The 72,089-nt window shown below is 36.9% G+C and overlaps 2 protein-coding genes across 2 annotated transcripts; both read left to right on the top strand.

The window, feature by feature from the left end:
• The first annotated feature begins 25,254 nt into the window (after positions 1-25,254).
• On the top strand, positions 25,255-30,797 carry LOC145949527 (uncharacterized). The gene is made up of 2 exons (XM_083059531.1): positions 25,255-28,584; positions 30,659-30,797. The coding sequence occupies exon 1, from the start codon at positions 26,667-26,669 to the stop codon at positions 28,239-28,241; it is 1,575 nt and encodes a 524-aa protein (XP_082915657.1). The 5' UTR covers positions 25,255-26,666; the 3' UTR covers positions 28,242-28,584; positions 30,659-30,797.
• A 16,385-nt stretch (positions 30,798-47,182) lies between these two features.
• On the top strand, positions 47,183-52,845 carry LOC145949955 (uncharacterized). The gene is made up of 7 exons (XM_083060863.1): positions 47,183-47,278; positions 47,517-47,681; positions 48,212-48,298; positions 48,472-48,531; positions 49,176-49,312; positions 49,408-49,469; positions 50,067-52,845. The coding sequence occupies exons 1-7, from the start codon at positions 47,183-47,185 to the stop codon at positions 50,273-50,275; spliced, it is 816 nt and encodes a 271-aa protein (XP_082916989.1). The 3' UTR covers positions 50,276-52,845.
• The last annotated feature ends 19,244 nt before the right edge of the window (positions 52,846-72,089 follow it).

Here is a 72,089-nt window from a genome sequence, read left to right as displayed (position 1 = left end):
TGTATGATATGATCATGCAACCTTTGCCCTCCACTTGGGCCTAAGCCTTTCTATCACCAAAAATAGATCTAAAACTCACCAAAACTGTGTCACCCTTCTAGTGTAATATCCTAGCCCAAATTAAAAACCTAATCATCTAAAGAACCCCATAATATAAGGGTAAAATAGGAAATACAAAGAAAATAAATCCTATGACTAAAATACCCCAAAATACAAGGGTAGAATAGGAAATAAAATAAATGCTAAAAAAACATAGGAGCTAAGGTCCAAAAATGGCCTCACTATCCCATTCCTCTTGCCTCCTTTAGTATATCACCTCTTGGTCTTCTCGGCCTTAGTGTTATTCCATCATTCCCTCCCTCTTGAAAAGGATTTGACCTCAAATCAAGAGGTTCTTCATGGTGGGCCTCATGACCAATAAAAACATAAAAATAAGCATTAAAGGTGACAGTATATGATAGAAATGGAAAGTGTATCCAAAGAGGAGTTCCACTAAAAATGCTAAAAAGATTGTCTAAACTAAAAGGACTAGACTCTCTAATGCGAAAGATAGGATCCTCCTCATAGTGAAGTCTAGGTGTATGACTAAAGCCTAAAAAGTTAAAAAGACTAAAACTATAGCACACTAATGCATTAGTCCTAAAAACTAAAACATCTTGCCTAAAGTACCCTATGTGGTAACCTAGGCATTTCCTAGAAAACAAAGGAAATACAACTAGAAAATTTCCGAAGTAATTTTGGATTATATTATTTGTTGGATAGTTATGAAAAGAATTTGTCACAAGGAACCTTGAAGGTTCATATGGTATATCCAACAAATAATATATTCCATAAATTGGGTGCATTATTGACACAACTAAGGTAGGAAAAGTCCTACACAAAGGAAGGCTATCTACCTTGGGCACCACCAAGGAAGTAGCACAAGAAGTGGAACTAAGTGAAGTCCACTTCTTCTTCACTAAATCTTGAAGTTGAGATTCTTTTTCTTTAAAAAGGATTTATTTTTGAATCTCCACCTCATGACTAGTGGCAACGTGAGAGAAAGAGTTAAGTTCTTGATGAATGAAGAAAGTCTTTTTTTAAATCATTTTCAATGGGAAAGTGACTCTCTTCAAGCATAAGCCCTTTGGAAGAAACATTATCCTCCTTACTCTTCTCTAAGAGTGTTGGTTGTTGTTTTTCTTTTTCTAACCACTCTTGAACTTTTTCTATACTTTTCTTTATTTTTTCTTTCTTTTCTATTTTCTTTTCTTTTTCTTTCCTTCTAAGTTCTTCCTCTCTTTTTGTATTTTCTTCCTCATGCATGCTCCTAGGGACTCTAACTTCTTTTTGAGATCTAGTTGGAACAATCCTAGGTTTGGATCCACTAGTTTCTACCAACTTTGCAAGTAAATTTCTTATTTCCTTATTATTCTTTTCAAACTCTTTTTCTTTTCTTCTCAACTCTTCCTCTCTTTTTATATTTTCCTCTTCTTTTTTTCTTAGGTACTCTTTGAGTTGCCTAATTTCATCCCTAACACTAGACCTAGTTCTATAAGAGTTATGACCATGGACAATAGAATGATCACTCATCTTTGATCCAAAAAAGGTTTTCACAAAGTTGTTTTTTTTCAAAAGGTTTGAAAAAGTTTTCACAAAGAGTGAGTGATAAAAAGGTTTTCACAAAAGGTTTTTAAAGTGCAAGATAGGTAGAAAAGGCCTAAGTGTACAAAGTGAACTTTCAAAGGGAGGTGGACTACAAAGAATCACTTAATAACCAAGCCTTATCAAGTAAGAATCACTAAGCCTTTTCCACTTTTCTCACAAAACAAGTTGGCACAACAAAAAGGTGTGTGTGTGCACGTTACCCCTAGTAGGCAAAAGCAAGCCTTCTAACGAAATTGGAGACAAAGATAAAAATCCTAAACAATTATACTACCAAAAGCTTTAAAACATGCAAAAGGAAAGCACTTAAAGCATAGTCTAGTCGAAGTCCTAGGTGAAGGTTTTCAAATCACCTTCAACTACACGAAGCTAAACCAAAATGAAGAGGTTTAAGAATGGCCAATTACAAACCAAAATAAAGAAAGAAGGCCCAAATACAAGTGGCCCAAAAGAAATCAAGCAAAAATATGAAAAGACAAAATTTTAGGTCTTCAACTCCTCCACTTGGGTTCCTTCACAAAGAGCAAACTTGTTAGTCCTCTCCAAGTGTTTAATCACTCTTTTTGTGTGGTTGAAATCCCTCCAAAGGCTAGGTTTGGATTCGGTTCACTCCTCCACTCAAATCCACCAAAAGTTTGCTAGTTTGCTAGATAGGTTCTTCACCTACATTCAAAATGAAACCAACCCAAAGAGCAAGAGTCCAAGAAATAAAAACTGAAAAAGCACAATTAGGAAAGGCTAAACTTAGAGAGAATTTATTGAGACAAAACAAAAGAGGCCAAAGAAAAGACAAACTAAAATTAAGACACAATTAAAAAAGGAAGCACACAAAAGAGTAATCCTAGAATGGCACTAGAATGGATTAGTGTTTAGTCCACTTGCTTAAGTCTTTTAATTGATTCGTTTCAGCCACCTTTAAGGTCTCAAAATAGGTCAATAATGGTCTTAAGTCCAACTCCAAAAAGCATAGGTATTGGTCCAAGTCCACAAGTCTAGCAACAAGTCCTTTTTGGTCAAAAATTTTTTTTTTGTTCTTTCTTTTCCTTTCTTTTCACGTCACTTTCTTTTATACTTTGGGTCCAAATTTTTTTTTTTTTTAATGTTCAGCCCAATTGTTGCTTAGGTTTTGCACTTGTGGGTGGAGAGAAATTAGGTCAAATTTTAGGAGAAGGAGAGGAGGACAAGTGGCGGTTTCTTAGTGGTGCTTAGGGAATCTTTTGAGTGGAAATTGATTTGTACTATCTAGTACAAGTTGTTTTGCACAAAATTTTCAGCACACCTCTTAGATTCTTTTAGGGTTATTAAGCATCAAATAAAGACCATAACAAGTGGAATGCAAGGGAAAAGTGGGCAGCAATTTTTATGCATGTGCAAGGAAGCATTTCACACATGGAAACTCAAAAATACAAGGAACATGCTAGGACTAAGTAGCATGCATGAATGACCCCTAAAAAGCTTCTATATGTCACGCCCACTATCATATATTTTTGATTCATGCATTCATGCAAAGTGTTTGGCATACATACATGGAATTTTTTTTGACAAAATATAGGAAACAAAACTTTGACAAAACTTAAAAGATTCAAAAATCAAAAAAGCATATTCATATGAGACTCAAACCTAAAAATGAAAAAGCATGGCAACACCTAATAATGGAAACCTATAATATTCAAGGAAGGCTCACAAGGAACAAAGAATGAGCCCTAAACTATTCGGCCACACAAGAAATGAGAAGGAGTAGAGAAAAGACCGAATAGGAAAAACAAGCAAGAAGACAAGGAAGACAAAGTTTTACCCTTGATGAACCTTGGCTCTAGATACCACTTGATGGCATCCTTACTTGCATGAACTTGAGATGATGAGCCAGGAGGAGGACGCCTTCTCCAAGGATCAAGTTCTTCAAAGGTGGACCAAGGTTTTAGGGTGGATGATGATGGAATGGACGAAAATGAAGGTTGGGTAGAAGGTGTTTGAGGAAATGCTTGAGAATGGTACTCTAGGGTTGGCTCACTTCATGATGATGAAGGCCACTTCTAGGGTTGTTTTTCTCAAGGTGGAGATGGTAGGGTTTGGCCGAAAATAGCCAAGGGTGACTAAGGAAAGATATAAAGGCACTAAAGGCTCTCTTTATATTCAATATCCAAAGTATTTACAAGTGGTGGGGTGTTGGGTATTTATAGGAGGGGAGGCATCTAGGGTGGCATTTGGAGTGTGCATGGCCGAAATTCACAAGGCAAATGCACTCCAAATGACATGCCAAATGAACCCTAGATGCTACTTGGTGACCAAGTTTGGAATCTATGGGTCTAGATTGGCTACATCAAGGTGTATGATATGATCATGCAACCTTTGCCCTCCACTTGGGCCTAAGCCTTTCTATCACCAAAAATAGATCCAAAACTCACCAAAAATGTGTCACCCTTCTAGTGTAATACCCTAGCCCAAATTAAAAACCTAATCATCTAAAGCACCCCATAATATAAGGGTAAAATAGGAAATACAAAGAAAATAAATCCTATGACTAAAATACCCCAAAATACAAGGGTAGAATAGGAAATAAAATAAATGCTAAAAAAACATAGGAGCTAAGGTCCAAAAATGGCCTCACTATCCCATTCCTCTTGCCTCCTTTAGTATATCACCTCTTGGTCTTCTCGGCCTTAGTGTTATTCCATCAGAAAGTATTTTTGTTTTTAAGATTCTTCCTTCTTTAGTGGAATAAAGCACCAAATTTGTAGTTTATATTGTTTGGTGGATACAAATTGTAATGTTTTATATTCTATGTTTGATTCTATGGGAAGTTATTATTCCTTTGAACTTAATTTGATTCCTTCCCTATAAGACAAATATAGTTTATAAGATTATGAGTATCTAACAAGCAATCAAATCCAAAGTTGTTTAGGAAGTTTTCTAGTGGTTTTTTCTTTATATTCTAGGAAATGCTTGGGTTACAACTTAGGGTACTTTAAGCAAGATGTTTTAGTTTTTAAGAATAACTCTTTCCACTATATTAGTTTTAGTGTTATCACATTTTTAGGATTTCAATCTAGATTATGCTTAGGAAGGGGACCTAGTCATATCTTTAGGGAGTTTAACTCCATTAGTTTAAATTTCTTTGCTAGGCTAGATAGAAAGATTCCTCTTAGGATACACTATCCATTTGCTTCAATTGAACATATAACCTCTTATACATGGTATTTTGTGCATGTAGGTGATGATTCTTATCATATGGATCCTCGTGATTTAAGGACAAATCCTTTTCAAGAGGGAGGGGATGATGGAATCATGCCTAGGAAGGCAAGGGGTGACACATTATCTGAGCCAAGAGGAATGGGTTAGACATGAAGGTTTGGGCCAGTCAAGGCCCAATGGGCCCGATAGGCTTGGAAGGCCCAAGTTGAGCTTCTCATGGGCCATATCTTGTTCTAGCTATTTCCTTATGTCTTGTATATATCATGTTAGTATAGGTTTCCTATATTTTGGGTCTTGTATTTTTGACCATTTAGGATAACATTTTAGGCCATAGGTTTATTGGGCCTAGTTTTGGGCTTCATGGGCCTTTGGGCTTTTGGTACCCAATATTGGGCTCATTTTCATTCTTGTAATTTTTCCTGTTGCGGGTTGCATCAATTGTCCCGTGGCGGAGGCTAGGTGGGCCAAGTCACTGTCGAATCATGGTGCTTGGGCTGCTGCACTCTTAAGTAAAAAGAGTTGCGCCCTGACTATCAGCTATAGCTTTTGGCCTAGTGGTAAGCGCTCGATCCAACAATTGGTATCAGAGCCAAGGTCATGAGTTCGATACCCAGCGGGGCAATTGCTGAGGGGGAGATTGTTGCGGGTTGTATCAATTGTCCCGTGGCGGAGGCTAGGTGGACCAAGTCACTGTCAAATCATGACGCTTGGGCTACTACGCTCTTAAGTAAAAAGAGTTGCGCCCTGACTATCAGCTATAGCTTTTGGCCTAGTGGTAAGCGCTTGATCCAACATTTCCTTTCCAATGTATTTGTTTAGCCATTGTATTTGGGCCAATAGAATAGGAATTTAGAAGGAATAAGTATTGAGCATGAATCATAGAATGTTAATTACATTTAGGAGTAATTAGAGTTTCATTTGAGTCACATGTTTTGTGCCAAAGGTGGCTGCACATGTGTACACTCAAATGAACCCTAAATTACCTCTAAATGCAATTAGGATGCTAGAAGGGAGGGTTGCACATGGCATAGAGCAAGTGGACGTCCAATTTGAATTCAAATTCAAATTTGAATTCAAAATCGGCGCCACCTTGGGTGCACATTGATAGCTAAGTCGTATCACTATCAAACAATTCTAGGTTCCTCAACAAATTTCTGTAATATAGAGGACTTAACCTAGGTCATCTCTCAAGGACACAAGCACATTGTATTTTGAATTTAATCATGTATGTAAATCAATTTAGAACTCGGGGGGAAATTTTCAAACAAACAATTAGAACAGTATCAAGAAAGCAAAGAAATCAAATCAACACAAAATTTCAGTAGTATAAAAGTTCAGTTCAAGGTTTCAATTCCTACAGTATAATCATCATTTTTCACAATGAATACGAATTCTCAATCCATCTAATTCAATCCGAAATTAATCCAAACAGTTTTCTAAATCTAGATTTTGAATTTTATTAAAACAGAAACTACAATCGCACATTCTAAATTTCAACAAAATTCAAGAAAAGTAACCGATTGAATTAGGGATTTAGGTTATTTCTAATCAGAAAATACTTCTTCTCATTTTCAATTAGGAATCAAAACAGAGATTCAATATCATGAAAACCGAATTTAAACTAAACAGAAAAGAGGAGAAGAAGAAGAAAGAATTCGTTCGGTAAAAATTAGAAACTCAAATTTACCGTAGTTCTTGAAACCTTAAACCGATTAAGGAATTAGCCTTGCCTCATTATCATGTTGCAGAAAATTCCAATTGAGAGAAGAAATTCCGTGAGACAGAGAAAAATTCGTGTAAGAGGAAGTGAGAGAGAGGAAGATGCAAAGTTTCTAAAGAGAGAAGAGAGAACTTGGAAGAGAAACTTCTTCAGGAAGTAATCTCCAATCTGAAAATCTAAAAAAATGATTTTTCAAGACACCACTCCTGAGTCATTACATGGTTTTAAAGACAAAATAATGGGCCTAAAGCCAAAGGTCCAGTCCACTAATTACAATTGAAAAGTCTAATTAACTAAACTAATCAGTTTCATGACAAGCTGAACAATTCAGTGCAGAGCCGCGACTTTAAAGCACGATTTTTGGTCTGAAAATGTCCAAACTGGGTTTTTCGTCCAACATGAGAATTGTAGATCTCTGTCTTATCTTTACAGGGACACCAAGTTTGCCAAATTCCGAGTTGAATAGCTCCAGATATGGCTTGTACAAGAAACTGTGTCAAAACAGGAAATTCTTACGGAAAATTAGTAAAATTTATAACTAATTCCTAAATGATTCACTAATGCAAATCTAAACTAAAACATGAATATAGAATACTAAAAATAATCAAATAAGGTAAAAACACATAAAGAAAGATATACTAAAATATTACTATCACACATGGGTTGGCTCCAAAAACTCCTTGATCCATGGCTTTATATGCTTGAACCTTCACTCTTGTAGTCACTTTTGAATATATAGAGAATTTCTGAAAAAATTTTCAGCCTATTCTCTCTCAAAGGTCACCGGATTGCCTTCAACCTAGCCTAGAAACCTTACCATTCCTATACTTGAAGTGAGCAATCCTTTAAGTCTTAAGCTTGGATGCTTCCATCCATATTTTAGGAGGTTCTAACCATTCAATCCCTTGTGTCTACTCCTTGATTTCAATCGGATTTCCAAGCTCAAAGAAGAAGATCTTGTGTTTGATGAGAGCTAAGGAAGATCATCAATTCACTTCTCCACTTTCACCATCACTATGACTTAGAGCTTATGGATAAGCTACAAAGGTAGAAACAAGGGTCATCTAGTGTGGAAGAATATAGGCAATCTATGGAGTTGCTAATGATGAGGGCTGGGATTAGGGAGGAAGAGAGGACCACAATATCAAGGTTTCAAAGTGGTTTTAACCTTGAAATAAGAGACAAAGTTGAACTCTTACCGTATAGAGATTTGAATGAGCTTGTTCAACTTTGTTCTAGAGTGGAACATCAATTTAAGAGAAAAAATTTTAGAAAAGATTCCACTCTCTCTTATTCCAAGAGTTTCAAGAAGGAGGGCCACTCTTCCCAACCTTATCCCAAAGAAGAAAAAGAAAAAGAAAAAAAAAGGAAAAAGACAAATCATCTTTCAAAGCACCTTCCAAAGACTCTAAGTTAAGTGAAATCAAGTGCTTCAAGTGTCTTGGGAGAGGACATATTGCTTCTCAATGTACTACAAAGAAGACTATGGTTTTAACAGCCCAAGATCACTATAGTAGCCTTGATGAAGCTACTTCATCTTCCTCTAGTAGTGAAGAAGAAGCCATAGAGTCCGAGGAAGAAATATTACCTTGTGAGGGAGACTTATTATTGGTTAGAAGGATCCTTAACAATCAATCTAGTGAAATTGACCAATCTCAAAGAGAGAACTTGTTTCAAACAAAATGCAAGGTTCTAGAAAACACTTGTTCTTTCATTGTAGATAGTGGGTCTACTTCTAATTGTTGTAGTACTAGATTGGTTGATAAGCTAGCCATAACTACAAAACCTCATCCTAAACCTTATAAAATGCAATGGATCAATGAGGAAAAAGGTATTGTAGTTAACCAACAAGCAAGCATACCAATCTCCATGGGCAAATATAAAGAAGAAGTTTTGTGTGACATAGTGCCATTGGAGGTTAGTTATGTCTTTCTTGGGAGGCCATGGCAATTTGACAAGAAAACAATTCATGATGGCCTCACAAATAAAATAAGTTTTCAACACTTGGGCAAGAAATTTGTGTGGTGTCCTCTATCACCTTTTCAAGTGAATGAGGACCAACTCAAATTGAAAGCCAAGGAAGATGAAGAGGAGAAAAGCAAAAAAAAAGAAAAGAAAAGAAAAGAAAAGAAAAGAATTCTCCCTTTGGAGAGAAAGAAGGGCTAGATGGCAATGGAGGAAGAGCACCTTGTGCCTTCCTCATTCTTTTGGTGCCAAAGAAAGATGGCAATGGAGGATGAGCACCTTTTATAAAAGTCATCATTGAATAAAATATAGGCACCCAATCCCTAAGCTAGATGATTTGATGAATGAATTGCATGGGGTCAATAACTTTTCAAAATTTGCTTGTGTTGGTGTGCCCTTTTTGGCTCCCTCAATACCCCTAACACTTTCATTCAAAAAATTGTGTACTTAAGGATTGCATAGCTAAGTTTTAGTAGTTTACTTCCCTAATTAAGGTATCACATCTTTTGAAGGACCAATGGAATGGAAGAGCTTCAAGATTTGAGGTCAAATCCTTCTGAAGAAGGAGGGGATGATGGAGGACCATCCTTGGAGCTTTATGCGGGACCCATCAATAAAGTCCATTCCTAGGAGGTTGGAAGAAGATAGGGGAGCTAACACCCCTAGAGACATGCTTCTTGTGGTTAAAGGATGTTGATCAATCTCCTAAGCCTTGTTAGCATAAAATTTTTCTTTTATGCCTATTTTACCCTTGTCTTTATTTTCCCATTTTACCCTTGTATTTTGGGTATCTTAGACATAGGATTTATTTTGCTTGTATTTCCAATTTTACCCTTGTATTTTGGGGTATCTTAGACATAGGATTTATTTTTACTTGAATTTCCCATTTTACCCTTGTATTATGGGGTGCCTTAGATTATAGGATTTTATTTTTTTGGACAAGGGTATTTAGTTAAGGCCTAGACATATTTTTTTGCTGAGCATTGATCTATTTTTGGACTTGGAAAGGCTTAGGTCCAAGTGGAGGGCACCTAGGTTGCATGGTCTTATCATGCACCTAGTTGTAGGATAACCACGCCAAAGATTCCATCCTTGGCCACCAAGTAGGCGTCTCAAATTAGGGTTGCTTGTGGCATGAATTTGTGTTGCATTTCCATCTCATTTAGCATGGAAATGTGCACACATTTTGACCTAGCTACCACCCTAATTGTGTGCCTCCTACCTCTCACCCTAATCTATAAATACCCTAGGTATTGCTTCATGTAATCACTTTGGATATTGAATATAGAGAGAGTCTTGAGCCTTTATATCATCCTTAGTCTCCTTGGCTATTTTCAGCCATCACCGTACCATCTCCACCTTGAGAGTAACAACCCTAGAAGTGGCCTTCATCACCATGAAGTGAGCCAACCCTGGAGTGCACCTCTAAATTATTTCATCAAAAACCTCACCCACAACTTCCATTTCCGCCTCTTCCTCCATCAAAGACGCCCTTGAAGGACTTGATCTAAGGAGTCCAAAGCATTCCTGGATTTTGTTCATCATCTCTTCTTCGATGGAAGCATGGATGCCATGATTAAGGTTGCATACCTTAGTGAGTGTAGAAACCTATATATCCTTTCTGTGAGAGTAACCCACACACTCAAACCCAACTAGTTCAACTATCATATGTAAAGCCTGAAGTGGCTATGGAAAAAATACTTGTAAAGCCTGGAGAGGCTTGTCAAAGAATACTCACTACGAGCCAAAAGTGGTTGAGTAAAGAATACCAGCATTGATGAGTGAAGTCAACGGTCTAGGAGTTGGTCGAGAATACTCACTAAGAGCCAGAAGTAACTGAGTAAAGAATACTAGCGCAAATGGTGAAGTTAGCGGGCCAGGAATTGGTTGATAATACTCACTGGGAGCCAGAAGTGGTCGAGTAAAGAATACTAGCGTCTACGAGTGAAACTGACGAGTCATGAGTGGTTGAGAATATTTAGGACCAGGAGTGGTCGTGACCCGGGTGGTCTGTGATACTCATTGCAAGCCTGAAGATGCTGAATAAATAATACTTGTACTTAATTGATTATCTAGTGGAACCCTTCATTTGAAGAAGACTGGACGTAACTTAGTTTGAGTGAACCAGTATAAAAATACTTGCTCTACGCATTAATGTTTTAGACACACTTTATTTGATTGATTTAATATATTGAAAACTTCGTCTAATACTTATCATCTATTAAAACTCTTCAGACAAAAATCAAACTTGTTCAACTGATTATCCTAATAGAATGGTTTTCATTTAAGTAGTATTTTCTCTTAGCAGACGATGAAACTCCCAGACGCAAAATGAATCCGCCAATGCTAGGATCTTCTTCAAAGGAGATTAGAAACCGTGATGAAGAACACTTGAAGACAAGAGAAACTCGGATCTAGGTTTCCTAAGCTATGGAGGGAAGTATCCAAGCTCAAGAAGCAATGGATTACTCACTTCAAAGAGAAGAAGAAGATTAACTCCTAAGGTTTTGAGGTGAGTAATCTTGGTGACTTTGAAGGGGAGAAACTCGGCCAAAGGCTCTCAAATTTCCATTCAATATTCAAAGTGAGTACAATAGGTGAAGGAGGGAACATATATGCATCCGAAAATATGAATACACTTGGCGCCACATGAGTGGTCACCATGTTGGCGCCAAGATTTGAATTCAAATTTGAATTTGAATTCGAATTCAAATCTTGTCACACATGTGTATGACCGGTCCCATGAGTGCTTGGTGCATTTGGTTTTGATTTAGTGTGCATTTAGGGTTGAATTTGAGTCACACATGTTCAGCCAAGGTGGCATGATCCATGTGACTCAAAATGCAACTTAAATGCATGCTAAATTAAACCTAGTTTACCCTAATTTAACTAAACTAGTAATCCTCCTTTAATCCTAATCTAATGGCCTAATTACAATGGCCAAACAAATACAATGGAAAGGAAAAATTACAAGAATGAAAACGAGCCCAATATTGGGTACCAAAAGCCCAAAGGCCCATGAAGCCCAAAACTAGGCCCAACTAGCCTATAACCAAAATATATTCAAACTAGGTTAACAAAAATATAATAAGGATGTTAATAACAAGATAGGCCCATGTTGAAACTTGGTTTGGGCCTTCCAAGCCCATAGGGCCCATTGGGCCTGGACTGGCCCAATCTTCCATGTCTAGCCCACTCCTCTTAGATCTTTGAGTATGTCACCTCTTGCACTCCAAAGCATGATTCCATCATTATTTTACTGGATGAAAGAGAGTCTGTTTGTGAAAAGGTTTTGAAATTCCTTTATTCACACACACACATATTCAACCCCCCTTTCTATGTTTTTTCATGCAACTTCAAGATTTGGTCCTATAACTAGACTTGAAGTCATACGCATTTTACTTTCATTTGTTACTCATCATGACAAGAGACTTCATTAAATGAATGTAAAAAGTGTTCTCTTGAATGATATAATAAAAGAAATTTATGATAAACAACCTTTTGGGTTTAAGAGTAATTATTTTCCTAAGTATGTTTTTAAATTGAAAAAAGTTGTATATATGATTTAAAACAAGCTCCTACAACATGATATGAAATTAAATTTTTTGTGGAAAATAATTTTTCAATTCTAGAGAAAAATTGATATTACCCTCTTGCATAAAAACATAACTCACAATTTATTATTGTACAAATTTGTGTGGACAATATTATCTTTAGCATTACTAATAGCTCTTTTTGCAAGGATTTTCCAAGTTAATACAAAAGGAATTCAAGTTGAGTATAATAGAAAAGTTAAAGTTCTTATTAGGAGTATAAATCAAGTAAATAACAAATGGTATATATATACACACACATCAAACCAAGTATGCAAAATAACTCTTGAAGAAATTTAAGTTGGATAATTGCAATCCTATCAGTAGGTTGTTCAAAATAACTTTTATGAATTAGACTACTTTTATACTTTCATTGATAAGTAGTCCTTTTATACTTTCATTGTTAAAAAAAGCTACTTTGGGTGAAAATTGAATTAAACTATGTTTTATGTTTAGTTTTGAAAAACCAAACTATTATAATAAATAATTTGGTGCATTTTAATTTTTAATTTTTTTTTGAAATATCATTCATGACAAGGACCAAAAACCTTTGTTTGGCTTTGTCACTTCACAACTTTGGTATTTCCTTCTTCTCTCACATTCATAACTCTAATCTCACATTCTTATACTTGACTTACACTATGTTTGGTACATATGAAATGCAATAGAAATAACAAAGGAGTGAAAATGAGAGGCAAGAATTATTGTTATGTTTAGTAGAGCTGAGTTTTGGCAGGTGAGAATTTTACAAACAGGAACCCCACATACTTTGTATTTACTTCCCAAAAGTGAGAAGAAATACCATAAATTTGAGGATATATGGTGTGCATTATTATCCCATGAGTTTTCTCTATGAAGAATGATGTGAGCTGGGTTTCAAGTATTTGGTCTAATTTGGGTGCGAATTTGTATATTTTGGGACACTATAATCGATTAAAGCATTGGGTTAATCGATTATGGGCATCTATTTAATAAGCACAATATTCGAATATGCACTTGTTGTATTCAAATGTGCAATTGTCATATTCGATTTTGCACGAAGGGTGTCTAATTTGTATTTGATTATTCACAAACAGTATTCTCAATGGTGCAGCCATGGATAGATTTAGAAGTTGTCTAACATGTTGTTAGCTACATGATTTAGATTTTAAAGGTCCGCTTATTACATGGGAAGGAAGAGGTGTTTAGGAGAGGTTGGACCATGGCATAAGTATAATGGATTGGCATTTGGCCTTTCTTGATGCTATTATGTTTCATCTCCATCTCTTAAATTTGACCATAACATGATTCTACTAAAGTTGCATAATTAGACACATCCCTCCCTGGTGCGTAAGCCTTTCCTCTTTATGGCCTCTTGGTTAGCTAATGGCTATTTCCAAATGGTTGTGAAGAGTAATTAAAGTGAGGCTAACAATTGGATTGATGCAGCTGGCACATTCCATAAGAGAGTTAATCATTAGAATCAAAATTCATATAGTAATTTGTTCCATAGGAATAGGAGGTTACTTGCTAAACTTGAAGGTATTAGTGCTCAACAAAATATGGGAATGAACCACTCTCTAAAAAAAAAAAAAAAGATTTGGAAGGAATATGATTCCTTACTAGATCAAAAGGAGTTGTTTTGATAGCAAAAGTCTAGGTGTGAATGGTTTACATTCAGAGACCGCAATAATAGGTTTTACCATTTGACCACTATTAAACATCATAAGCACAATAAAATCAAGTTATTGGAAGCGAAAAATGGTGATGTTATTATGGATGAGGAGTTGTTTTGTGATATGCCATGTACATACTTTGTGAACCTTTATAGGGGGGAAGGAGGCTAGATGCTTGTTGTGCATAGGTGTGCATTACTCATATTCATAATGGGTAGGTAGATGTTGGAGTATAGTAGATTAGGCTCAAGTCTCCTATTGGTTGGGTTACAAACTAACTAGGTTGGGGATGTAGGGCCATGCCCTCATATTTTATATATACTTGATGTAACCATATTTCTGATGAATAATAGTAGAAACATAGCCACTTTCTTGAAGACATAGGCACATTGCCAAACCTCGTTAAATCATTTGTGTATTGAGTGTTGTATTCTTTTATTTTAGAATCTAGTTGCTATTGCTAACAACTGGTATTAGATGGCACTTAATTTGAAGTCAAAAAGTTTAATGGAATAAGGAATTTTGGATTATGGCAAGGGGGGCTAAGAATTTGTTGGCACGACAAGGATTTCTAAAGGCATTGTGTAGGAAGAAATCTAACAACATAGATCAATTGCAATATGAGGAGTTACAAGAAAAGGTTGTAGGAATTATACAACTATTTGGGAAATAAGGTGCTATATTATGTTATGTGATGGAATCATGCCTAGGAAGGCAAGGGGTGACATATTGAAGGAGCCAAGAGGAGTTGGATAGACATGAAGGTTTGGGCTAGTCAAGGCCCAATGGGCCTGGAAGGCCCAATTTGAGCTTCACATGGGCCATCTCTTGATAAATCCATTTTTCTTATATTTTGTACATATTATATTAGTATAGGTTTCACATATTTTGGTCTTGTATTTTGGACCGCATAGAGTAGCATTTTTGGGCCATAGGCTTATTGGGCCTAGTTTTAGGCTTCATGGGCCTTTGGGCTTTTGGTACCCAATATTGGGATCATTTTGTTTCTTTTATTATTTCCTAATGTTTGTATATGATTGGCCATTGTATTTAGGCCATTAGCATAGGAATATTGAAGGAATACTAAAATAGACCAAGAAGCTAAAATCTAGGTTTCATTTAGTAGTCATTTGAGATGCATTTCGATCACATGTTTCTTGCCAAGCATGGCTGAACATGTGCAGCTCCAAATACACTTTAAATGTCCCCTAAATGACATTTAGATGCATGGCAGCCCCATATTCGCGGACTAAGCACATGGAGCCTTGAATTTGAATTCAAATTTCCATTTGAAATTTGAATTTTTGGCTCCAATATTGGCTAGTGAATTTGGTGCCACCTAGCTTGCTTCTAGGACCTATAAGTGCCTGTTCCTTGATGGCAAAAACTAGGAGAAGTGGAAGGTATTTGATGGAGGTGAGTAGTAGGACTGAAGCTCAAACTCTTCCTAAACTCCTCCTAGGCTCGGATCTTCTTCAATGGAGATAGAAACACACTTGAAGAACTCGTGAAGATGATGAACAATCTGCGGAAATGGAAGAAGGAAGCACCCAAGCTCAAGAACTCAAGGGATTGCACACTTCAAAGTGAAGGAAACTAGGTTTTCCTAAAGGTTTTTGAAGGCATTCTCTTAGGTTTTCTCTCTTGGATATTTCGGTGACTCTTGAGGGAATTAGCTGAAGATAATGTTCAGAAATTCTTATAGATTCAAAAGTGATTACAAAGTGTAGGAGAAACACTTAAGTAGGGACGGTTTTGAGTGGCATTGGCGCCTAGACTAAGCTACACAAGTTGGCGCCTAAAATTTGAATTCAAATTGGAAATTTGAATTCAAATTTTGGTGCACATGGGTGTGGCCGTGAGTTTAGGTACCTAATATGCATCTAGGTCTGATTTGAGAGTCATTTAGGGTTAATTTGAGTGTCACATGTTCAGCCACCAATTGGTGCAAAACATGTGACTCAAATGTAACTTAAATGGCTTCCAAATTAAACCTAATTTAACCTAGTTAACCTACTTTAGTATTTCTTGTATTTTCCTAATCTAATGACCTAAATACAATGGTCAAACAAATACAATGGAAAGGAAAAATTACAAGAATGAAAATGAGCCCAATATTGGGTACCAAAAGCCCAAAGGCCCATGAAGCCCAAAACTAGGCCCAACTAGCCTATAACCTAAAATGCTACTCTATATGGTCCAAAATACAAGACCAAAATATATTCAAACTAGGTTAACAAAAATATAATAAGGATGTTAATAACAAGATAGGCCCATATTGAAACTTGGTTTGGGCCTTCCAAGCCCATAGGGCCTATTGGGCCTGGACTGGCCCAATCTTCCATGTCTAGCCCACTCCTCTTGGATCTTTAAGTAAACTAGGTTAACAAAAATATAATAAGGATGTTAATAACAAGATAGGCCCATATTGAAACTTGGTTTGGGCCTTCCAAGCCCATAGGGCCTATTGGGCCTGGACTGGCCCAATCTTCCATGTCTAGCCCACTCCTCTTGGATCTTTAAGTATGTCACCTCTTGCACTCCAAAGAATGATTCCATCATCCCCTCCCTCTTGAAAAGGATTTGTCCTCAAATCTCGAGGATGAATGGAAGAAGAAAAATTAACACCTACATATAAAACATGAAAGGAATAAGAAGTAACATGGTAAGAGAAAAGACCATGGATCCTAAGAGGAGTCCTAGTATCTAACCTAACAAAGAAAGATAAAATATTAGACTCTCTAGAAATAGGCTCCTCTTCTAAGCATAACCTAGAAGTAAAACCTAAAAATGTAAGAACACTATGACTAAGACAATGAAAAGACTAATTTTTAAACACTACAATATCTTGCCTAAAGTACCCTAAATGGTATCCTAGGCTTTTCCTAAAATTAAAAAAAATACTACTAAAAAACGTCCTAAACAATTTTGGATTTGTTTGTTTATTAGATACTCATAGTCATATAATCTATATTTGTCTTGTAAGGAAGGAAACATATTAAGTTCAAAAAAATAAGAACTTCCCATAAGATCAAACATAGAATATAGATTATTACAAGTTATATCTACTAAACAATGTAAACCGAAAATTGGGTGCTTTATGAAATCCAAAGAAATACTTCCTTCCTTGTGCACCTTCAAGGAAGTAGTATAAGGAGTAACACTAGGTATAGTCCACTCCTTCTTCACTATATCTCGAAGTTGAGAAGAATTCTTTACTTGAAATTCATTTTGTTCCTCATTCTCAACTTTAAGATAAGTGGCAGCATTAGGATAAGAGTCAAGACTTTTGTGAATAAAGAGAGTTCTTTTCAAGTCTTGTTTGGTCATAAAATAACTCTCTTTTGTCATAAAGGTCTTAGTGGAGTCCCCTTTATCCATACTCTTTCCTTCTTTCTTTTCTTTGTTTCTTTTCTTTTTCATTTGCTTTTGATCCTCAAACACTTGGGGTGGTGTTAAAGGATTAAAAACAATTTCCTTATTTTTATGAGTGAAGGATATTTTGTTAGTGAGGCCATCATGTATAGTTTGTTTATCAAATTGCCATGGCCTACCAAGCAAAATATGACAAGCTTCCATAGGGATCACATCACATAAAACTTTGTCTTTATAATCCCCTATAGAAAACTTGACCTTCACTTGTTGATTCACCTCCAATTCCTCACCTTCATTGAGCCAATGAAGTTTATAAGGGTGAGGGTGAGGAATGGTGGTAAGTGCTAACTTGTTAACCAACCTTGTACTACAACAATTTGAACATGATCCACTATCAACAATGAGAGAACAAGTTCTTTTAGAAACTAAACATCTTGTGTGAAAGATGTTCTCTCTTTGTGATAGTGAAATGGGACAAGGTTGACTTCCAAGAAGCCTTTTGACCATAAGAAGATCACCATCAACAGGATATAGCTTTTCAATTTGAGGGTCTTCCTTACTAGTCTCACTATCACTTGAAGTGGTAGAACTAGATTCATCAAGGCTACTATAAATGTCTTGTCCTCTCAAAATCATGACCTTTTTAGTTGGACATTGAGAAGCTATATGGCCTCTCCCAAGACATTTAAAGCATTTGATGTCACTAGTTTTACTACTAGAAGTGACAACATTTTTATTTTTATCACTTTCATTTTCTTTTTCTTTTTCTTGACCCTTACTAGAGTTTTTAGAAGAGTCATATTGACCCTCCCTCTTGTAGTCATTCTTGATATAAGAGTTAGCTTGAGTTTTTCCTTTTAAAGAATTTTTCCTTAAATTTTGTTGTTCCACCCTTATACAAAGTTGGACCAAATCATCAAGGTCCCTATAACGGAGTAACTCAACTCTATCTCTTATGTCAAAATTTAGACCACTCAAAAACCTAGCAATGGTCAATCTTTCCTCTTCCCTTATGCCAGCCCTCATGAGATACAACTCCATCTTTTGAAGGAAACTAGGTTTTCCTAAAGGTTTTTGAAGGCATTCTCTTAGGTTTTCTCTCTTGGATATTTCGGTGACTCTTGAGGGAATTAGCTGAAGATAATGTTCAGAAATTCTTATAGATTCAAAAGTGATTACAAAGTGTAGGAGAAACACTTAAGTAGGGACGGTTTTGAGTGGCATTGGCGCCTAGACTAAGCTACACAAGTTGGCGCCTAAAATTTGAATTCAAATTGGAAATTTGAATTCAAATTTTGGTGCACATGGGTGTGGCCGTGAGTTTCGGTACCTAATATGCATCTAGGTCTGATTTGAGAGTCATTTAGGGTTAATTTGAGTGTCACATGTTCAGCCACCAATTGGTGCAAAACATGTGACTCAAATGTAACTTAAATGGCTTCCAAATTAAACCTAATTTAACCTAGTTAACCTACTTTAGTATTTCTTGTATTTTCCTAATCTAATGACCTAAATACAATGGTCAAACAAATACAATGGAAAGGAAAAATTACAAGAATGAAAATGAGCCCAATATTGGGTACCAAAAGCCCAAAGGCCCATGAAGCCCAAAACTAGGCCCAACTAGCCTATAACCTAAAATGCTACTCTATATGATCCAAAATACAAGACCAAAATATATTCAAACTAGGTTAACAAAAATATAATAAGGATGTTAATAACAAGATAGGCCCATATTGAAACTTGGTTTGGGCCTTCCAAGCCCATAGGGCCTATTGGGCCTGGACTGGCCCAATCTTCCATGTCTAGCCCACTCCTCTTGGATCTTTAAGTATGTCACCTCTTGCACTCCAAAGCATGATTCCATCAGTATTCTTCTCCTTGGATTCACCAATGCTTGGACCTCTTCAATGGAGACTTGAATCGAATGTAAGAACACTTGATTGGAGGAAGATTTTTGGAACTAAGGTTTCCTAGGCTATGGATGGGAAGCATCCAAGCTTAAGGAGCAAAGGAAAGCTCACTTCAAAAGGTAGAAAACCTAGCTAGGGTTTTTAAAAAGTGATGGCTCTCTCTTGGTGACTTTTGGACGAAATTTGGCTGAAGTAAGCTCTCAAATTTCATATATGTCAAAAGTGAATACAAAGAGTAGGAGAATCACTTAAGTAGGCTTCCGGTTATGCAAACTTTAGGCGCCTAAATCAAAGGCTACATGTGGCGCCCAAAATTTGAATTCAAATTTTGGCTCCCATGTGCTTGGCCGAAAATTTAGGTACTAAAGGTGCATCTAGGTTGAATTTGGAGTGTCATTTAGTGTTAATTTGAGTGTCACATGTTCAGACATCCATGGTGTGAAACATGTGACTCAAATGTAACTTAAATGACTTCTAAATTAAACCTAGTTTAGTCTAATTTGCCTATTTAAGTAATCCTTGTATAATCCTATTCTAATGGCCTAAATACAATGGCCAATCAATTACAATGGAAATGAAAAATTACAAGAATGAAAATGAGTCCAATATTGGGTACCAAAAGTCCAATATTGGAGGGAGTATTAAGAAGTTGGTCAGGTATATCTAATCTCTTGGTAGCTCACTCACGTGTAGTACTAGTGGAAGTGGCTTGGAAATTTCATATGTTTCAAGCTTCCACTTAGGGAAAAACGACTAGTTGCTTAATCTTGCTTCTTTTGAGTTGTTTGATCTTTAATTGTTTTGTTTTACTATCCTAATTCGACTAGCATTGTGTAGAATTTACTTGTTCACATTTAGATAGCTTCAAAAACAATTGTGAAAAACATACTACATAAAAATCTTTGTGAAAATTTTTGTGGAATTGAAAATACCACAAAGGAGTTTATTGATTTCCACTTGAAAAGGCTTGGTTATTAAGTGGCTCCTAGTAGCTCACCTCCCTTGATAGTGCAATTTGTACGCTTAGACTTCCAAGTGCTACTTTTGTTCCTAGAAAAGACCAAAAATATTTTGTTTCTTTTGCATAGCATATAAAACTCTTTTTGTTTAATCATGAGAAAACATTCCTTAGGTATTAGTGACTCAAGCTCTTTAAAATATTTTTCACAGCCTACTCAAGAGCTTAAGCCACTAACACCTTGAACAAAGCAAGAAGTGCTAAAAAGAGAAAAAGAAAAACTTGAAAGAGAAGCATAACTTGCACTTTTGGAGGAAGAAATTCTCATTCTTAAACAAAAGGAAGAAAAACTTTTAGCAAAAATAAAATTAAGAAAAACAAGAAAAAAAGAAATAAAAAAGGCATGTATTTTAGGGAAGAGTAAGGATGATGGAAAAGCATGGGCTAAAGGCCCAACCACTAGAGCTATGGCCAGGAGATTACTTGAAGACTTGTCTGCTTCAGAGGTTAGTGGGCCCAATGGGCTTGGTGGGCCTAGGGTGCTTCTCACTTGGGCTTTAATAGATTGACACCATGTTTTTATTGTAATTACTTAGCATAGGAAGTTACTTTGATTTTGGTCTTGTATTTTGACCATAGATTAGGGTTTTTGCTTTTTGGGCTTGTATTTGGGCTTCTTGGGCTTTGGGCTTTTGATACCCAATATTGGGCTCATTCTTCTTCTTGTAATTTTTCCTATTCATTGTATTTCTTTGACCACTGTATTTAGGTCATTAGATTAGGTTTATATGAAGTATACATGAATAGGTGCATTAGGATTCATTTTTATGTCATTTAGAAGTCATTTGATTTGAATTTGAGTCACATGGATTGCATGGTGAGGACCGGCAATGTGAATTAGAGGTATGCTTAATTGTCATAATTTAAGTCTTGAGCCTAGTTCTTTACCTCTTGAAGTTTCTCAATTATTAAAAGAGTTTGATGATATATTCCCTAGTGATGGTCCAAAGGGCCTTCCTCCTTTTAGGGGTATAGAACATCAAATTGATTTTGTGCCTGGGGCTAGTCTACCCAATAGACCAGCCTATAGGACAAATCCCCAAGAAACTAAGGAGATAGAGAACCAAGTCCAAGATTTATTGGATAAGGGGTGGGCGCAAAAGAGTTTGAGTCCCTATGTTGTGCCTGTATTGTTAGTGCCCAAGAAAGATGGAAAATGGAGAATGTGTTGTGATTGTAGGGCCATTAACAATATCACAATCAAGTACAGGCACCCAATCCCTAGACTTGATGATATGCTTGATGAATTACATGGTGCAACTATATTTTCTAAAATTGATCTTAAGAGTGGTTATCACCAAATAAGAATCAAAGAGGGTGATAAGTGGAAAACTACTTTTTAGATCAAGTTTGGATTGTATGAGTGGCTAGTTATGCCTTTTGGTTTAACTAATGCACCAAGTACATTCATGAGGCTTATGAATCATGTCTTGAGAAAGTGTATAGGAAAATTTGTTGTTGTTTATTTTGATGATATTCTAATCTATAGTAGGTCTCAAGATGATCACATAGGACATCTTAGAGAAGTTTTGATGATCGTTAGACAAAACCACTTGTTTGCAAATATTGAAAAATGTACTTTTTGTGTGGATCATGTGGTTTTCCTAGGGTTCATTGTAAGTAAAGAAGGGGTTCGTGTGGACCCCGAGAAAATCAAAGTCATTCAAGAGTGGGCCAAACCTAAGAATGCTAGTGAAGTTAGGAGTTTTCATCGACTTGCAAGTTTTTATAGAAGATTTGTTCCTAACTTCTCTAGCATTGCTTCACCCTTGAATGAGCTTGTTAAAAAAATATTTTATTTGAATGGACTTCAAAGCATGACCAAGCATTTCAACTTCTTAAGGATCAACTTACAAATGAACCCATACTAGCTTTGCCAAATTTTGAAAAGACTTTTGAGCTAGAATATGATGCATCTAGAGTTGGCATAGGAGCTGTGTTATTGCAAGGAGGGCACCCCATTACCTATTTTAGTGAAAAACTAAAAGGTGCCTCCCTCAATTACCCTACCTATGATAAGGAGTTGTATGCATTGGTTAGAGCCTTACAAACTTGGGAACACTACCTTGTGTCCAAAGAGTTTGTCATTCATAGTGACCATGAGTCACTTAAATATTTAAGAGGTCAAGGTAAGTTAAATAAGAGGCATGCCAAATGGCTAGAATTCCTTGAACAATTTCCATATATTATTAAATTCAAGAAAGGAAAATCAAATGTTGTAGCTGATGCATTATCTAGAAGACATACCTTGCTTATGTCTCTAGGTACTCAAATTCTTGGATTTGATAATATTAGGGAATTGTATGAGAAAGATCTTGACTTTGGTGTTAATTATGAAAAATGCCAACAAAAAGCTTTTGATGGTTTCTATATGGCTGATGGGTATTTGTACAAAGAAGGAAGGTTATGTATACCCCAAGGTTCCATTAGGAAACTGTTAATTAAAGAGAGTCATGAAGGTGGGCTTATGGGGCACTTTGGTGTTGATAAAACCCTTAGTTTGCTAAAAGAAAAATTTTATTGGCCCCATATGCGAAAGGATGTCCAAAGGCATTGTTTTAGATGTTTGGCTTGTTTACAAGCCAAGTCAAAAGTGATGCCTCATGGTACATACACACCTTTGCCTGTTGCTTCTTCCCCTTGGGTAGATATTAGTATGGACTTTGTGCTAGGTTTACCTAGAACCTAAAGGGGAATGGATTCTATCTTTGTGGTTGTGGACCGTTTCAGTAAAATGGCTCATTTCATTCCATGCCACAAAGTAGATGATGCAAGCAACATTGCAAAACTCTTCTTTAGAAATGTGGTTAAACTCCATGGACTTCCTAGGACAATAGTTTCAAATAGATATACAAAGTTCCTAAGCCATTTTTAGCGTGTCTTATGGTCAAGACTAGGAACTAAACTCCTCTTTTCAACTACTTGTCATCCTCAAACAGATGGCCAAACTGAGGTAGTTAATAGATCTCTGTCTACTATGCTTAGGGCAGTCCTAAAGGGCAATCACAAATCTTGGGATGAGTATTTGCCTCACATTGAATTTGCCTATAATAGGGTAGTCCACAAAACTACCAATATTTCTCCTTTTGAAGCTATGTATGGGTTTAATCCTTTAACTCCTTTAGACTTGATACCTCTTCCTAATGTTGAACATTTCATTCATAAGGAAGGGGTTTCAAGAGCTGAGTTTGTTAAGAAACTTCATGAAAGGATTCAAACTCATATCCAACTCCAAAATGAGAAGTATGCTCAACAAGGAAATAAAGGCAAAAGACCTATGATCTTCGAGGAAGGTGATTGGGTTTGGCTTCATTTAAGAAAAGAACGTTTTCCAAAACAAAGGAAGTCCAAACTCAGTCCTAGAGGAGATGGTCCCTTTCAGGTCTTACAGCGTATCAATGATAACGCTTATAGACTTGATTTACCCTTTGATTATGGAGTAAGCCCTACTTTTAATGTCAGTGATTTAAAACCTTTTGTAGGTGCTAGTGATGAAGAGGAAGAGTCTTCAGATTCGAGGACGAATCCTTCTCAAGAGTGAGGGAATGATGGAAAAGCATGGGCTAAAGGCCTAACCACTAGAGCTATGGCCAGGAGATTACTTGAAGACTTGTCTGCTTCAGAGCTTAGTGGGCCCGATGGGCTTGGTGGGCCTAGGGTTCTTCTCACTTGGGCTTTAATAGATTGACACCATGTTTTTATTGTAATTACTTAGCATAGGAAGTTACTTTGATTTTGGTCTTGTATTTTGACCATAGATTAGGGTTTTTGCTTTCTGGGCTTGTATTTAGGCTTCTTGGGCTTTGGGCTTTTGATACCCAATATTGGGCTCATTCTTCTTCTTGTAATTTTTCATATTCATTGTATTTCTTTGACCACTGTATTTAGGTCATTAGATTAGGTTTATACGAAGTATACATTAATAGGTGCATTAGGATTCATTTTTATGTCATTTAGAAGTCATTTGATTTGAATTTGAGTCACATGGATTGCATGGTGAGGACCAACCATGTGAACCCTAAATTCAAATACAAATAGCTTCCAAATGACATTAAAATGAAAGGGGAATCCAGATTAGTCACATGATTGGCCAAAGTTTGAATTTCAAATTCAAATTTGAAATTCAAACTTGGCGCCAATTACACTTCTCACGAATTGGCGCCACTATAGCTTAGTTTCCCACCTATAAATGTATATCTCATGCCTTGTACTCTCACTTTTGAATATATAGAATTTCCTGAACCATTCTTCAGCAAATTCCTCAAGAGTCACCGAAACATAGAGAGAGAGAGAGAGAGCTTTCACCTTAGGAACCCTACTAGGTTTCCTCTTCTTTGAAGTGAGCTTTCCCTTGATCCTTTGAGCTTGGATGCTTCCATCCAAGGCTTAGGCCTCCATTCATCCGAAAACTTCATCCACTCCAAGTGTTTTGATCTGGTTTCCATCTCTTTTGAAGAAGATCCGAGCTAAGGTGAAGCTTAGGAGAAGCACTACTTCCACTTCTCCTACCTTCTCCATCAAAGGAGGAAAATATCTCCTCTAAAGGACTTGTGAGTGAAGAGAGTTGTTCAATCACTAAAAACCATTGGCAAAATATTCTCTTCTTACATAAAGACCTTAACTCTTACCCTTATGCTACCACTAGTCATGAAGTAGAGATTCTAGAACAAATTATTTTAAAGAAAAATGAATCTCAACTTCAAGATATAGTGAAGAAGGAGTGGACTATTTCTAGTTTTACTCCTTATACTACTTCCTTGGAGGTGCACAAGGAAGAAAGTATTTCTGTGGTCTTAATAAAGCACCCAATTTTTGGTTTACATTGTTTGGTGGATATGAATTGTAATGATCTATATTCTATGTTTGATCTTAAGGGAAGTTCTTACTCTTTTGAACTAAATTTGATTCCTTTCCTACAAGACAAATATAGTTTATATGATTATGAATATCTAACAAACAATCAAATCCAAAATTGTTTAGGAAGTTTTCTAGCCTTAATTTCGTTATATTCTAGGAAATGCCTAGGTTAACATTTAGGGTACTTTAGGCAAGATTTTAAAATTTTTAAGAATCATTCTTTCGATTGTATTAGTCTTAGTGTTACTACATTTTTAGGATTTCATTCTAGGTTATGCTTAGAAGAAGATCCTATTTCTACTTTTAGGAAGTTCAAAATGATGAGGACATGGGCAAGGATTTAGGAGCACTCAAAGGACTTGGAGGACCAATGACTAGGGCGAGGACTAAAAAGGCCAAAGATGCTTTGCAACAAGTTACGGCCCTTATTCTTGAAGAAATGCCTAAAGATGAAAACAAGGCCAAGATGGTGAATTGTATCAAGGATTATGAAGCCTAATTACTCTATGGTGTTCTTAGTAATTGTAATTAGTAAATAAAGGCCTAAAACTCTTGTTAAAGTGGCTGCCAACTCTTTTTGGGCTGCACCACTTATTGGGCTAGTTTTTTAAGCAAGTTATTTTTATCAAATAAGGCCCAAAACCTTTGGGATGAGTCAGCCATGAGGCATACCAGAGGGGTGCACGAATTTAGCATGTGTTTTATTTAATGTTTTAGTGGTCATAATTGTTAGGCTTAGTGGAAGTTCAATAATTGCCCACTAAAGTGTTTTTTTATAATATTTTGTCATTAGTGGTCATAATTCAGGCTTAGTGGAGTCCATTATTTGTCCACTAATGTAAGTGAAGGTTGTTGATTGTAAGCTATATAAGCTGCCCATGGGGATGAACAAAATCAGATCAGAATTTGAGTTTTAATTACTGAGAGTAATTCTCTAATTGTTCTTGAGTGATTCAAGAGTTTGGGCATATCAAAGGATAAACCACAATTCTTTGTGTGAAGCCTTTTCCTTGGAAGAGTGATTCTTCCTTCATTCATTTTTTTTACTGTATCCTTTTACCTTCATTTCTAGCATTCAAATTCCAGAAAATTAAGTTCCAGATTTTTGAACCCAAAAGATCCTTCTTCATTCCTTGTGCAAATTAGGAATCCTATCATTTGGTATCAAGAGCTCCGGTTTTTTTTGGGTCATCCACATCATTTGCTGGAATTTCTTTGGGTAACATCTTTCCTTATTATTTCTCATTACCATTGATATTACCTTAGTGTTCTTTCTTTATTTCTGAACCATTGCAAAAATTAGGCCTGAATAGTATTAAAAAAAAAAAAAAATTTCGTGAATATATAAAAAAAAAAAAAAAAAAAGTTGTGGCTGAATGGTTCATGCGTTTAGAACACTTAAGACTCAAAATTTAAGGTAATATTTCGGTTGGGTTGAAGGGTGTTACTAACTTATCTAAAATTCCAGTTTTTGATTCCTAAGTTTCCTTGTTTTCTTTTTGAATTTTAGGTGACTGTTTTGTATTCCTTTTTTTTTTTTTTTTAAGCCTACCCTGAACCTTGCTTTTAACACAAAATATCAAATTTGTGGTTTGTTCTTTGTGTTGTCTATTTTTGAATTGCTTTTAAAAAAAAAAAAAAAAAAGAGTGATCTTTTTACGAGTGTAAACACGTGAGAAGAGTGGTGAGGTCCTATTTTCTTTGTGTTTGTTAGTACTCTTGTTTTTTTTGAAGATGGCAGATGGAGATCATTTGGATGGAACACAAAGACTCTTGTTCGACGCTATTAATGCTCAAATGCAAAGATTATTGAGAGAAAACAATGAGGAGTTGTATGGAAGAATTGAACGATTAGAGAATTATGAACATCATGAAGAAGAAAGGAGAGGAAGAATTGGTGGTGCTCCTAGGCAAAACAGAATTGAAGGTATTAAACTTAATGTTCCTCCATTTAAGGGGAAGAGTGATTCGGAAGCCTATGTGGAATGGGAACTCAAAATAGAACATATTTTCACTTGTAACAATTATGATGAAGAGCAAAAGGTGAAACTTGCAGCAGCTGAGTTCTCAGACTATGCACTTGTGTGGTGGAATAAGTTGAAAAGAGAAAGGTTGAGAAATGAAGAGCCTTTGGTGGAGACTTGGGCTGAAATGAAAAAGCTCATGAGGAAACGTTATGTGCCAGCTAGCTATGCTAGAGATGTGAAATTTAAACTTCAAAAATTATCACAAGGCACCAAGGGAGTTGAAGAGTATTACAAAGAATTGGACTTGCTCATGATGCAAGCCAATGTTGAAGAAGATCCGGAACTAACCATGGCTCGTTTTATTAATGGTTTGAATAATGATATTCGTGATGTTGTTGAATTGCAGGAATTTGTTGATATAGAAGATTTGCTGCACAAATCCATTCAAGTGGAACAACAACTCAAAAGAAAAAGTGTGACCAAGAAGAGTTCTTCTAATTATAATTCCTTTAGTTGGAAGGACAAAAATAAGAAGGAGGTGACTGCCACTTCAAGCAATCCAGCATCTACTTCTCATGTAAAATCATCCTCTAAGACCTTAGAACAGCCTCAAAAGAAGAGTAAAGACATAAAATGTTTTAAGTGTCAAGGCATGGGTCATTATGCCTATGAGTGTCCTACCAAAAGGACCATGGTTCTCAAGGAGAATGGGGATTACACTAGCCAATCTGATGTTAGTGAAGAAGAGGAAGGTGACATTGAGGAGGAGGAGGAGGCCCTTGAGGGAGATTTATTGATGATAAGGAGAATGATGGGTAGTCAAATGAGTCCTTTAGAAATAAGCCAAAGGGAGAATATTTTCTACACAAGGTGTTCCATCAATGGAAAGGTTTGCATGGTGATTATTGATGGAGGGAGTTGCGCTAATGTGGCTAGTGCTAGATTAGTGTCAAAGCTAAATTTAGACACTAAACCACATCCTAGACCATATAAACTTCAGTGGCTTAGTGAGGATGGAGAGGTGCAAGTGAGGCAGCAAGTAGAAGTGGAGATTTCCATTGGAAAATACAAAGATAAGGTGCTATGTGATGTAGTTCCAATGGAGGCCAGCCACATACTTTTAGGAAGGCCTTGGCAATTTGACACTAAAGCCATCCATGATGGCTATTCCAATAAGATTTCTTTTGTGCACCAAAATAAAAAGATTGTCCTCAAGCCTTTGAGTCCTAAAGAGGTGTGTGAGGATCAATTGAGGATGAGAGAAAAGATTTCTTTGGAGAGAAAAGAAAGTGATCTTGAGAAAAAGAGTGAACAAAAATTTAAAAAAAAAGAAAAGGAGTGAAACACTTGAGAGAAGAGAGAGTCTTTTGGCAACAAAGAGTGAGGTGAAGAGGTTGTTCCTTGCTAAACAGCCCCTTTATCTAATGTATTGCAAAAATCAGATTTTAAACACTAACACTTTTGATGAATTGGAAATACCTTCTAGTGTTAAATCTCTTTTGCAGGAATTTCGTGATGTTTTTCCATCAAGCATACCAAGTGGACTACCACCTTTGAGGGGAATTGAACACCAAATTGATCTCATTCCAGGAGCTTCTTTACCCAATAAGCCAGCTTATAGAAGCAATCCACAAGAAACGCAAGAAATACAAAAGCAAGTGGATGAACTCATGGCCAAAGGATGGGTAAGAAATAGCATGAGTCCTTGTGCTGTTCCAGTAATTTTGGTCCCTAAAAAAGATGGTACATGGAGAATGTGTTCTGACTGTAGGGCTCTAAATAACATCACCATAAAATATAGGCACCCAATTCCTAGACTTGATGATTTGCTTGATGAATTGCATGGTGCAAGTTTTTTCTCTAAAATTGATTTGAAAAGTGGGTATAATCAAATTAGAATTAGAGAGGGTGATGAATGGAAAACTGCTTTTAAAACAAAATATGGTTTGTATGAGTGGTTGGTTATGCCTTTTGGCTTAACTAATGCACCCAGTACTTTCATGAGATTGATGAACCATGTTTTGAGGGAATTTATTGGCAAATTTGTTGTAGTATATTTTGATGATATTCTTGTCTATAGCACTTCTCTTGAATTGCATGTGGAACATTTGAAATCTGTTTTGAATGTGCTGAAGGAAGAACATTTGTTTGCCAATCTTGAAAAATGTGTGTTTTGTACTGATCATGTTGTATTCCTTGGTTTTGTTGTAAGTTCTAAAGGAGTACAAGTAGATGAGGAAAAGGTTAAGGCCATCCAAGAATGGCCCACACCTAAATCCGTGAGTGAAGTGAGAAGTTTCCATGGTTTGGCAAGTTTTTATAGGAGGTTTGTTAAGGACTTTAGCACCTTGGCAGCACCTCTTAATGAAGTAGTAAAGAAACATGTGGGTTTTAAGTGGGGAGAGAAACAAGAGGAAGCCTTTGTTGCTCTTAAGCAAAGGTTAACCAATGCGCCTATTCTTGCTTTACCAAACTTTGCTAAATCTTTTGAAATTGAATGTGATGCTTCCAATGTTGGTATTGGGGCTGTGTTGTTACAAGAAGGCCATCCAATTGCTTATTTTAGTGAAAAATTACGTGGGGCTGCCCTTAACTTTTCCACTTATGATAAGGAATTGTATGCCTTGGTAAGAGCTTTGAAAACATGGCAACACTATCTTTTTCCCAAAGAATTTGTAATACATAGTGATCATGAGTCCCTAAGGTATTTGAAGGGACAAGGCAAGCTTAACAAGAGGCATGCCAAGTGGGTGGAGTTTTTGGAACAATTTCCCTATGTCATAAAACATAAAAGGGGCAAAGGGAACATTGTGGCTGATGCTTTATCAAGGAGACATACATTACTTTCCACTCTTGAAACTAAATTGCTTGGATTTGAATCTTTGAAAGAAATGTATGCTTCTGATGAAACTTTTGGTGAAATATATGCTGCATGTGAGAAATTATCTCAAAATGGGTATTTTAAGCACAATGGGTTTTTATTTAAAGAAAACAAATTGTGTGTGCCTGCATGTTCCATTAGAGAATTGCTTGTTAATGAATCACATGGTGGTGGTTTGATGGGGCACTTTGGGATTAAAAAGACTTTGGAAATTTTACAAGAACATTTCTTTTGGCCTCATATGAAACGTGATGTGCAAAAATTTTGTGAACATTGTGTTGTGTGCAAAATGGCTAAATCTAAATCATTACCGCAAGGATTGTATACTCCTTTGCCAACTCCTGAATATCCTTGGATTGACATATCTATGGACTTTGTGTTAGGACTGCCTAGAACAAAGAATGGCAAAGATTCTATTTTTGTGGTTGTTGACAGGTTCTCAAAAATGGCACATTTCATACCTTGCAAAAAGGTAGATGATGCGTGTCATGTGGCTGATTTGTTTTTCAAAGAAGTTGTGAGACTTCATGGTGTGCCAAGGAGTATTGTAAGTGATAGGGATGCTAAATTACTTAGTCATTTTTGGAGGACTTTGTGGGGAAAGATAGGTACTAAATTATTATTTTCAACAACTTGTCACCCACAAACTGATGGACAAACTGAGGTAGTCAATAGAACTTTGGGAACCTTGCTTAGGACTGTTTTAAAAAAAAATATTAAATATTGGGAAGCAAGTTTGCCTCATGTTGAATTTGCATATAATAGGGCTGTCCATAGCACCACAAATTGTTCACCTTTTGAGGTTGTGTATGGTTTTAACCCATTGACTCCTCTTGATTTATTGCCTATGCCTAACATTTCTGTTTTTAAACATAAAGAAGGGCAGGCCAAAGCAGACTATGTGAAGAAGTTACACGAACGTGTGAAGGCTCAAATTGAGAAGAAAAATGAGAGCTACGCAAAACATGCTAACAAAGGGCGAAAGAAAGTTGTGTTTCAACCTGGTGATTGGGTTTGGGTACACATGAGAAAGGAAAGATTTCCGGAACAAAGGAAATCAAAGCTTTTGCCAAGAGGGTATGGTCCATTTCAAGTACTTGAAAGAATAAATGACAATGCTTACAAGATTGAATTGCCCGGTGAGTACAATGTTAGTTCCACTTTTAATGTTTCTGATTTATCTCTCTTTGATGTAGAAGATGGAGACTTTGATTTGAGGACAAATTCTTCTCAAGAGGGAGGGAATGATGAGGACATGGGCAAGGATTTAGGAGCACTCAAAGGACTTGGAGGACCAATGACTAGGGCGAGGACTAAAAAGGCCAAAGATGCTTTGCAACAAGTTACGGCCCTTATTCTTGAAGAAATGCCTAAAGATGAAAACAAGGCCAAGATGGTGAATTGTATCAAGGATTATGAAGCCTAATTACTCTATGGTGTTCTTAGTAATTGTAATTAGTAAATAAAGGCCTAAAACTCTTGTTAAAGTGGCTGCCAACTCTTTTTGGGCTGCACCACTTATTGGGCTAGTTTTTTAAGCAAGTTATTTTTATCAAATAAGGCCCAAAACCTTTGGGATGAGTCAGCCATGAGGCATACCAGAGGGGTGCACGAATTTAGCATGTGTTTTATTTAATGTTTTAGTGGTCATAATTGTTAGGCTTAGTGGAAGTTCAATAATTGCCCACTAAAGTGTTTTTTTATAATATTTTGTCATTAGTGGTCATAATTCAGGCTTAGTGGAGTCCATTATTTGTCCACTAATGTAAGTGAAGGTTGTTGATTGTAAGCTATATAAGCTGCCCATGGGGATGAACAAAATCAGATCAGAATTTGAGTTTTAATTACTGAGAGTAATTCTCTAATTGTTCTTAAGTGATTCAAGAGTTTGGGCATATCAAAGGATAAACCACAATTCTTTGTGTGAAGCCTTTTCCTTGGAAGAGTGATTCTTCCTTCATTCATTTTTTTTACTGTATCCTTTTACCTTCATTTCTAGCATTCTAATTCCAGAAAATTAAGTTCCAGATTTTTGAACCCAAAAGATCCTTCTTCATTCCTTGTGCAAATTAGGAATCCTATCAAATTTCAATAGTTTAGTTTTCTTTGCTAGGCTAGATAGAAGGATTCCTCTTAGGACATTCCATTTTCTTTCCATGAACATGTCACCTCTTATACATGGTTTGTTGTGCATGTAGGTGATGATTTTTCTCACATGGATCCTCGTGATTTGAGGACAAATCCTTTTCAAGAGGGAGGGGATGATGGAATCATGCCTAGGAAGGCAAGGGGTGACATATTGAAGGAGCCAAGAGGAGTTGGCTAGACATGAAGGTTTAGGCTAGTCAAGGCCCAATGGACCCGATGGGCCTGGAAGGCCCAATTTGAGCTTCACATGGGCCATCTCTTGATAAATCCATTTTTCTTATATTTTATACATATTATATTAGTATAGGTTTCACATATTTTGGTCTTGTATATTGGACCACATAGAGTAGCATTTTTGGGCCATAGGCTTATTGGGCCTAGTTTTAGGCTTCATGGGCCTTTGGGCTTTTGGTACCCAATATTGGGCTCATTTTGTTTCTTTTATTATTTCCTAATGTTTGTATATGATTTTCCATTGTATTTAGGCCATTAGCATAGGAATATTGAGGGAATACTAAAATAGACGAAGAAGCTAAAATATAGGTTTCATTTAGTAGTCATTTGAGATGCATTTGGATCACTTGTTTCTTGCCAAGCATGGCTGAACATGTGCAGCTCCAAATACACTTCAAATGTCCCCTAAATGACATTTAGAAGCATGGCAGCCCCATATTCACGGACTAAGCACATGGAGCCTTGAATTTGAATTCAAATTTCCATTTGAAATTTGAATTTTTGGCTCCAATATTGGCTAGTGAATTTGGTGCCACCTAGCTTGCTTCTAGAACCTATAAGTGCTTGTTCCTTCACTCTTTGTAAACACTTTTGATATATTGAATTTTCTGAACCATTATTCAGCTAAATTCTTCAAGAGTCACCTTGAGAGAGAGTGCCTTCAAAACCCTAGAAACTCACACAGTTTCCTACCTTTTGAAGTGAGCAATCTCTTGTTGCTTAAGCTTGGATGCTTCCATCCTTGACTTAGGTCATTCCATCTGAAGAGAATCCTCCATTTCAAGTGTTCTTGCTTGGGTCTTAATCTCCTTGAAGAGGATCCGTGCCTAGGTGAAGCTAAGGAGAGGAACAACTATCACTTCTCCTTCCTTTGCCATCATTATGGACCTAACTTGAGGAAGAATTCAATCTCACTTGGTACCTTACAGGAAAATGGTTTTAACTATATGATGGAAGACCATCCAAGGAGGCTACATACTTGAAGACCATTGGGCCTTTAACTAGGTCCATGGTTAGGAGGCTAGAGGAGGCTTCTACAGAGAATGTGCTTCTTAGACCTTTGCTCTTCATGAGAATTGAGTATGATTCCTCTTATTGGTCTCTTAGTCTCCATTGTATATACATTGAATGATACTTGTGCATAGTAGTTACTTGTATAGGTGTATTTTGCCTTTGTATTTATGAAGTACTTTCTTTCTTTTCTTATAGGTTATCCTCTAGGATTTTAAGGTATGTTACTTGGAGACTTTTGCTCGATTTGACCTTTTATTAAGGGTCATTGATTTTTATATTTTTAGTAGTAGAAATGGGGTGAAAAATAGTAAGGTGTGTAGATGTAACTAGTAATTGGGTTATAAGTAGGCCTAGGCTTAATTTTACATAATGGGCTTGTTTTCCTCCATTTTTTCCAAGAAATTAACTTAGCTAGGTCTCACCATCATATGGTGAACCTAACTAAACCAATTCTAAGATTTTTGGATTGGGCTAAGTGAGGGAAAGCACCCTTGGCCACCTAGCCTTCTCCCTTGGCTGAAAATTATTTAGCTTCCTCTACACACTTGGATAGCTTGTGCTACAAGCTTTTAACTTAGCTTGCTCTCCAAGCTTCTAAGTTAGAAGCCTGTTCCACAGGCTTCCAAGTAACTAGACTGGTTAGCTTGAGTGGAAGAAGGCTAACCATGGTTCTCCTTGAACCATAGTTAGTCTAGCTTGCACCACAAGCTTCTTTCCCACTATATAAGTCTTTTCCTTCACTTTGTAAACACTTTTGATCATATATTTGAGTGAATTCCGAAATTTGTTCAAAAATTCTCTCTTCCAAAAGTCTCTAACCTCTTTGATATTCATCCAATTATCTTATCCTCTTCAAGCAAGAGTATGGTGAGGATTGAAGTGGCTTATCTCTTCTAAGGAGTGGCGCCTCTTGAAGAGTGTTTCTTCACCAATCCTTGGTGAAATCTGAAGCTATTCCACCATTGGAGGCTTTGGAAAAGCTTGATAAGAATCAAGGATTCAAAGGTGTAGGAAGAAACTTGAAGAGGAATCAATATCAATCTGGTTCCAAAGCAAGTTTCCATCATTTGGTATCAAGAGCTAGGTCTCCTTGGTAAATTTGTTCTTAAGCTTTTTCTTTCAATTTTGTTTGGTCAAAACATGTAATATTGTGTCTAAAACTATTCCTATATGTGTGTTCCTTTATTGTCTTGTGTTTGTGTTCCTTGAATTGTTCTTGTGCCACATTAATAAATCTGTAGAACAATTCACCTTGTCTTGCTTATTTTGATTCATACACTACTTCTTGTGAATCAATCTTTCCGTGTGCCTTTAGGTATTCCTTGTATGTTCCTTTTAATGTTTTAGGATTGCTTTTATCTTCCATTAGACTCCTAATAATTTCGGTCAAAAGAAATTCCTAAAAAGAAATAAGAAAGCAAGCATTTTTCATTTCTTAATCTCATAGTTTTGTCTTAGAGTCATGTGTAGTTGCTTTTATTTCCATTAAATCTCTTGTGTTCCTTTTTATTTTTGAATCTAAAATACATTAACTAAAGTTAGTGGAAATACACACAGAAGTGGGGGTTGAATGTGTGTGTTCGTGTTCGAAGGAAGATTTTTTTAAAGTTGCTTCGCAAGGATAATTTTTAAGTTGGGTGTTTCAGTCTTGGTTGAAAAACTTAAGCAAACTTTTCTGTCTAGTGATTTTTATTTTTTAGCAAAACTGATTTTCTACTTTAAAAAATAGGTTAAGTAAATTAGTTTTGCGTTTGAAGGGTTTTATCGTCTAATAAAAATGGTTTCTAAAGATAAAGTGTGTTTTTGTCTAATGATTTGTTGAAAAACAAAGTAGAAGAAAGACAAAGTAAGTAGTGTTGGAAAATGAAGAGAATGCATAGATGGTTATACTGGTTCACTCAATCTGAGCTACGTCTAGTCTCCTTCCACAGAAGGGTTTCACTAATCACAAAGTGATGGAATCATGCCTAGGAGGGCAAAGGCAAGAGGTGACATCCTAAAAGATTCAAGAGGAGTGGGCTAGGCATGGAGGTTTGGGCCATTCAAGGCCCAATGGGCCCGATGGGCTTGGAAGGCCCAAGTCAAGCTTCTCATGGGCCTATCTTGATATGCTCATGCTTCTTATGTTTTATTAGTATAGTTTCCATATATTTTGGTCTTGTATTTTGGACCACATATAGTAGCATTTTTGGGCTTTAGGCTTATTGAGCCTAGTTTTGGGCTTCATGGGCCTTTGGGCTTTTGGTACCCAATATTGGGCTCATTTTCATTCTTGTAATTTTTCCTTTCCATTGTATTTGATTGGCCATTGTATTTAGGTCATTAGCACCATTGGTGGTTGAACATGTGTGCAGACCCCTAAAATTGTCCGGGTCGGAAATAAGACTCAAAGACTCTCGAAGACCGAAGGAAAGTCAGCCGGAAGGACTCCTGGAAGACCCTAGGATGATTCTTTGTAGGTCTAGAAGTCTTAGAGTAGCTTAGAATAAGGGTGTGCGAGGATTGGAGCTCAATACACCCTCCCAGAGGTTCAGTACGGCCGTACTGAGCCATTTGAACTGCAATACGGCCGTAGTGAACTCAATACGGCCGTACTGAAGTTTTTGAACTTCAGTACGGCCGTACCAAATTCAATACGGCCGTACTGTAGTTCAAAAACCCAGTACGGGCCGTATTGACCCCCTAGGCCGTACTGCGCCTCAATCCTATAAATAGGACGTCATTGGCTCGTCCTTCCACACTTTTTCCACACTTCTGGACCCTCGTGCTGAGTATTCTTGGGTTTTTGAGCTATTCTCTGCCCTAGAAGTCTCTCCGAGAGCAATCCGACGAAGTTCTTGAGTCATGAGCCATTAGCTTGAGACTCGAACAAGTCGAAGGAAATCTCTTTGATTTCTATAGTAAAAATTATCTTTAGGGAAAGGAGCGAGCGGACGTGTAGTGGGAAGGAGCGCCAAAAAGCCTCCTAAACTTCGTTTTGAATATATAAAAGCCCGCTTCGAAGGTTTCTTTCCAAATCCCTTCTTTTACCGCTTTTATTTATTGCTTTTTGATTGTTGCATTGCATGTTTAGAGTTTTCATCATGTAAATATTTTACTCATAATCGTTTCTAATAAATAGGGGTAATTTAGTAACTTTACACTATTATTTATGAAATAATCTGTCATAGGGAACCCGAAAGGGGCGTTGTGGGGTGCTAACACCTTCCTCGCACGTAACCGACTCCCTTACCCGACTCTGGTTGTAATGGCCAAAGTTGATTTGTGAAAATCAATTGCCTTATATCTTTTTCCAATGTTTTGAGTAAAACGTTGGTGGCGACTCCAAGAACCCCTTCTTTTTGCGAAAACCACTAATCCATGGAGGGTCCCGCTTGGGATTAACATGGATTGGTGAGAATCATTTAAAAAAATTGTTAGTTCGATGAGGTCTCAGTTTGAGAATAAGTCTTTCTAACAATCCATCATTTTTCAAAACTAAAAAAAGAGTCCGACCATCGTCGCGAATGCCAAGGTCCGTTTCGGCGGGTGGCGACAGATGGCGACTCCACTGGGGAAATTCGAGAGTCAGTCCCATTTAGTGATGGATCATTTCTAAAATGATAGTTTAAAATTACTTCATTACCCCTCGCTTGTGTGATAATACGTTTTACCTAATTGGCTTTAATAACTGTTGGATGTTTAAATTTTCGCAATTGTTTGAAATATAAACTGCACACGAACCTTTGCACACAACAGTTCCCTCTATACCCGGGGGCATGAGTGGAAAGCCATAGGGAGTGGATGCTAGTACGGCCGGTTGTCGAATGGGTCTATAGGTGCCCGTAGACCGTTGTCGGAAAGTATCACTCAAGGTGAAAACCATGAACTCAAGTCCGACAGTGCGTTGGAGCTTTCCATTGACTTACGACGAGAGGGATTGGGTCCCTATAATGGGGGCACCTTGGGGGCCTTAGACCGGTGAGAACAGTTAGAACCTCCTTGAATATGCACTTGTCTGCAGGATACCCCTACCTCGTGATTCGCTCGTGACTGTTCGTGGATGAGTGAATTGTTTGTGCATTGTTTATGTGATATTGTTTGAGCATACATTGCATTCTTTAAACATACAACATCCCCCTTTTAGAATAAGAATAAATAGGAATAAGAATCTTCCATTACATGGTGTTAACATCTACCCTCATCACATTCATGTAGGTAGTTTCCCTTTTCACCCGAAAAAATACAAAAAACAAAATACCCAAAAAAAGGAAAAAAATTATTATTTATCCAAACCAAGCAATATCATGCATCATCTTAGGAGCATCCTGAAAACATGATAATGCTTAGTTGAATAAACACAATGCATGCATATTCAACGCCATCATCTCATATCATGCATTCTTATCGAAGATCATGGAGGGATCTAGGGGAGTGCATTGCATACATCTCTCCTAGTAATTCATTAATAACATTAATAAAAAGAAAGGATTAATCGATGCGTATGTTCAGAATGGATCGCACGCCGTTTGTTATTAAGTGTAAGCCAACAACTGCGCCAAGCGAACGCACATCAACTCCGTTGTTGGTAATCAAGACGAATAAAGGGGAAGGTCCGACACCGTTGAAGATCACTGCTCCAAGACCTTTTCCCTACGAATCGAATAAGGCTGTGCCATGGATATACGACATCCATTCTTCTGCCGACAGCGATATCTCTAACATCGCTGGACTTGGGGGCATGACTAGGAGTGGCAGGATCTACACTCCCGAAGATCTTCATGATAAAGCTCCCAAGAATAAAGGAAAAGAAAAAGAAAAAGAAAAAAACAAGGAAAATAAGGAATCCGAGGAGGAGACTGATGAGCTGTTAAAATATATCCGACAGAGCGAGTACTCCATCGTGGATCAACTTCATAGGACGCCAGCAAAGATTACTCTGTTGTCGTTGATCCTAAGCTCCGAACCGCATCGACAAGCTCTGTTGAAAGTCTTGAACGAGGCATACGTGTCGCACACTATCTCCCAGGACAAGTTTGAGGGGATTGTTAGTCACATCACGGCTAATGATCACCTCACTTTCACCGATGAAGAAATCCCCGCTGAGGGACCGAATCACAACAAGCCCTTGCACATCTCTGTAAAGTGCAAGGAATATCACATCACTAAAGTCTTGGTGGATAATGGATCTTCCTTGAATGTGATGCCAAAAAGAACGTTTGATCAAGTGGCAATCAAGGGAATCCAAATGCGCCCGAGCAACATGATCGTCCGAGCTTTTGACGGTTCTAAAAGAGAAGTGGTGGGAGAAATCAATCTTCCAATCCAAATTGGACCCACCATCTTTAATGTCGAATTTCAAGTGATGGACATTACTCCCGCGTACAGCTGTCTCCTCGGTCGACCTTGGATTCATGATGCGAAAGCTGTTCCCTCTACGCTCCACCAGAAAGTCAAATTCATAGTGGGTGACAAGCTGGTGACTGTACAAGCCGAAGATAACATACTCATCAGCAAGCCATCTGCCATACCTTACGTGGATGCAGCAGAGGAAGCTCTAGAGACCGCCTTCCAAGCATTGGAGATTGCCAATGTCGAAACGTTTCCCCGAGAAATGAAGAAGGTAGCCTACATGCTCACCAAGAACGGATACTTGCCTGGACAAGGACTTGGCAAGCATTCCCAAGGAATTCCCGAGCTACCCATTATTAAGGATAATCCGGGGAAACAAGGGTTAGGATACAACCCTAATAAAGATCAAAGGATGAAGAGGAACCAAGATCCTTCTCGACGTTCTTTAAGCCAGATCTTTAGGAAGGCCGGTTCACAAGCGTCAAGGCCGGTCGTCGTCATCAAGTGCTCTTCTCCTTCCGATAGGGATGTATAGACCTGATGACTGTTAGAGATTACTCCTCGGGGACAGCCTGACCCCCGAGCCTCGATAGGGCACATGTTTCCGCTATAATTATAATAAAATCGTTCTTTATTATTTCTTATTGCTTCTTTTCTTGCTTGCAATAAATTTCTAGACCACATTATTTTAACCCTGTTTGAATAAGCATGAATGAGGTTAAAATTGTCTTAATAACAATAAACCCGCATCATTTTTATGTGGAAGTGTGTATGACAACTTGGAGCACCATTCCTTGGCCTCGACAAGTGCCATCATGGATAAAAAAGAAATCCTTTAAAAACAAAAATCATAAAAACAAAAAAAGCTCGGCAGGAAACCCAAAAAGGGGGCTGCGCAAAAATAAGAGCAAAGAACCCGCTAGGAATCCCACAAAAGGGTGACCTAGGCAAAAATTAGGGTTGCAAAAATGAACAAAAACAAAGGTCCGCTGAGACGCCACAAAGGGGTGTTTTAAGCAAAAATAAGGACAATCAAAAAGCAAGAGAAATCCATGATGGTACCATGAGCTGAATTCAAAAAGAAAGGTTCAAGGGAAACTATCTAAGTTGTCGAATCACAACGTCAATAACAAGACTTTCTTAACTCCATAAGTGTTTAATCAAACAAGCCTAAACACATGAGCCTACCTTGGCCAGCCATTCTTACAAAAACCGTTTTCAAAACAATAATAATCCCCTCTAAAACACAAACTTTTGAACAAAAATATCTTTCCTTTCTTTTCTCTTGTCCCAAATGATTTTAGAATAATCTAGTGGAAACATGGAGATATAATGGTCAATAGGAGGGTTGATACGTCTTCTAAAGGAAGGGAAGGATCACTGGGTTGATGACACCAATCTCGATATAACCCACATCATTCCTCGGTTACAGAAATCGGCAGCGCACAGCCCGTCTAGAGGAATGGCAAAAATCCAAGAAACGCATCGGTTAATTCTTTTGAAAAATAAATCAAATAGAATTAGGTGCATCATACCGCATACATGCATACAAATGATAGGTGTACTGGAAGATCACTTATTCTCTGTTTATTCCAAAAAAAAAATGAACTTCAGAAAAAAACAATGCGCCCGTACCATGTTCAGTACGCTCGTACTAAAATTAGGGTTATGAACAAATTTTCAACTCAATACGGGCGTACTGAAATGAATACGGCCGTATTGGCCATAACGTCCACCACATTAGTTGCACATTCAAAGACCTTATCATGAGGCAGTCGCATAAAATAGAAAATAGGAAAAATTTCTTGTGTATGACAGCAGCCAACAGAAAAAGCCGAAATCGACAAAAAAGGCAAAAATTCAGAAAATCCGACAATCGTACAGAATAACTGAGCCTGGAGAGGCTTGCCGAAATAATACTCCCCAGAGACATCTCAGCTTGCACTCTTGGGCCGAATTCCCAGTGAAAGCTATCAGAGCAAACAAAATATCCGAGTCAAAGGACTTAGACTTCCTCAGTGGAAGATAGCTTTCCAACTCGAGCGACGAGTGAAGCTAAGCCTGAAGAGGCTTTCTAAATAATACTCTGGGATACATAAGATCCTCAATCCCCATTCGCCTACTCAGAGGCACTCCTTCAAAAAGAGAAAATCCGAAAAGATCAATAACCATTCCCCAAGCGGAATTCGGTATTCAGCTAAACACCGAACTTCAAGATAATCTGCCTAACAGAAGAGGCCAATCAAGATCAATACGACAGAATCCCCCAGCGGATAACAGCCTACGCAGAGGCAACAAAACCAGAAAATCAAAAAAAAAAAGTCACCCGAATAAGGATAACCGGGATACTCCACCAACGTCGAAAGGACGTTAGCCAATCATAAGGCATCGCTCACCTCAGAAAGAGCATCTTTGTGTCTGCATCCCCAAGGAATCAGAATTTCCCCAGTGGGCACCAACTACGCAATGGAAAGTTGGGACACAAGAACCTATGAGTAACTGCACATCCCCTAGACGGATCCTTGCGTTATCCAGCCCTCAGCGGCACCAAAATCAAAAACAACCGTCGAAGCAGCATCGTGGACTGTGAAGACAAAATCATCACAACAGAATCCCCCAGCGGATAACAGCCTACGCAGAGGCAACAAAACCAGAAAATCAAAAGAGTCACCCGAATAAGGATAACCGGGATACTCCACCAACGTCGAAAGGACGTCAGCCAATCATAAGGCATCGCTCACCTCAGAAAGAGCATCTTTGTGTCTGCATCCCCAAGGAATCAGAATTTCCCCAGTGGGCACCAACTACGCAATGGAAAGTTGGGACACAAGAACCTATGAGTAACTACACATCCCCTAGACGGATCCCTGCGTTATCCAGCCCTCAACGGCACCAAAATCAAAAAAAACCGTCGAAGCAGCATCGTGGACTGTGGAGACAAAATCATCACAAATCCCTGGAGAGGGCAAACTCACGCTACCAAAGTGACCAGAAGCACGGAGGTATGCATCCCTGGAGAGGGCAAACTCACGCTACCAAAGTGACCAGAAGCACGGAGGTATGCATCCCTGGAGAGGGCAAACTCACGCTGCCAACGTCGTCAAAAACACGGAGGCATGCAGACCCTGGAGAGGGCAAACTCACGCTACCAAGGTTGTCAGAAACACCGAGGTATGCACGAGCCTAGAGAGGCGACGACTAATACTCAGCTACCCCGTCGTCAGAAACACGGAGGTATGCAGCTACCGAGGTTGTCAGAAACACCGAGGTATGCACGAGCCTGGAGAGGCGACGACTAATACTCAGCTACCCCGTCGTCAGAAACACGGAGGTATGCAGCTACCGAGGTTGTCAGAAACACCGAGGTATGCACGAGCCTGGAGAGGCGACGACCAATACTCAGCTACCGACGTCGTCAAAAACACGGAGGTATGCAGCTACCAACGTCGTCAGAAACACGGAGGCATGCAGACCCTGGAGAGGGCAAACTCACGCTACCGAGGTTGTCAGAAACACCGAGGTATGCACGAGCCTGGAGAGGCGACGACTAATACTCAGCTGCTAACGTCGTCAGAAACACGGAGGCATGCAGACCCTGGAGAGGGCAAACTCACGCTACCGAGGTTGTCAGAAACACCGAGGTATGCACGAGCCTGGAGAGGCGACGACTAATACTCAACCTGGAGAGGCCACTCAACAATTTTCCCACCAGAAGACACTACAAGTCGGAAGGATGGCTTACTCCCCGGACAATTGGGTCAACTCCTTTACTTGTCAACCGGTACACCAAAAAGTCGTTCGACTAAGTAAAGGGGGGGGCAGCTGTAGACCCCTAAAATTGTCCGGGTCAGAAATAAGACTCAAAGACTCTCGAAGACCGAAGGAAAGTCAGCCGGAAGGACTCCTGGAAGGCCCTAGGATGATTCTTTGTAGGTCTAAAAGTCTTAGAGTAGCTTAGAATAAGGGTGTGCGAGCATTGGAGGTCAATACACCCTCCCAGAGGTTCAGTACGGCCGTACTGAGCCATTTGAACTGCAATACGGCCGTAGTGAACTCAATACGGCCGTACTGAAGTTTTTGAACTTCAGTACGGCCGTACCAAATTCAATACGGCCGTACTGTAGTTCAAAAACCCAGTGCGGGCCGTATTGACCCCCTAGGCCGTACTGCGCCTCAATCCTATAAATAGGACGTCATTGGCTCGTCCTTCCACACTTTTTCCACACTTCTGGACCCTCGTGCTGAGTATTCTTGGGTTTTTGAGCTATTCTCTGCCCTAGAAGTCTCTCCGAGAGCCAATCCGACGAAGTTCTTGAGTCATGAGCCATTAGCTTGAGACTCGAACAAGTCGAAGGGAAATCTCTTTGATTTCCATAGTAAAAATTATCTTTAGGGAAAGGAGCGAGCGGACGTGTAGTGGGAAGGAGCGCCAAAAAGCCTCCTAAACTTCGTTTTGAATATATAAAAGCCCGCTTCGAAGGTTTCTTTCCAAATCCCTTCTTTTACCGCTTTTATTTATTGCTTTTTGATTGTTGCATTGCATGTTTAGAGTTTTCATCATGTAAATATTTTACTCATAATCGTTTCTAATAAATAGGGGTAATTTAGTAACTTTACACTATTATTTATGAAATAATCCGTCATAGGGAACCCGAAAGGGGCGTTGTGGGGTGCTAACACCTTCCTCGCACGTAACCGACTCCCTTACCCGACTCTGGTTGTAATGGCCAAAGTTGATTTGTGAAAATCAATTGCCTTATATCTTTTTCCAATGTTTTGAGTAAAACATTGGTGGCGACTCCAAGAACCCCTTCTTTTTGCGAAAACCACTAATCCATGGAGGGTCCCGCTTGGGATTAACATGGATTGGTGAGAATCATTTAACAAAATTGTTAGTTCGATGAGGTCTCAGTTTGAGAATAAGTCGTTCTAACAATCCATCATTTTTCAAAACTAAAAAAAGAGTCCGACCATCGTCGCGAATGCCAAGGTCCGTTTCGGCGGGTGGTGACAATGTTCCACTCAAATTAACCCTAAATGACCCTCAAATTAAACTTAGATGCACCCTAGTACCTAAACTCACGGCCAAGCACATGGGAGCCAAAATTTTCAAATTTCAAGTTTGAATTCAAATTTTAGGTGCCACATGTAAGGTTAGGATTTAGGCGCCAATGTGGAATTTTTGGATGCCTACTTAAGTCCATATCCTAACACCTTGTAATCACTTTTGAATATATGAAATTTCTGAACATTCTTCAGCCAAATTTCTACAAGAGTCACCTTGAGAGAGTGCCTTCAAAACCCTAGAAACTTCACCTAGTTTCCTATCTTTGAAGTGAGCAATCTCTTGTTGCTTAAGCTTGGATGCTTCCATCCTTAGTTTAGGCTATCTTAATCCGAAATCATCCTTCATTCAGGTGTTCAACAATTCGGTCTTCAATCTCCAAAGAAGAGGTCCAAGCATAGGTGAAGTCAAGGAGGAGTTCATCCATCACTTCTCCTACCTTCTCCATCACAAAGGACTACAAGTATTCTCAACCACTTCTAGCTTGTCAACCTCACTTGTCGACGCTAGTATTCTTAACCACTTCTGGTTCTCCAAGTACTCTTGACCACTTCTGGCCCGATAGCTTCACTCACTAGCGCTAGTATTCTCAACCACTTCTGGTTCACAAGTATTCTTTCTACCAGCCTCTTCAGGCTTTACAACAATTGAGGGTGTTGGGTGTGTTTGCAACTCTCACAAAGAGGATAGGGTAGTTTCTACACTCACTAAATGCGTAACCTTAGTTTCACAGAGATATGTGTCTAAGTGTTTGTTTAATCTCGTAGAGGATGGACTATTAGCAACACTTGCTAAGATAAGCTATCTTAGTTTTTACACAGATATACAGGAAATACTTTTAGAAGAAAATAACTTATACTCTTTCACTTTCTTTTTCTTGTTGCTCGTTTTCTCTACTTCTCAGTTCTTGTCTTTTCTTCTTCTTTTCCTTGATACTTATAGCCATTTGATAAATTTTCCCGTTATTTGAATTCAAATTTTCCTGTTGGAGCTTAGCTTCGTGTCATAGCAGATGGAGGTTTCGTTCATGTTCATGTAAATCTTCTCATTTAATGCATTTGATCTTGCATTAAATGTTTGCTTGTATTCGTGGAGTCTCTCTATATAGTTGATTACTTTGATATTTAACTTCAATCAAGATCTAGGTATATTTGTACTTTCCTCATCAGTTTAGCTGCTACAGTGCTGTCTTTTTTTTGAAAAAGTAGGTGTCCTTTTTCTGACGCACTCAAATTTGACTTGTGAATCCATGCTTTCCTAATTTTCTCCTTTCTGTATTCACGTTGATGTCCTCTTGTGTTTCTTGTATGATTTCTTTCAATGTGATTAGTGGATTTCAGACGTGCTTCAGTATTTTTGACATCGTCTGGATACAAGATACTTCATCTAATCTTGACTACCCTTTTCGTCTGGGTATAAGAGTGATAACTTTGCCTTCTAGTTTATTTGGTTTTTTTTGATGGTCACTTCATGTTGATCTGTGGCCAAGTTTCATCTAATGCCTCAGGCTTCCGCTGATAGACTTGTCTTATCTTGTATTTTGATTTGTGCCTGAATCAACCTTAGTCTTGATACTAGTTTTTCTATCATCTGATGTTTTGTCTAGCTAGATTATGCTTGATCATACTTCATTGCTTGAACTTATTGTTATCCGATTGAAACACTAATGCACATGTTAGTAATAACAATATGTATTATATTTTTCATATTCAAAACCTTGGTGGGAATTGCAAACGTGCTTCGTCTGACTTAACAATCTCCCCCTTTTTGATGATGACAAATATAATCTATCAAGTTCATACTTGTTTATACACATCAAGCATTTTGTATCATACACAGAGCACAAAGTACATAGGATAGAGCAAGCAATGTAAGGGATATAATGTTCATTTCCTTCCCCTTAGTGATGGAATCATGCTTTGAAGTGCAAGAGGTGACATACTCAAAGATCCAAGAGGAGTTGGCTAGACATGAAGGTTTGGGCCAGTTAGGGCCCAATGGGCCTTATGGGCCTGGGAAGGCCCAAGTTGAACTTTTCATGGGCCATATTTTGTTATAGCTATTTTCATATGTTTTGTATACATCATGTTAGTATAGGTATCATATATTTTGGTCTTGTATTTTGGACCACATAGAGTAGCATTTTAGGTTTTAGGCTTGTTGGGCCTAGTTTTGGGCTTCATGGGCCTTTGGGCTTTTGGTACCCAATATTGGGCTCATTTTCATTCTTATAATTTTTCCTTTCCATTGTATTTGTTTGACCATTGTATTTAGGTCATTAGATTAGGAAAATACAAGAAATACTAAAGTAGGTTAACTAGGTTAAATTAGGTTTAATTTGGAAGCCATTTAAGTTACATTTGAGTCACATGTTTTGCACCAATTGGTGGCTGAACATGTGACATTCAAATTAACCCTAAATGACTCTCAAATCAGACCTAGATGCACATTAGGTACCTAAACTCACGGCCACACCCATGTGCACCAAAATTTGAATTCAAATTTTAGGCGCCAACTTGTGTAGCTTAGTCTAGGCGCCAAAACCGTCCCTACTTAAGTGTTTCTCCTACACATTGTAATCACTTTTGAATATATGAGAATTTCTGAACAAATACTTCAGCTAATTCCCTCAAGAGTCACCGAAAATTCCAAGAGAGAAAACCTAAGAGAATGCCTTCAAAATCCTTAGGAAAACCTAGTTTTCCTTCCCTTTGAAGTGTGCAATCCTTTGAGTTCATGAGCTTGGATGCTTCCTTCTTTCATTTCCGCAGATTGTTCTTCATCTTCACGAGTTCTTCAAGTGTGTTTCTATCTCCATTGAAGAAGATCCGAGCCTAGGAGGAGTTTAGGAAGAGTTTGAGCTTCACTCGTACTACTCACCTCCATCACTTAGACTATGCTCTCCCCCTTACTTAGTGATTAGTTTAGTTTGATAGTTTTTGTGTTCTTTCTCCCCCTTTGTGATCATAAAAAAGAAATAGAGGGTGATTAAGATATACTATTGATCATCTATCAATTCCATTCCTAGCCTATCTCTCAGCTAGGCATATCTATCTTCCTGAAGGGGTTTGGTGAAGATATCAGCTAGTTGTTCTTCAGTCTTAACATAAACCAGTTCAAATGTTTCTTTTTGCACATGATCTCTAATGAAATGATTTTTAATCTCTATATGCTTAGTCCTAGAATGAAAAACAGGATTTTTAGAAATGTTAATTGCAACAGTGTTATCGTAGAGTACAAGAATACTACTTTCGTAAATGTCGTAGTCTTCCAGTTGATGTTTGATCCAGAGCAGCTGCAAAAGACATTGTCTTGCGACAACATACTCAGCTTCACAAGTTGATAAGGAAATCATGCTTTTCCTCTTGCTAGTCCATGAAACCAAGCAGCGTCCAAGGAAATGACATCCTCCCCTAGTGTTTTTTCTCTCCCATTTTCTTCTGCATAATCTGCATCACAATATCCTAGAAGAGAAAAATTCTGGCTTCTATAGAAGTTGATGCCTAGGTTAGGTGTTCCTTGAAGATACCTTAAAATTATTTTAATCGCTTGTAAGTGTACCTTCTTATGTCGTACTTGGAACCTAGCACAGACGCAGATGTTGAACATGATGTCGGGTCTTGATGCTGTTAGGTACAAGAGAGAATCAACCATTCCTCGGTACATTGTGCTATCAACTTCTGGTGATTCTTCATCCAGACCAAGAGTCACTACTAGAAAAATACTATTTTACATCTATATATCTACATCGGTTTCTAAATAAACGATGTAAATAAAAAATGCGGTGGCAGTTTAGTAAATAATAAAAAGTGTAAGCATATTTACATCGGTTTTGTGCAGAAACAATGTAGATATGAAAAATTCTACATCAGTTATTTTATCGAGTGATGTATAAATGAAATCATAGAGCTATTCTACATCAGGTTTAACTTTACCCGATGTAGAAGCGAAGGCCAAATTTCCTTGCGAACAAACCTTCACAACATCTCAACACTCTGGCAGACGTTCTCAACACTCTCAAGGGTGCTCTTCTCTTGCTGACCTTCAACAACCCTAGAGGAGCTCTCCTTCTCAACATCTCAACACTCTCGCGGGTGCTCTCAACACTGGTATGGGTGCTATTCTCTTGCTGACCATCGACAACCCTGGAGGAGCTCTTTCAAAACGACGTGGGGCTCCAAATCCACAAACGCTCTCGGAAGAGCTCTCTTGAAATGTGGTGGTGCTCGCGTGAGTTCGTCGCCGAAGGGAAGACCAAAAGATTCGTAAGTTTACCTAAAAACTATTTTGGAATTTGTCAAAGCTTTGCTATAGTATGTGATATATTGTGGTTAGGGTTTAGGGTTGCGATGGACCCGTCACCCAAGCCTTGCTGGAGAGCCTCGCTGGCTACGCGCCTTCGATTCCCACCGTTGAAAAGCCTCCAACTTTGGATGATGCGGAAGCTAATACCGTCGACACGATCAATGGGTCTAACAACTTATATTTTATTTATTTATATGAGGCATACTGAATTGCTTTTGAACTGATTAGAGTGCTTGGTATTTGAATTTGTTTAAGGGAACTGTTTGATAGTAGATTGTTGTCGGTGTTGTTGTTTGTTTGATGAAGAATGTATATCTCTGGTTCATGAATGTAGGGATTACTCGAGGGTTTGAAAGCGTACCGGAAGCAAGATGGGAGAATACTTCTCTTCCGGCCAGAAGAAAATGCTTTGCGACTACAGGTAGGTGTGGAGCGGATGTGCATGCCATCGCCTACTGTGGAGTAGTTTGTGGAAGCTGTAAAGGATACAGTTTTAGCAAACCAATGGGTGGGTACTGTAGAGCCTTGTTATTGCCATAGACATTTTAGGTGTTGTAACGTGCATCAGATTGATTAGGTGATATTTGGTTTCAGGTTCCTCCTGCAGGTAAATGTTCCTTGTATATTTTACCTTTGCTAATGGGAAGTGGGCCTGTACAATTGGTCTTGCACCTTCTCCAGAGTACACCTTTCTAATTTATGTCTCACTTGTTGGGAACTACTTCAAGGTAAGGCATATTTACTTTTGTTTATATATGTATGCTTTTCAACTTCATTATCTTCTTTCAGATGGAAATAACAAATTTTGGTCCGAATCCCATTGGCAAGAGAGGTTTGAAAGATTTACTCAAATATGGCTTAGAAACTGGGACATTTTTTTTGGATACTATGAGAATAGGGGTGCAACATTAATTTGAAATTTATTTTTTATAAGGTTTTGTTGATGTGAATGAATGGGTTGAATTTGCAGTATGAAAGGATGACGAAAACTAACAATATGAAATGAAATTATTGTGTTGCATGATTTATTTTCTACTTCTACAACTTTTATCAGTATCATGATATCATAGTAATTATTATTTCCATCATAACATGTCATACTTGTATCTTTCTATACCTTTTATTGTGGAATTTTAAAATGTACTTATACCCCTTCATAAAGTAATGGAGTGTCAATGTCACCACATGAAGGATTGGCCCCAATCAATTTGATTGTGGAAAATGAATTACATCGTGAAACTCCTAGTGGCACTGGAGGTGTGACCATTGCATCCTAAATGTATGATATCTATGGATAGGCAATTGCTCTTTCCTTGCAAGACTCTGCAGAATGTTCATATTCGCCTGACAAGAATGCAATGAACATTAGAAAGACTAAGAAAAAGGGAAACAATCACATTCTAGAAGATAAGGGAAGAAAGAAGAACAAAAAATCGATTTGTATTGAGTTTGCTATTCTAATAATCTTTTCCCTTCTTTACAATTCTTTAGTTTGAATTAGATCTTTTTTTATATTTTTAATATTTGACTGTTTGCTAGTCGGCTGCAACTGACTGAGGATGAGCTCATTCTAAACTTCTTCCAGCTTGATGGTAATTTGATATTATATGTATGCTAATTTTTGTTTGTGAAGGACAAGGAATAATGGTGAGAGATTAATTGGAGGATTTATACTTATATCAGTATCTATTATTCATCATCTAGAAACTTTGTTTTCCCTTGAAAAGTATATCATACCCATATAAATACTGCACTTGTAGTTGTAGGTGGTTATTAGAGTTATATGTAAGCCTACCGTTTTGATTCTTTAATTTTAAATGGGAAATAATGACCTATGGTCACTTTCAACTTCTTAGAACATTTAGAAAATAAGTTTCTATAACATATTTCTATGTACATAAAAAGCATTATGGTTTGAGAATCCATGTTCTTGCCCTTATACCAAATAATCTCTTTTGCCCTCCCTCTCTAAACCAAAACAAAAATACATGAGAGAAGATGCTGCTTAAGCTCAAACTAAAAATGAGAAGCCTGCAGATTCAATAATTCTGTCAACATATAGGTATTTTATCTAGATTAAGGTTTGGTTTAATATATAGGTGAACAAAGAATATTTTTTTCCTTTTCCTTTGCTGCTTCTAATGCGTGCAAAGATTGTTGTGATTGACAAGGGAAGTTGTGGCATGCAGAAGTAGGTAAAGGTACTGTAAATGTGAGCGATTTACAAAGGCCTGCTACAGCTCATGATTTTTTATGGACAGACAAGGAGTTGGTTGATATGATTCGCTACTTCGATAGTGATGGAGATGGAAAGTTAAGGATCAGAAGGTCTTTCAATGTTTTTATTTTTATTTTTTTATTTTGGCTGGAGATCAGAGAGAACATAGAATTACCTTAAGGCTTCTATGACTTTCAATTTGAATTTTAGCGTATAATTGCTAAATTTTTTTGGACTATATAGCATAGATATGGACCATACTAATCCAAATATGTTTTGTTGATTGCAAGTACTAATAGTCTAATACTATGCAATTAAACTGAGTTTGTGTTTCCCTTAAATTTGAGGGTTTAAGTGTATTTTTTTTACTATAGGTTCAGTTAGGTTTTCCTGATGCATAATTTCACAAATCAAAGTCCTTATCATCCTTGATATCATTACTAGCCCCTATTCCATTGTTATCACCACCATATTCAACTAATTAAATTAAACTTTCCTATTAATATGTACATTAAGTTTATTAACTTTTATTATTATAATTTTTTTTATTGATAGTATAAAAGTTTTATACTAATAACATATAGTCATTATTTTTTTTTCTTCGTTTAATTGTAAAAATTGTTTTGAAGAAAGGTGCAAGAATAAACTTATCTTTATATTTTCAGGGTTTCAATACACAGGTCAGTTAGATAAGACTTAGGTTGTAAACGATGTAAGCCAATATTATGTCATTCTTGGAAACTTCAATTATACATCTTTAGACGATTTGTGACCAGATTAATTAGGCTACTTTTAATTTTAAGCCAACAATGTACATCCAGTCATTCAAATAGAAAAGGCAAAGATTTTGCGCAAACTCAATATAATGTAGCTTTATCAATATAATGCGATTCCCAACAATGAATACGATACTTTGAAACAAAGTTCTCTAAACATATTGTATATGGATTGGTGTAAAATTGATGGAATCATGTTTAAGAAGGCAAGAGGGGACATCCTAAAAGAGCCAAGAGGAGTGGGCTAGGCATGAAGGATTGGGCCAGTCAAGGTCCAATGGGCCCAATGGGCTTGGAAGGTCCAAAGTTAAACTTTACATTTGTTCTTCTTGGAGCTTCTAATCCTTGCATTCCTTCCAAGGATCCGAGAAGAATTGAAGAGCACTCCTTGAGGTTTCTTCAAGAAGGACCTCATCAAGTGGTATCTAGAGCTTCGGTCATCAAGAGATAAGTTTCTTGTCTTTTGGTTGAATTGTATGATCCATATGCAATACTTGAGTTTATGTCACTTTAGAGTTGATTCATTCCTAGATCTATTTCTTGCCTAAAATTGATGGATCTAGCTTGAATGATTTATATATGCATTTTATCTTAATTGCTTTTCATGAATCATGCTCCACATCTTATGCTATTAGGAAAATTTAGCTTATGAACCTTTTGTGTTTTTTGAGTCTTACTTGAAAATTTTTTTCCGGTCAATTGATTGTTTGAGTCATTTAATTTTTGAATCCATGTCTAGTGTCATGTGTAGTTCTTTATTTGTTGTTAATTCTTAGCTATGCTTGTTTCACTTTTTGTTGTCATTGTCTTGTGAAATTTTTCTAGATTTGGCCGAAATCATTTTGGTTTAGTGTGCTCATAATTTTGCTTTTGATTTGAGTTCATAAACTACTATTAGATCATTAGTAGTTTTCTTAATTCTAGGTTTCCTTTGCTACAAAGTGTCTTCAATTTTTTTTGTCTAATTCCGTGAGTTTGATTTTGTATATCTTTTGGTTAGTGAAAATTTTTTTTTAGAAAATTTTGAAATTCAAATTTGGAGCCAAAACCGTGGCATGTGGTTAAGACAAAACAAGTGACAAAAGCATGTTACATTTCATTACATGTTGACCTAATTTGCTTGTCATTTGCATTCTAATTTGAAAACGGTTTTGTGCTTTGAAAAAGACATGACCGAGAATTGAGATTTCAAAATTCAAAGGCAAAAAAAGGAATCTCCTAAAATATAAAAAAAATAGAACAAAAGTGCAAAAGAAAATTCAAAAGAAATTTGATTAAAAAAATATATATATATATTCAAACCTAATTTTCAAAGTAAAAGCCAAAAAGGAGATTGTGTTGTTTTGGTGTGTGCTTCTCGGTTTGTTATTGTATAACTTGAGTAACATACATTTTCAGCTTGCAAACTTTGAGTGTTTTGAGTTGTTATTCAAATTCTAGAACCTATCTAGGTTTCTTCCTTCTTGTACTAGCTTAATTATATTCTTTGCTCATCTATATTGTCTACTCTTATACTCCATTTGTCTTGGTTAAATCTCAATTTGTCTTGGCTGTTTGTGTTCATATTGTACTCAAAGTGTGGCCTAGTTTTGACCTAGTCTATCTCCATAGAGACTAGTTCTACAAGGGTCATCAAAAGAGGACTAAGATAAGGAGGAGGAAGGTGACAAAGGAGAGCTTCTCGGATTGGCTACCAAAATCAAACACCAAACACTTTTTGTTGCTGGAATTTGTGTGGCTGCTGCACTTCTACAAAACTGAGAAGATACATTGGAGAACATTTCACTTTGTATTAATTTATTTTTTAAAAAAAGCAGAGTATTAGTGACGGATTTAGAGACCAATTTTCCATCACTAATTTGAATTTTCATTACAAAAGTGGTCTCTAATTTCTTCACTAATTTTGGTGGCTGTTTTTGTATTTCCTTGAAGCCATTTGTTTACTTTTCTGTCCAGCTTTTAATTCCATTGTAATTGGCCATTTTAGGAGTGTCTTGGGAGTGTCTTTGGTACACAACCATCTCTCCTTAGGAACATTAATTTCGTTAGACTTGGTGGAAGTGGTCCTTGATTAGTCTTTGGTACCTCTCAAGCTTTCACCTTAGGAATCCGTGTAGGTAGTTTATTTTTGTTCTTGCAATTTAATTGGTTTTAGTTTCTAATTCGTCTAGTTATTCACCATATCACAAATCACAAAAAAAAAAATATTTTCATTGAAAAGATTTTTGGTGAGGATTAACTACAAGGGGGATTAGTAATTTTTACTTGAAGAGGCTTGGTTATTAAGTGGCTCTTAGTAGCTCACCTCCCTCCAAAGTTCAATTTGTATACTTAGTCCTCCAAGTACTTAGTCTTAACCTTTAAAAATTGCTTTTAAAAAGTCTTTAATAAAACAAAATCTTTCACCTATAATGGAAGAATTTTCTACTCCTCATAGTGATAGTAATTCAAGTGATAACAATGAAATTTCCAAAGTATCACTTGAATTAAGATCACTAAAGATTTGGAAAGAGCAAGAGGCCAAACAAAGAATTAAAGAAAAATTTGAAAGAGAGGCCCAAATTGCACTTTTGGAAGAGGAAATTCGTTTATTAAAGGAAAAAGAGGAAAAATTGCACAATAGACACCGAAGTAAACATAGTTCTCAAGCTCATAGTTCAACCATAGGAGAATCCATGCATGATGATAGCCTAGCCTTAGGTGATCATTATAAACAACCTCCTAGGAGAGTTCATAGGACCCCCAAAGCTATGGAATCTAGGGTAGATCTCACTTACTTTCATGGCAAAGATGATGTGGAGGGGTACTTTGATTGGGAAATGAAGGTTGAAAAAATTTTCACTTGCCATCAAGTGAGTGAAGAAAGAAAAGTGCCTCTAGCCACTTTGAGTTTCCAAGGCCACGCCATGTATTGGTGGACATCCCTTGTTAGCGATAGGCGCCTCCATAATGACCCTCCAATTCAATATTGGAATGAGTTAAGGAGTGCTTTGAGAAGGAGACACATTCCCTCATACTACACTAGGGAGCTTATCAATAAGCTCCAAAGACTCCATCAAAAGAACATGAATGTAGAAGAATATAGACAAATCATGGAGTTATATTTGATGAGGGCTGGCATTAGAGAGGAAGAAGACATTGCCATTGCTAGATTTTTGAGTGGTCTAAACTTTGAAATAAGAGATAAGGTTGAGCTTTTACCTTATAGAGATTTGAATGACTTGGTTCAACTTTGCATCAAGGTTGAACAAAAAAGTTTGAGAAAAAATTTCAAGACAAGCTCATACTCATCTTCTTATTCAAAGAATCACTACAAGAGGGAGGGAAAATATTTTGAAAAGAAAAATACTTTTGAATCCTCCAAAAATCTAGACAAGGGTAAAACAAAAGAAGAAAAAGAAAAGAAAAACACCTCACACACTAGCACCAAATCTAGTGACATAAAGTGCTTTAAATGTCTTGGGAGAGGCCATATTGCTTCTCAATGCCCTAACAAAAAGGTCATGATATTAAGGGGCCAAGACAATTATAGTAGCCAAGATGAAGCTACTACTTCTCCATCTTCAAGTGAAGGTGAAGAAGAAGCAAGTGAGGGAGAGTCATGTGAGGTCACTTATCCTTACAATGGGGAACTTCTTATGATGAGAAGGGTCCTCAATAACCAAACTAGTGATACACAATCCCAAAGAGAGAACATTTTTCACACAAGGTGTAACATTTCCAATAAAGCTTGTTCTCTAATTGTGGATAGTAGATCTTGGTGCAATTGTTGTAGCACTAGGATGGTTGAAAAGTTGGGTTTAACTACGACACCTCATCCCAAACCTTATCAACTTCATTGGCTCAATGATGATGGGGATATGGTAGTTAACCAACAAGTGGAAGTAGAGTTTTCCATTGGGAATTATCAAGATAAAGTCAAATGTGATGTAGTTCCCATGGAAACTTGTCATATTTTGTTAGGTAGGCCATGAAAATTTGACAAGCAAACACACCATGATGGCCTAACTAATAAAATAACTTTCACTCACAAGGGAAAGAAGTTTGTGCTTCATCCTCTATCACCTTCTCAAGTAATAGAAGATCAAGTACAAATGAAGACCAAACGTGATTTAGAAAAAAAAAGAGGGAAATAAATTATTAGGGAAGAGTAAAGATAAAGGGGTTTCCTCTAAAGAATTTGTGACCAAGGAAAGTTATTTAACCATAAAAAAAGCATTGAAAAGTACTCTTCTTATGCATAAAAGTCTTAACTCTTATCCTAATACTGCCACTAGTCTTGAAGTTAAAGATGAAGAACAATACAATTTTCAAACGAAGCATCTTCAACTTCAAGATATTGTGAAGAAGGAGTTGACTAATTCTAGTTTTACTCCTTATACTACTTCTTTGAAGGTGCACAAAAAAGAAAGTATTTCTATGGTCTTAATAAAGCACCCAATCTTTGGATTACATTGTTTGGTGGAACCAATTTGTAATAATCTATATTCTATGTTTGCTTTTACGGGAAGTGATGGAATCATGCTTTGGAGTGCAAGAGGTGACATACTCAAAGATCCAATAGGAGTTGGCTAGACATGAAGGTTTGGGCCAGTCAGGGCCCAATGGGCCCGATGGGCCTAGGAAGGCCCAAGTTGAACTTTTCATGGGCCATATTTTGTTATAGCTATTTTCATATGTTTTGTATACATCATGTTAGTATAGGTATCATATATTTTGGTCTTGTATTTTGGACCACATAGAGTAGCATTTTAGGTTTTAGGCTTGTTGGGCCTAGTTTTGGGCTTCATGGGCCTTTGGGCTTTTGGTACCCAATATTGGGCTCATTTTCATTCTTGTAATTTTTCCTTTCCATTGTATTTGTTTGACCATTGTATTTAGGTCATTAGGTTAGGAAAATACAAAAAATACTAAAGTAGGTTAACTAGGTTAAATTAGGTTTAATTTGGAAGCCATTTAAGTTACATTTGAGTCACATGTTTTGCACCAATTGGTGGCTGAACATGTGACACTCAAATTAACCCTAAATGACTCTCAAATCAGACCTAGATGCACATTAGGTACCTAAACTCACGGCCACACCCATGTGCACCAAAATTTGAATTCAAATTTCCAATTTGAATTCAAATTTTAGGCGCCAACTTGTGTAGCTTAGTCTAGGCACCAAAACCGTCCCTACTTAAGTGTTTCTCCTACACATTGTAATCACTTTTGATTATATGAGAATTTCTGAACAATTACTTCAGCTAATTCCCTCAAAAGTCACCGAAAATTCCAAGAGAGAAAACCTAAGAGAATGCCTTCAAAATCCCTAGGAAAACCTAGGTTTCCTTCCCTTTGAAGTGTGCAATCCTTTGAGTTCATGAGCTTGGATACTTCCTTCTTTCATTTCCGCAGATTGTTCTTCATTTTCACGAGTTCTTCAAGTGTGTTTCTATCTCCATTGAAGAAGATCCGAGCCTAGGAGGAGTTTAGGAAGAGTTTGAGCTTCACTCCTACTACTCACCTCCATCAATTTTGGTATCAAGAGCAAGGTTCTTCAAGGAGATAAGTTCTCTTGTTTTTGTGTTCGTTTGTTTTGTTGTTTGTGTACTCTTGTTTTTCCTCTTGAGTTTTCAATTCGGATCTATTTGTTTTGAAGAAAATTGTTCCATAGATCCATTGTTTGGTTGTTCTTGATTTCTTCCACAATCAACATGTTTAGGACCTATTAGCTTGTGCTTATTGGACCTCATGCATTGCATTTAGATTTTGGTTTTTTATCTATTTTTTGTCTTAGAAGTTTGTGTTTAGTCTTTATATGTTGCAAATTCCTTGAATAGCATGTTTAACCTAGTTTTATTTTGAATTTGTGTCTACATATTGCTCTCGGTTTTGCTTCTCTTTTGCCTACCTATATGTGCTTTTTCTTTTACCTTATTGTGTTCATAATTTGCTATTAGTCCTAGCAAGTTTCTTTAGAGTTAGGTTTCCATTGTGTTCTTAAGTTTTCAAATCACTTTCCATTGAAAATCTTATAAAACTTTTTTACTCAAAATTTAAAGTGCTTAATTCTACTTCTAGTGCACTCTTTCTTGTGGATTCAATTTTAAAAAAATTAGAGGCTGAAAACAGAGATAAAACAGAGCCTAAAACAAAAGAAAAGACCTAAAGTTCAAAAGAAAAAGAGTTCAAAAGGAATCCAAACCAAAACCTAAAGACTAGTGCACTAGTTTCTCAAGTTTACTTGAATTTTGACCTAATTTTTGGCTAACTTGTAGTCTCGGTTTCTATAGCTTGGAATCTTAGAAAAATTTGAAACAAAAGGCAAATATACTCTCTGGACTCTTAACTTGAATATAGAAAAAGAAAGAATTAAAAAAAAAATAGAGAAAGCATTATAAAGTGAAAAAGCCGAGAGGTGTACATTGGTGAAAAATCACTTGATTCCTTGTTTTTGTTTTGACTACTACTTGTGCTATACTTATCCAATTGCTTTCAAATTTTTTTTGTTTTGTTCATCTACTCTAGTACCTATCTAGGAACATTCCTAACTGAGTGCTAGCTTTATTTGGAGTCTTATTTTCCAGTTTTACTTGTTGAACCTCTTTGAGTCTTGTCATATATACATATTACTCTTAACTTTTGGTATAAGCTTTCCAAATTGTGCTTTATTGCTTGTCTAGTTTTCTTTCAATAATTTCCCTGTGCTGGAAGTGGCCTCAAATCCTTGCTCAAGGATCAAGCATTGCTCAACAAAGAGTAGGAAAAGTTTGGACACTAAGACCTAAAAATTTGACCTAATTTAGTGACCAAAACTTCTCTTAAACTTCCTTCACTTGAGTGACCATTCCTTTCACCTTGTGAGGCAGCCACCATTAACCTCTTTGTTGTGTTTCTTTTGCAGGTCCAGTAGCATCATATTGAAGGATTAGTGGTGGATTAAACACTTGATTAAGTGTTGGAAAATTTGCACAACAATCCGTCACTAGTTGGTCACCAAAACCGCCATTTATTGCTTTCTAGGCTAGTTTAAATTTTGCAATCTCTTTTGTATTTTAAAATCATTTTGTAAAGCTTGGAGGGAGTATTAAGAAGCTGGTCAGGTATATCTAAATCCTTGTTAGCATCCTCACGTGTAGTACTAGTGGACGTGGCTTGGAAATTTCATATGTTTCAAGCTTCCACTTAGGGAACCCGACTAGTTACTTATCTTGCTTCCTTTAAGTTCTTTGTCTTTTAATTGCTTTATTTTGCTGCCTTGAAACGTCTAGACTTGTGTAGTTTTACTTGCTCACGTTTAGTTTAGTCTCAAAAACAAACAAATTGTGAAAAAGCATTCAAAATTTTTGTGAAAAGTTTTGGGGAATTGGAAGTACCACAAAGGAGTTTAGTGATTTCCACTTGAAAAGGCTTGGTTATTAAGTGGCTCTTTGTAGCTCACCTTCCTTGATAGTGCAACTTGTACACTTAGACTTCCAAGTGTTATTTTCATTCCTAGAAAATACCAAAAACATTTTATAACTTTTTGCATAGCATATAAAATCTTATTGCTTAATCATGAGTCAACATTCTCAAAGTAGTAGTGACTTTGAATCTCCTAAAAGTTTTAAAAGAATTGTCAAGGAGGTTGAGGCACTAAAACTTTGGAAGCATGATGAAATACTTCAAAAACAAAAAGAAAAACTTGAAAAGGAAGTACAAATCATGGATTTAGAACAAGAGATTCAAAAGATTAAGCAACGAGAAGAAAAACTTTTGAAAAGATTAAATAAAAATAAAAGTCCAAAAGGTTCTTCTAGGAGCTCAACCAAGAGCTCCAATGATTCTCAAAGTCAAAATAATGATGGTAGTATACAAATGGATGCTTACTATCAACCCCCACCTAGGAGAGTCATTAAAGAACACAAAGTGAGGGAATCAAGGGTTGATCTCCCTTACTTTCATGGAAAAGATAATGTGGACACCTACTTGGATTGGGAGATGAAAGTGGAGCAAATCTTCACTTGTCATCAAGTAGGTGAGGAAAGAAAAGTTCCTTTAGCCACCCTAGCTTTTCAAGGACAAGCCATGTATTGGTGGACATCCTTGGAAAGAGAGAGAAGACTTCACAATGATCCTCCCATCACTTATTGGAATGAGTTGAGGAGTGCTATGAGAAGAAGGCACATACCTTCTTATTATAGTAGGGAGCTTATGGATAAGCTCCAAAGACTCCAACAAAAGGGTATGAGTGTTGAGGAGTATAGACAAAAGATGGAGTTGTATCTCATGAGGGCTGGCATAAGGGAAGAGGAAAGATTGACCATTGCTAGGTTTTTGAGTGGTCTAAATTTTGACATAAGAGATAGAGTTGAGTTACTCCCTTATAGGGACCTTGATGATTTGGTCCAACTTTGTATAAGGGTGGAACAACAAAATTTAAGGAAAAATTCTTTAAAAGGAAAAACTCAAGCTAACTCTTATATCAAGAATGACTACAAGAGGGAGGGTCAATATGACTCTTTTAAAAACTCTAGTAAGGGTCAAGAAAAAGAAAAAGAAAATGAAAGTGATAAAAATAAAAATGTTGTCACTTCTAGTAGTAAAACTAGTGACATCAAATGCTTTAAATGTCTTGGGAGAGGCCATATAGCTTCTCAATGTCCAACTAAAAAGGTCATGATTTTGAGAGGACAAGACATTTATAGTAGCCTTGATGAATCTAGTTCTACCACTTCAAGTGATAGTGAGACTAGTAAGGAAGACCCTCAAATTGAAAAGCTATATCCTGTTGATGGTGATCTTCTTATGGTCAAAAGGCTTCTTGGAAGTCAACCTTGTCCCACTTCACTATCACAAAGAGAGAACATCTTTCACACAAGATGTTTAGTTTCTAAAAAAACTTGTTCTCTCATTGTTGATAGTGGATCATGTTCTAATTGTTGTAGTACAAGGTTGGTTAACAAGTTAGCCCTTACCACCATTCCTCACCCTCACCCTTATAAACTTCATTGGCTCAATGAAGGTGAGGAATTGGAGGTGAATCAACAAGTGAAGGTCAAGTTTTCTATAGGGGATTATAAAGACAAAGTTTTATGTGATGTGATCCCTATGGAAGCTTGTCATATTTTGCTTGGTAGGCCATGGCAATTTGATAAACAAACTATACATGATGGCCTTACTAACAAAATAACCTTCACTCATAAAAATAACGAAATTGTTTTTAATCCTTTAACACCACCCCAAGTGTTTGAGGATCAAAAGCAAATGAAAAGAAAAAGAAATAAAGAAAGAAAAGAAGGAAAGAGTGTGGAAGAAAGGGATTCCACTAAAACCTTTGTGACCAAGGAGAGTTATTTTATGACCAAACAAGACTTGAAAAGAACTCTCTTTATTCATAAAAGTTTTGACTCTTGTCCTAATGCTGCCACTTATCTTAGAGTTGAGAATGAAAACCAAAATAAATTTCAAACCAAGAATTCTCAACTTAGAGATATAGTGAAGAAGGAGTGGACTATTCCTAGTGTTACTCCTTATACTACTTCCTTGATGGTGCACAAGAAAGGAAGTATTTCTTTAAATTTAATAAAGCACCCAATTTTCGGTTTACATTGTTTAGTAGATACAACTTGTAATAATCTATATTCTATGTTTGATCTTATGGGATGTTCTTACTCTTTTGAACTTAATATGTTTCCTTCCCTACAAGATAAATATAGCTTATATGATTATGAGTATCTAGTAAACAATCAAATCCAAAATTGTCTGGGGCGTTTTCTAGTAATTTTTTCTTTATATTTTAGGAAAAACCTAGGTTACCATTTAGGGTACTTTAGGCAAGATATAGTAGTGTTTAAAAATCATTCTTTTCATTGTTTTAGTTATAGTGTCCTTACATTTTTAGGGTTTACTTCTAGGTTATGCTTAGAAGAGGAGCCTATTTTTAGGGAGTCTAATTTTGATAGTTTATTTTTTCTTAGGCTAGATAGAAGGACTCCTCCTAGGATTTCTGAAAGTTTCATCTCTTATCCATTGTATGTTGTACATGTAGGTGTTGAGTTTTCTTCCATTCATCCTCGAGATTTGAGGACAAATCCTTTTCAAGAGGGAGGGGATGATGGAATCATGCTTTGGAGTGCAAGAGGTGACATACTCAAAGATCCAAGAGGAGTTGGCTAGACATGAAGGTTTGGGCCAGTCAGGGCCCAATGGGCCCGATGGGCCTAGGAAGGCCCAAGTTGAACTTTTCATGGGCCATATTTTGTTATAGCTATTTTCATATGTTTTGTATACATCATGTTAGTATAGGTATCATATATTTTGGTCTTGTATTTTGGACCACATAGAGTAGCATTTTAGGTTTTAGGCTTGTTGGGCCTAGTTTTGGGCTTCATGGGCCTTTGGGCTTTTGGTACCCAATATTGGGCTCATTTTCATTCTTGTAATTTTTCCTTTCCATTGTATTTGTTTGACCATTGTATTTAGGTCATTAGGTTAGGAAAATACAAAAAATACTAAAGTAGGTTAACTAGGTTAAATTAGGTTTAATTTGGAAGCCATTTAAGTTACATTTGAGTCACATGTTTTGCACCAATTGGTGGCTGAACATGTGACACTCAAATTAACCCTAAATGACTCTCAAATCAGACCTAGATGCACATTAGGTACCTAAACTCACGGCCACACCCATGTGCACCAAAATTTGAATTCAAATTTCCAATTTGAATTCAAATTTTAGGCGCCAACTTGTGTAGCTTAGTCTAGGCACCAAAACCGTCCCTACTTAAGTGTTTCTCCTACACATTGTAATCACTTTTGATTATATGAGAATTTCTGAACAATTACTTCAGCTAATTCCCTCAAAAGTCACCGAAAATTCCAAGAGAGAAAACCTAAGAGAATGCCTTCAAAATCCCTAGGAAAACCTAGTTTTCCTTCCGTTTGAAGTGTGCAATCCTTTGAGTTCATGACCTTGGATACTTCCTTCTTTCATTTCCGCAGATTGTTCTTCATCTTCACGAGTTCTTCAAGTGTGTTTCTATCTCCATTGAAGAAGATCCGAGCCTAGGAGGAGTTTAGGAAGAGTTTGAGCTTCACTCCTACTACTCACCTCCATCAGGAAGTTGTTATTGAAAAGGGTTTAGGGAGTTTTCTAGTAGTTTTTTCTTTATATTTTAGGAAAAGCCTAGGTTACCATTTAGGGTATTTTAGGCAAGATGTTGTAGTTTTTAAAAATCACTCTTTTCATTGTCTAAGTCATAGTGTTACTACATTTTTAGGCTTTCATTCTAGGTTATGCTTAGAGGAGGATCCTATCTCTACTTTTAGGGAGTCTAATTTTGATAGTTTATTTTTTTTAGGATAGATAGAAGGATTCCTCTTAGGATCTATAATTCATTTTCTTACCATGAAAATTTTACCATTTATATTTTATTCTAGTTTCTATTAATTTTCCTATTATATTTTCTATTTTTTCCTTTTAGCCTTTTCCTATTCTATTCTTTGATCGTCCCAGCAAAGTAGCCCCGTGAAATGGCCCCCACTTTATTCTCAAGTGTCTCCAAATAAATGATGAATCTCCAGTTACTTCAGGGTTCCCTGGTTCCCTAAATGAAAAACTCTCTTTATTCCTACAATAAGAAACTTTAATTATTTTCTTTATTCCTTCAGCCTTGATTAAGTTCCAATGATGATGAATCATAGTTGAAGTTCTACTATGATCGTATGTTCACCTGAATCGCAGTTCATGTCTTTAATTCTGATTTTCTTTTAACTAAAATAGTGGTTCAAGTTTCTATTTTTCCTAGCTAATAGGGGCTTACTATTGTCCTAAAATATGAGTAGATAAAGAATTGGCTACTTGATGATATTGAATCTTTGTGTATGGCTGTTGTATATACTCTTACTGAGAACTGGGTGATACTGCATCATATTTTGTATGTTTGACACTATTAACATCTTTTTGTAATGTAAGTCCGTACATATTCTTATATAATATAGAACTGTTGATTCAAATTTTAAACAATTCTTAGCATTTTAGCTTTTCAAAGTTCAAACAGCTCTAGTGTATATGCAGGTGGTGCATCATGCTCATTGGATGTCCTTCAGGCATTGCCCATTTTGAAGAAAGCATATGAAGACAGCATGCACAAGACCACAAAAATAATCAGAAATCATGCTCTTCTACTTTTATCATCCACAAGACCACAAAAATAATCAGAAATAATCAAAAAATAAGCATGATTTTTTTTAAATGCAATCTACATCGGTTCTCAAGAAAATTGATGTAGATTTAAGCATAATTCTACATCGGTTTTACAAAACCGATGTAAAAATGTATACATTTTCTACATCGCTCAATTTTACATCGATTTTAGAACCGATGTAGATGACTTTAGAGAACCGATGTAGAATATGCATCTTGTAGTAGTGAGTAGTTGAAGGATGCATTGGTGTCTTTATTAGTTTTGCATCTTCCATCTTAAACTTTTGCAGTAGTTCTTTTGTATATTTCATTTGATGAATTTTGATTCTTTTGTCTGACTGGATGATTTAAAGTCCTAGAAAGAACTTCAGTTCTCCCATCATGCTCATTTCAAATTCATCCTGCATAAGCTTGGAAAACTCTCGGCATAGATTTTCATTAGTGATGGAATCACACTTGGGAATGCAAGAGGTGACACACTCAAAGATCCAAGAGGAATGGGCTAGACATGGAAGATTGGGCCAGTCAAGGCCCAATGGGCCCTATGGGCCCTATGGGCTTGGAAGGCCCAAACCAAGTTTCAACATGGGCCTATCTTGTTATTAACATCCTTATTATATTTTTGTTAACCTAGTTTGAATATATTTTGGTCTTGTATTTTGGACCACATAGAGTAGCATTTTAGGTTTTAGGCTAGTTGGGCCTAGTTTTGGGCTTCATGGGCCTTTGGGCTTTTGGTACCCAATATTGGGCTCATTTTCATTCTTGTAATTTTTCCTTTCCATTGTATTTGTTTGGCCATTGTATTTAGGCCATTAGAATAGGAAAATACAAAGAATACTTAAGTGGACGGATTAGGCTAAATTAGGGTTAATTTGGAAGTCATTTAAGTTGCATTTGAGTCACATGTTCCTCACCACTAGTGGCTGAACGTGTGCTTACTCAAATACAACCCTAAATGCCATCTAAATTAAATCTAAATGCATTAGACACCTAAACCCACGGACTTGCACATGTGCACCTAAGTTTGAATTCAAATTTCAAATTTGAATTCAAACTTTAGGCGCCAATTTTGTGTAACCTTGTTTAGGCTCCAATACTACTCAAATCCGTGCATACGTAAGTGATTCTTTCCCTCATTGTACTCACTTTGATATATTCAGAAATTTGAGAGCCATTGAGCCAAGTTTCTACTTCAAAGTCACCGTGTGAATTCTCTCAAACCTTAGGGTTCACCATTGTTCCTTCTCTTTGAAGTGGACAATCCATTGATGCTTGAGCTTGGATACTTCCTTCTAAGCTTAACCTCCTTCCATTCCGAAAAACTCCCTCTCCTTAAGCCTCCATTCCATTCGGTTTATATCTCCATTGAAGAGGATCCGAGCTAGGTGAAGAATAGGAGAAGAACTACATTCACTTTTCCTACCTTCTCCATCATTTTTGGTATCAAGAGCAAGGTTCTTCAAGGAGATAAGTTTTTCCTAAATTTTTGTTTTTCCGTGTTTTGTGTTCATTGTGTTCTTCTTGTATTGTTTGAGTTTATTTTCGGATCTATATGTTTTGAATCACTTTTTGCTCCATAGATCCATTGGTTGATTGTTTTTGAATTTTCTTCCACAATCAACATGTTTAGGACATATTAGCTTGTGCTTATTTTTGAATTTCTTTGAGTCTCTCCATTCAAGTATATGTCCGTGATTGGACTCCATGCATTGCATTAGATTTTGGTTTTTAATCGATGTTTTGTCTTAGGATGTTTGATTAGTCCTTATATGTTCAAAAATTCCTTGAATAGCATGTTGACCTAATTTGCTTTTAGTACGTTGTTCATTTTGTTGCTCTCGATTTTGCTTCTCTTTGTGCTTACCTATATGTGCTTTTTCTTTTATGTACTTAAGTTTTCAAATCACTTTCCATTGAAAAAAAAATCTTAAGAAAATTTGTGTTACTTAAATTTTCAAGTGCTTAATCTTACTTCTAGTGCACTAATTTTGTGGATTCAATTTTTAAAAAATTAGAGGCTGAAAACAGAGATAAAACAGAGCCTAAAACAAAAGAAAAGTTCTAACGTTCAAAAGAAAAGTGTGCAACAAGAATTCAATACAAAAACCTAAAACTAGTGCACTAATTTCCTTGTTTTCACTTGAATTTTGACCTAACTTGTAGTCTCGATTTCTATAGCTTGGAATCATAGAAAAATTTGAAACAAAAGGCAATTACCTTCTCTGGAATCTTAATTTGGATCTAGAAAAAGAAAGAATAAAAAAAAGTTTATATAATACAAATTAAAAGGAAAAATCCGAGAGGTGTACAAGCTGAAAAATCTACTTGATTCCTTGTTATTGTTTTGACTACTATTTGTTCTATACTTATCCAATTGCTTTCAAAATTTTTTTGTTTTGTTCATCTACTCTAGTACCTATCTAGGAACCTTCCTAACTGTGTGCTAGCTTTATTTGGAGTCTTAATTTTCATTTTTACTTGTTGAACCTCTTTGTGTCTTGTCATATACACCTATTACTCTTTACTTTTGGTATAAGCTTTTCAAATTGTACTTTTATTGCTTGTCTAGTTTTCTTTCATTAAATTCCCTGTGCTGGAAGTGGCCTCAAATCCTTGCTCAAGGATCAAGCATTGCTCAACAAAGAGTAGGAAAAGTTTGGACACTAAGACTACAACATTTTGACCTAATTTAGTGACCTAGCTTTTCCTAAACTTCCTTCACTTGAGTGACCATTCCTTTCACATTGTGAGGCAGCCACCATTAACCTCTTTGTGTGTTTCTTTTTCAGGTCCAGGAGCATCATATTTGAAGGATTAGTGGCGGATTAAACACTTGAATAAGTGTTAGAAATTTGAACAACAAATCTGTCACTAATTGGTCACCAAAACCGCCATTTATTGCTTTCTAGGCTAGTTTAAATTTTGCAATCTCTCTTGTATTTTAAAATCAATTTGTAAAGCTTGGAGGGAGTATTAAGAAGCTGGTCAGGTATATCTAACTCCTTGTTAGCATTCTCAAGTGTAGTACTAGTGGAAGTGGCTTGGAAATTTCATATGTTTCAAGCTTTCACCTAGGGCAAACCGACTAGTTGATTATCCTTGCTTCCTTCAAGTGTTTGAACTTTAATTTTGTTTACTTTGCTGCCTTGAAACGTCTAGAATTGTGTAGTTTTAATTGCTCACGTTTAGCTAGTTTCAAAAACAAACAAATTGTGAAAAGCATACAAAATTTTTGTGAAAAGTTTTGGGGAATTGAAAGTACCACAAAGGAGTTTAGTGATTTCCACTTGAAAAGGCTTGGTTATTAAGTGGCTCTTTGTAGCTCACCTCCCTTGATAGTGAAACTTGTACACTTAGACTTCCAAGTGTTATTTTCATTCCTAGAAAATATCAAAAACATTTTATATCTTTTTGCATAGCATATAAATTCTTATTGCTTAATCATGAGTCATCATTCTCAAAGTAGTAGTGACTTTGAAACTCCTAAAAGTTTTAAAAGAATTATCAAGGAGGTTGAAGCACTAAAACTTTGGAAGCATGAAGAGGTACTTCAAAAACAAAAATAAAAGATTCAAAGAGAAGTACAACTTAATGCTTTAGAGGAAGAGATACAAAAGATTAAGCAACGAGAAGAAAAACTTTTGGAAAAAATAAATAAAAATAAAAGTCAAAAAAGTTCCTCAAAGAGTTCTACCAAAGGTTCCAATGCCTCTTCTAGCCAAGAAGATATGGGTAGCTTGAAAATTGATGATTATTACCAACCCATACCTAGAAAAGTCATTAGGGAACCTAAAGTAAGGGAATCAAGGGTTGATCTCCCTTACTTTTATGGAAAGGAGGATGTGGATGCCTACTTGGACTGGGAGATGAAAGTGGAGCAAATCTTCACTTGTCATCAAGTAGGTGAGGAAAGAAAAGTTCCCTTGGCCACCCTAGCTTTCCAAGGACAAGCTATGTATTGGTGGACATCCTTGGAGAGAGAGAGAAGACTTCACAATGAACCTCCAATCACTTATTGGAATGAGTTGAGGAGTGCTATGAGAAGAAGGCACATACCTTCTTATTATAGTAGGGAGCTTATGGATAAGCTCCAAAGACTCCAACAAAAGAACATGAGTGTGGAGGAGTATAGACAGAATATGGAGTTATATCTCATGAGGGTTGGAATAAGGGAGGAAGAAAGATTGACCATTGCTAGGTTTTTGAGTGGTCTAAATTTTGATATTAGAGATAGAGTTGAGTTACTCCCTTATAGGGACCTTGATGATTTGGTCCAACTTTGTATAAGGGTGGAACAACAAAATTTGAGGAAAAGTTCTTTTAAAGATAAAACTCAATCTAGCTCATATATCAAGAATGACTACAAGAGGGAGGGTCAACATGACTCTTCTACAAACTCTAGTAAGGGTCAAGAAAAAGAAATAAAAAAAGAAAATGATAAAAATAAAAATGTTGTCACTTCTAGTAGTAAAACTAGTGACATCAAATGCTTTAAATGTCTTGGGAGAGGCCATATAGCTTCTCAATGTCCAACTAAAAAGTTCATGATTTTGAGAGGACAAGACATTTATAGTAGTCTTGATGAATCTAGTTCTACCACTTCAAGTGATAGTGAGACAAGTGAGAAAGATCCTAAAATTGAAAAGTTATATCCTGTTGATGGTGATCTTCTTATAATCAAAAGGCTTCTTGGAAGCCAACCTTGTCCCACTACACTATCTCAAAGAGAGAACATCTTTCATATAAGATGTTTGGTTTCTAAAAGAACTTGTTCTCTCATTGTTGATAGTGGATCATGTTCTAATTGTTGTAGTACAAGGTTGGTTAACAAGTTAGCCCTTACCACCATTCCTCACCCTCACCCTTATAAACTTCATTGGCTCAATGAAGGTGAGGAATTGGAGGTGAATCAACAAGTGAAGGTGAATCAACAAGTGAAGGTCAAGTTTTCTATAGGGGATTATAGAGACAAAGTTTTATGTGATGTGATCCCTATGGAAGCTTGTCATATTTTGCTTGGTAGGCCATGGCAATTTGATAAACAAACAATACATGATGGCCTTACTAACAAAATAGCCTTCACTCATAAAAATAAGGAAATTGTTTTTAATCCTTTAACACCACCCCAAGTGTTTGAGGATCAAAAGCAAATGAAAAGAAAAAGAAATAAAGAAAGAAAAGAATGAAAGAGTGTGGAAGAAGGGGATTCCACTAAAACCTTTGTGACCAAGGAGAGTTATTTTATGAATAAACAAGACTTGAAAAGAACTCTCTTTATTCATAAAAGTTTTGACTCTTATCCTCATAATACCACTAATCTTAAAGTTGAGAATGAGGAACAAAATGAATTTCAAGCAAAGAATTCTCAACTTCGAGATATAGTGAGGAAGGAGTGGATTATTCCTAGTGTTACTCCTTATACTACTTCCTTGAAGGTGCACAAGGAAGGAAGTATTTCTTTGGATTTAATAAAGCACCCAATTTTTGGTTTACATTGTTTAGTAGATACAACTTGTAATAATCTATATTCTATGTATGATCTTATGGGAAGTTCTTACTCTTTTGAACTTAATATGTTTCATTCCCTACAAGATAAATATAGCTTATATGATTATGAGTATCTAGTAAGCAATCAAATCCAAAATTGTTTAGGGCGTTTTCTAGTAGTTTTTTCTTTATATTTTAGGAAAAGCCTAGGTTACCATTTAGGGTACTTTAGGCAAGATATAATAGTGTTTAAAAATCAATCTTTTCATTGTCTTAGTCATAGTGTTATCACATTTTTAGGTTTTACTTCTAGGTTATGCTTAGGAGAGGAGCCTATTTCTAGAGAATCTAATATTTTATCTTTCTTTGTTAGGTTAGAAAAAAGGACTCCTCTTAGGATCCATGATCTTTTCTCTTACCATGTCACTTCTTATTCCTTGCATGTTTTACATGTAGGTGCTAATGTTTCTTCCATGCATCCTCTAGATTTGAGGAAAATCCTTTTCAAGAGGGAGGGGATGATGGAATCATACTTGAGAATGCAAGAGGTGACACACTCAAAGATCCAAGAGGAGTGGGGTAGACATGGAAGATTGGGCCAGTCAAGGCCCAATGGGCCCTATGGGCTTGGAAGGCCCAAACCAAGTTTCAACATGGGCCTATCTTGTTATTAACATCCTTATTATATTTTTGTTAACCTAGTTTGAATATATTTTGGTCTTGTATTTTGGACCACATAGAGTAGCATTTTAGGTTTTAGGCTAGTTGGGCCTAGTTTTGGGCTTCATGGGCCTTTGGGCTTTTGGTACCCAATATTGGGCTCATTTTCATTCTTGTAATTTTTCCTTTCCATTGTATTTGTTTGGCCATTGTATTTAGGCCATTAGAATAGGAAAATACAAAGAATACTTAAGTGGACGGATTAGGCTAAATTAGGGTTAATTTGGAAGTCATTTAAGTTGCATTTGAGTCACATGTTCCTCACCACTAGTGGCTGAACGTGTGCTTACTCAAATACAACCCTAAATGCCATCTAAATTAAATCTAAATGCATTAGAAACCTAAACCCACGGACTTGCACATGTGCACCTAAGTTTGAATTCAAATTTCAAATTTGAATTCAAACTTTAGGCGCCAATTTTGTGTAACCTTGTTTAGGCTCCAATACTACTCAAATCCGTGCATACTTAAGTGATTCTTTCCCTCATTGTACTCACTTTGATATATTCAGAAATTTGAGAGCCATTGAGCCAAGTTTCTACTTCAAAGTCACCGTGTGAATTCTCTCAAACCTTAGGGTTCACCATTGTTCCTTCTCTTTGAAGTGGACAATCCATTGATGCTTGAGCTTGGATACTTCCTTCTAAGCTTAACCTCCTTCCATTCCGAAAAAATCCCTCTCCTTAAGCCTCCATTCCATTCGGTTTATATCTCCATTGAAGAGGATCCGAGCTAGGTGAAGAATAGGAGAAGAACTACATTCACTTTTCCTACCTTCTCCATCAATTAGTGGCACCAAAAATTATGTCATCTAAGTACATTTGAACTAGTATGAAATCATCCTTTATTACTTTTCTAAACAGGGTGTTGTCAATCTTGCCTCTTGTAAAAATATTATCTATTAGAAAAGGGCTTAGTTTTTCATACCATGCACGTGGTACTTGTTTTAATCCATACAAGGCTTTGTTTAGTTTGAAAACATAAGATGACATCAATTCATTTTCAAAACCAGGAGGTTGACATACGTAAACTTCTTCTGAGATTGTTCCGTTTAAAAAGCTCTTTTGACGTCCATCTGATATAATTTCATGCCAGTACATGCAGCAAAAGCAAGTAAGATTCTAATAGATTTTATTCAAGCAACAGGTGCAAAAGTTTCAGTAAAGTCTATACCTTCCTGCTGAGAGTACCCTTTTGCAACTAACGTTGCTTTGTTTCTTACCACGTTTCCTGATTCATCCAATTTATTTTTGTATACCCATTTTGTTCCTATGATCTTCCTATCCTTAAGCATTAGAACAAGTTTCCAGACATCATTCTTCCAGAATTGACTCAATTCTTCTTGCATGGCCTGAACCCAACTTTCGTCTGACAAGGCTTCGTCCGTGGTTCTTGGCTCTGTTTGAGATAGCAAAGCAATTTGTGCTTGAGTTATGGATGAACTACTAGTTCTGATGGAAACTTGCTTGGAGAATCCGGATTGATGTGAATCCTCTTCAAGTTCCTCCCTAGATCTTTGGCTCCTTGATTCTTCCTAGGCTTGGCTAAGGTCTCCAAGGGAGGAGGAGACCTTAGAACCACCACGGTTTGGTGGAGAACACTCCCAAGAGGTGCCACTCCTTGATGAAGAGATAAGCCACTTCAATTCTCACCACACTCTTCAATGAAGGGATAAGAGAATTGGATGAATATCAAAGAGGTTTAGGGACTTTTAGGAGAGAGTAATCTGAACAATATTTTCAGAAATCAATTCTCTATACATCCAAAAGTGTTTTACAAAGAGGGAAAAACGAAAATATAGGAGTAGGAAGCTTGGAGAGTAAGCTAGTCTTAACTATGGTTCACTAGGAACCATGGTAAGGTCTAGCTAACCACCCATGGTCTAGAGGCTTGGAGAGCAAGCTCCTCACTTAGCTTGCTTGGTAAGCTAGCTAAGGAGAAGCTTGTGCTTCAAGCTTCCAAGCTTGAGAAGAACCAAGCTATTTGGCCAAGTGTGAACACAAGTGTGAACACCTCTAGGTGGGCGGCTCTTTGGACTTAATTTACTCCAACCGGTTTTGAAATTGATAATTTGGTTTAGTTAGGTTCATCCAATGTGAATGGAACCTAGCTAAATCAAATCTATGAAAAATTAGGAGTAAAATGAGTCCAATATGTAAATTTTAGCCTAGGACCACCTTTTGGCTAAATTGCTAGTAACACTCTCTAGCTTGCTAATGGCACTCTCTAGCTTGCTAATGCCACTCCCAATCCTACTACTAGAAAACTAAGAAAAGAATGTATTTCTAGGTTAGGTTAAATGGAGTCAAAGTGCCCAAGTAACCTACCCTAGAAACAATATACAATAGCTACTAAAAAGGAAATAAAGTGCCTCACAAATACAAAGGCAAAAATACACCTATACAAGTATCTACTATATACAAGGTACAAGAAATCAAACTATACAATGTATGTACAATGGAAGCTCAAGAGACTAATAAGAGGAATCATAATCAATGCTCATGAGGAGCAAAGGTCTAAGAAGCACCTCCTCTATAGAAGTCTCCTCTAGCTTCCTAACCATGGACCTAGTTAAAGGCCCAATGGTCTTCATGGGTGAGCCTCCTTGGATCAACCTTCACCTTTCTTGGTCTTACCTCTTCCAAATGGATCCTTGGGGATTAGATTTCCATCAAGTTCTTACTGCATCCTTTGCTTCTCCAATGATTTTTTCTTATGGATGATGAGCCTTCATCTGCCAATTGCGATTGACTAGTTCTCTATCCTCTCTTTCGTCCCGTTGAGTCGCTGTTTCTTCAGACTCAGGGTTTTTTGTCTGATCGTTGTTCACCTGCATATTCTC

Source organism: Cajanus cajan, chromosome 7 (genome assembly GCF_000230855.2).
Source record: "Cajanus cajan strain Asha chromosome 7, NIPB_CcT2T_4, whole genome shotgun sequence".
NCBI classification, from domain to species: Eukaryota; Viridiplantae; Streptophyta; class Magnoliopsida; order Fabales; family Fabaceae; genus Cajanus; species Cajanus cajan.
This window is presented reverse-complemented; position numbering and strand designations above follow the sequence as displayed.

What these genes read in the sequence shown, in the direction of transcription:
- LOC145949527 (XM_083059531.1), top strand. Translation starts at nt 26,667, where the DNA reads ATGGCAGATGGAGATCATTTGGATGGAACACAAAGACTCTTGTTCGAC.
- LOC145949955 (XM_083060863.1), top strand. Translation starts at nt 47,183, where the DNA reads ATGTCGGGTCTTGATGCTGTTAGGTACAAGAGAGAATCAACCATTCCT. An exon ending in AGAAAGAAGAACAAAAAATC is followed by an intron (nt 49,313 to 49,407) that starts GATTTGTATTGA and finishes TAATATTTGACT; the next exon opens with GTTTGCTAGTCGGCTGCAAC. An exon ending in AAACTTCTTCCAGCTTGATG is followed by an intron (nt 49,470 to 50,066) that starts GTAATTTGATAT and finishes TGTGGCATGCAG; the next exon opens with AAGTAGGTAAAGGTACTGTA.